The 72,089-nt window shown below is 35.9% G+C and overlaps 1 protein-coding gene across 1 annotated transcript; it reads left to right on the top strand.

Moving 5' to 3' along the window:
• The first annotated feature begins 34,089 nt into the window (after window positions 1–34,089).
• Window positions 34,090–49,351, top strand: LOC111897392 (chitin elicitor receptor kinase 1). The gene is given in 11 exon segments (XM_052764893.1): window positions 34,090–34,781; window positions 41,578–41,616; window positions 41,915–42,067; window positions 44,825–45,027; window positions 45,605–45,694; window positions 46,194–46,290; window positions 46,437–46,588; window positions 47,006–47,097; window positions 47,865–48,003; window positions 48,105–48,203; window positions 48,990–49,351. Coding segments are annotated over 11 exon segments (1,899 nt in total). The 5' UTR covers window positions 34,090–34,111; the 3' UTR covers window positions 49,155–49,351.
• The last annotated feature ends 22,738 nt before the right edge of the window (window positions 49,352–72,089 follow it).

Below are 72,089 nucleotides of genomic sequence, written 5' to 3'. Positions count from 1 at the left end.
CAAATCTTCCTTATCACACCGAAACGTTTACATGCTAGTTCTAATATCGTAGACGCACGCTTAGAATCCTACACACATAAAGTTTCTAGATCCGGTCGGCAACAGACCATAGATCCGAACAAATAATATCATATATGGCAACATATAACATTTAGCACATAAAGCATTTTAGGCAAATTTCCTAAAATAAACTAGTGCTCGTGTCTAAAATATCACAGACACACATCTCAAAACATCACTTAGCATTCTAAGTTTAAGTCTAGAAATCCTACAAATTCCTAGTTCGCTTAAACTAATGCTCTGATACCAACTGTGACATCCCCAAAATCTCGGCCAGAAAAGACCGATTTTCATTTATGCTTTTAAAATATTTTCAGAGTAAATCCTTTTGATTTGAAAGAGTTGAGGAATTTGTTCCCAAAAACAAAACATGATAAAACAATGTTTACCAAAGCATTTCATAAAAGAAATGTATTTTTCATTATATAATCAAAACTCGGGGTGTCATGTTCCGATATAGACCAATAAGCATAAACGATAACATTACAAGTCATTCAACAAATATATACATATACAGACTTGTAAACAAAACAACTGATGGTTCATCCATCTCATGCCCTCGCGCCACTTCCTGTAATATAAATAAAACTGAGTGGGTCAGGCTTGGGAGCCTGGTGAGCATATAGGGTTTTCAACCCACAATAAATAATCATATTTAATTTTCACCAACCAACAATAACCCAATTACCCATTCCCGTTATTCTCACTTTATGTCCCTAAAACAACTAACATAAGGGACCTAGTCTAAGAATATTTCATCGGGGCGACAACACATGCTTCGGGGGTACCTCAGCAATATAAGTCAAATAAGGAAACCATGAGGGGGATGGAGTACAGCAAATGAACACCCGAGTTCATTAACACCTACAGGTGGCGAACCTGCTAATGTTTCCACAAGACTGTCTAGAATAGCCAGTGGTCGTCATCTAAACTCCGCTAGATGACTAAATCAAACAACAACGAGGCCTCTCATCTGTTTATTACACACCAACTATCTACCCATGTTCTACCCAACATATTAGTAGATAAAATATACATTTTTATACATAGTTTTGAAAACCTGTATAGCATGCTTTAATCAACACATAATCCACATAACAGATGAGGCACACCCACACATAGCACCTATCTCATACAGAATAAATCATATCTATGAGATAGAAGAGAGTGAATACACATTCACACATATAAACAACAATATACTATACACATAGCACGTACTTTAAAGAAAATACTTAATATTTATGTGTTAGAAGAAGGTAACTACACACTCACACTTATAAACAACAATATACTTAATACACTCGAACCAAACTTGTATTATTATCGTGTTTATGAAAGGTAGTATACACTCACTTGATCAGAAGATGATCGGACAGCACTACGACTTGCAGAAGTAGTAATCCTCAGCAGATCTGAAAGATCTTCACAAAAATCGAACTTCTCGCGGGCAGAGCTTCGGCTCGGGAACCGCACTTCTCGGGATCTTCGGGATCTCGGGACTTGCCTCGGGGCTCGAGTATGATACCGGGGCTTCGGGATATTTCTGGCACGCAAAACGATGCAAAACGGGAGAGAGAAGAGAAGAAATAAACAAAAGAATCGGCTGCCCTCGCATCCTATTTATAGGAGGCTGGAGCCTCGGAGTACGCAGGGCGCACTGCGTTACGCGGGGCGTACTGCCCGAAACGTCATTGCTTACGTATCCGAAGCCACTTGCTGCGAGTGTCGACATCCCTCGGTGTACGCGAGGCGTACACGAGTACGCGGGGCGTACCTCGGATCAGATCGGTGACTCTTTCGGATAATGCTTCCGAATTTCCAATTAAATTTAAATACAAAATATTAAATAAACTTCGGAAATTCATATCTTCTTCATACGAACTCCGTTTTCGACGTTCTTTATATCCACGCGAAGGTGAGACTACGCTCTACAACTTTCGTTTAGACTCCGTCGGCTACTTTTGACTTTATTTTTATTATTTATTTTTAATAGGCCGCGACAGAAAAACTTTGTTATAAATTCATAACTTCTTCGTTTGACGTCCGTTCTCGCCTAACTTTTTATCGCTTCGATACCAACAACGAGACCTTCGATCCTCGTTTAGATTACTTCGGCTAAAAACCGTTTGATCTCAAATCGAGTATTTCGGGCTGCACACCGCTAAGCCGAAACTTTGATAAATCATAACTTCCTCATACGAAGTCAGATTTGGGCGTTCTATATATATTCGGAAACCTCATTTCAACTACTACAACATTATTCAAAGATATTAAGTTTATTTTACACTTAAATTTTGACGCTTATTTTTATTCTTAATTATTCGAACCACATAATTAAGCAATTAAGCACAAAACACACAATACTCAAATAATACAATCTTATTATTTCAAAACGGGTTACAAAGGTTAACCTAGACTATTACATTGCTAAAAATGGCAAGCCCGGAGACACAGGCGTTACACTTTGTCAGTTCCCTACTAGGGTTTATCGGTTATAAAATCTAACCCCTAGAGAGTTATTTCAAACTAGGAGATTGATCGATTGTGATCCATCCAATGAGACTCCAAAAGAGCAACCACAACAAGCCAACAATATTCTGCAAGATTACAAACAATCGCGCAGTACCAGGATCAAAAGAAAAATAAGCAGCACAAATATTCGTTTCGATATGATAGAGTAACAACAGAACCCTAAATCCAAAAGAATAACCGAAGAAATCATAGTTTATGTAACAAAGCTAAGGATTCAGAAGAGAAACCCTATATCGAACAACAACTGTGACAATCTATCCAAAAGAATAGAAAGGAAGAGAGGATTCAGATAATACCTTTCTTAAACTGACGATCGACTGAAGAAATCACCAACGAGCGTCGAAAGAGAAGAATCGGAGCCTGAAAGCTCTGATACCATCTTAAAGATGTAAACAACTCAAGATCTTCCTAACATCATCATTTCATTCACTGTGAAACAGGTGGTTTACATGTACAAAATACAAATGAAAACCTCACTACAAACAATCACTCACTCTCTAATATACAAAGAATGAATCATAAGAACAAATGTACAATCTACAAACCCTAATTCAGAACCCTAGTTACCGATCTCAGAGAGAAAATGAGATAATAAGTGAATGAAAACGAATTAGCTAAAAAATATCTCTTTAATATCTTTATATACAACTGGGTAAACCCGAATTAAACAGAGCTCCATGGAGCACCAGATGACCCGTGAACTAACCCGACACCTGAATAAATTACAACCGATATCCATACATAATATATAAATTTACATAACACACCCTATATAAGAATTAATGTTAGTTTGAAATATTAAGAGAATATTTTCAACACACTTCTTAGGATTCATTTGAAACATTGCAGAAACAATCCTTAAAGATGGAAGAAAACAAAGAATAAATGACGAAGGTTACCTATAACTTAGTAGTTGGTAGCTTTATCTATGAAATAATATGCACTTAAACAAATATTGCTTGATGTATGTAATGGTTTACACTCGACCAAAATTTTCTCATGTAGTGGGAGTTGTCGGTAGAACTATGAGCACTAGAAAGGGGCCAAGTGGCTATTTCGCTACATGAAAGGAACTTTAGACTCAACCTTATGTTTTAAAAGGAAGAAGATCATCCTACATGGCTTCGTTGATGCTGACCTGGGGGGTTGTGTAGATCCAGGGAAAAACACAACATGTTGTGTGCTCATAATTAGGTGAACAACCATCAGTTAGATGTCCATATTATAGAAAAGTGTTTCTCTTTCAACCAACAAACATAGTATGCTATAACTTTTAGATAAGGTGGCTAAGTCCATAACTATTTCTGGTATGTACTTGACCCGACCCGACATGGTCCATTTGGGTTGCATGGCACAATGCATTGGATAAACTAAATGAGAGAAATAACACTTATGGTTTATTAATATATTATAAGTTCTAATATATTAATAATATTATTTAATTAGTTTGATCAAGAATTAATTTAGAATTAATTAAGTGATCAAAAGATAACTAGTTAAATATATGGGTTGATTATGTAAATGATCCATAACTTATATAGTGGGCTAAGAGGCTCCATGGATTATCAAGTTGGTATCCACCCATAGGATACTCCATGGAGTTAATCCATGGGTCATGGAAATGAAGAGTCATGTTACATTAGGGTTTACCTAATGCAACACACTATATAAACCATGTGACATCTCCCAAAATCGGCTACACTAAGTAGAACAAGAGGGCTAGAGCCGATTTTTGAGTGTTATACTTTCTCTCCAAGTTTACTCCATAGCATTTGGTGTTGTGTGAAGCATTTGAGGCATCACACTTGGGGTGCTAGGCTCACAAGGTTTCAAGGAATCAAAATTAACAACAAGGTATGTTATTCTATCTATCATTTAAGTTAAAATGTTCCCCATGTATGCTAGATAGGAGCATGAACCTTGGAAATCAATTTTGTATGAATCTTCGACAAACATAGATCCAAGGTTTATTAGGGTTGCATGTACACTTAGGAAGTGTTAGAATGTTCAAAACCCATCAGTGGTATCAGAGCCTAGGCTTGTTTGTTTGTTATTTGTGCAAAAATGTGTTAAAATCGAAACTACTTGTTGTTTGAGCAGTGGACTCGCCGAGTCCATGGGGGGGGGATCGAGGAGTCCAAGTGAAAATTCATTCTACTCGTCAAGTAGGTTCATGCACTCGACGAGTAGGAGGCCCTGACAACAGATTTTTCGACTTTTGTTGCTGGAAATGGACTAGAAACATTACCCTAAACTATTTTGGTGTTTTAAAACTTGTTTTAGATGGAGTAATGTTTATGCTAATCCATTTATAATGGCAATTATCAAAAAATTACAAATTTTATGAGTAATTTATGATTCTTGAAATGTTCATATTCATGTACTTGAACTTATGAAGATTAGATGATCATAGGAATTTTTTGTAACCTACTTGGTAGTTTAATTCATGATCACTATGTGTTTTAATGGATTCCATAACTTGTCCTCAAGTTATGGAAAACCAAAGGTCACACTTTAATAAAAACCATTAAAAGAACACAAGGGTTATAAAAATGAAGAGTCTTCATTTTTAATACTCAATTAATTCATAAGTTATAAGAAATGAAATTTTTTGAAAGTTTATAAAACTTGCCCTCAAGTTTTGGAACAAGTAAAGTCATGATTAAAACTTTAGTTCCAACCCTTAGAATTTTAAAAGTTAAAATTCAACCCTTATACTTATAATATTATAAGTTAATAATATATATATATATATATATATATATATATATATATATATATATATATATATATATATATATATATATATATATATATAAGATCAAGTCGTCTTACCGCTAGTACGCCTCATTCACGAAGCCGGTCTATAAGGGGGTATAAGGTTGTTGCCTATAAAATGGCAAATTAATGGGTGTCCACTCTCACCCACCGCTATAAGGGGGTATAAGGGTCGTTAGCCGAACAGGTAGTACAAGGACTTATAAATTCTCATTAAAAGTATAATGATAATTATAAAGTAACTAGATGTTTTAATTAAATTCTCAATCTTAGTCACTTTAGGAAAATGTGAATAAGGTGCTAATCCATGAAATTACACTTTACACTTTGTTTAAGTCGCTAGTGGAGCGTGTGTGGTTAACCAGCACACTAACTTGAAATTAACAAGGTAGGTAAAGGGTGACTTAAAGTTTATTATAGGTCGGTGGAGCGTGTGTGGTTAACCGGCACATCAATTGAGTAATAAACATTGAGGGTACCGAGTGATTTGCATGGTTGCTTCACACCTCGTTTTGTGATCCTCGGTATCCCAGTCACAAAACTTGGAGGGCACACTCGAGATTGAAACATGTCTTTGAAAAGTTCATTGAATCTCAAAAGAATCTATGAATTTCTAAGAACCAAATTAAAAACTTAATATATTAATATTTCATTTTTTGGTGGAAATTGGTGAATCATCATTCACCTACCTTTCAAATATGTTATTACTTAGATTACGTCATACCTCTTCTAAGTATAATATATTGTGATTGGGTCCCAGCCTTAATAATACATTTAGGTGTTTTATTAAGGACTAAATTAATATCTAAACTAAGCTTGTCTTTCTTCCTACTCAGATGTCTTCAAACAATGCTGCTTCTGGCTCTAATCCTAATGGCTCCTTTACCCTTGTGAATTTTGTGGGAAAGTCATTTTTGATGGATCCAACTTCAATGAATGGATCAGAAACATTAGGATGATTACCCGCTACGAGGACAAGGAATATGTCCTCGATAAGGAGCTTAAAGAGATTGATTAGACCACTACAACTCCCCAGGAGATCGCTGACTTCTGGGCACATGAAAGGGATGCCACCAAAGTGGCATGCATCATGATGGCCTCCATGACAGCAGAACTCAAAAAGTCCTATGAGGACTTCTACCCTTTTGAAATGCACCAAGTCTTGATGGAAAGATACCATCAAAGTGCCCGAAAAGAGAGGTATGAAATCATCTCCTCCATGATAACAACCCGAATGAAGGATGGTGAACCCATCACGGGCCACATGTAGAAAATGAAAAGATTTGTGGACCGTCTGCCGAAGTTTAATGTGAACTTCCCCGAGGAGCTTGCGATAGATATCATTTTGCACTCCTTACCCTCGTGCTATGATCAATTCCACATGACATATCACATGAATAAGGAAGAGGTCACACTCAACAAACTTCAAGGACTCCTAAAGACCGCGGAAAGTGGTCTTAAGGGTATGTCGGTTGTTACTCCTACTCCTACCAACTCCACCCCTGTCTTGGAAATCGGGAAAGGGAAGGGTAAGAAGAGGAAGGTACCAAGGGTAAGACCCTTGAAGGCTCCTCTTCAAATAGAACCAAGAGAGGTTTCGTCACTCCTTCCACTGACCCAAAAGAGACTGAATGCTTCTATTGCCATGAAAAGGCACATTGGAAGAGGAACTACCCAAAATACCAGCAAAATGTGAAGGATGGGAAAGTTAAACCCAACCATGCAGGTATTTACACTTTCTTATCTAATAACTCACCCTATTCTACCTATTGGGTCCTTGATACTGGTTGCGGTATTCATCTATGTTCTGATTTGTAGGGGCTACAAAGAAGTGAGAATGTGGAGCATGGAAGAATAAATTTGATCATGGGGAATAGGAAAGCTTCACCTGTCACCAAGATTGGAGTTTATACTTTATCGCTAAGTAGTGGGTTTAGTTTAGATTTGAATAAATATTGTTACTCGCCAGAAATGGCAAGAAATATTATTTCCTTTCATGCATTGTATAAACAAGGTTTTACCTTTTTCATTTGATAATGAAGTTGGTTCGATTAATGCTTTCTTTAATAATGTTCTTTATTTTAAAGCATTACCTTGTGATGGTGTGTATGAAACTGTATATGTTGTAGATAACTTTGGAAATAATGTATTGTGTGTTGATCCTGTTAATGATAATAACTTGGATAAAACATCATTATGGCATTGTCGTCTTGGACATATAAGCAAGAAACGCATAGGCCAACTCCAAAAGGATGGAGTCTTGGAATCATTTGACCTAAAGTCAGATGATAGTTGCGAATCATGCTTACTTGGAAAAATGAAAAAGTCTCCCTTCAATGGTTCTTGTGAGAGGGGTGAAGGTTTGTTGGATCTCGTACACATGGATGTGTGTGGACCCTTCAAACATTCCACAAGGGATGTTAATCGTTATTATTTGACTTTTACTGATGATTACGGTAGATATGGATATGTCTACTTAATCAAGCATAAGTCAGAGACTTTTGAAAGGTTTAAAGAGTTCAAACAATAAGTCAAGAATCAATTGGACACGAACATTAAGATGCTTCGATCCGATCGAGGTGGTGAGTATCTTAGTTCAGAGTTCCTCGACTATCTTAGGGAATGTGGGACTGTCTCACAATTGAAACCTCCCAGGACACCGTAGTTAAATGGTGTAGCTGAGAGGCGTAATCGAAAGTTGTTGGATATGGTTCGTTCCATGATGAGTCGAGCTTCGCTACCAATCTCATTTTAGGGGTATTCCTTTGATACTGCCGCCCATATCCTTAATCTAGTCCCTACAAAGAAAGTTGCCAAAACTCCTCATGAGATGTGGACTGGTAAAGTACCCAAACTAGACCACATCAAGATTTGGGGTTCCGAGGCTTTCGTGAGATGCGAGACTCATGATAAGCTTGAACCTCGAAGTGAGAGGTGTATTTTCATCGGCTACCCACAAAAATCCTTTGGTTACCTCTTCTACAGACCTAGTGAGAAAGTGGTATTTGTAGCTAGGAGGGCTGTCTTTCGAGAAAGAGAGTTCATAAGCCAAGAAAACAGTGGGATGCAAGTTGACCTTGAAGAAATTCAAGAGTCAAGTGGTGAAGGAACTTCAAACCCTAGCACTCAACATGAGGAGGAAATTCCTGTTGAGCCAATTGACGAGTCTGTACCTCTGAGGCGTTCCATGAGAGGTAGGAATGCACCTGAGCATTACTATGGATTCCATATTACTGCGGAAGGTGATACACTTATTAGTGATGAGACACTAGTAGGGCTGGATGAACCTAACAGTTACGCGGAAGCCATGGCAGGCCCTGAGTCAGCCAAGTGGAAAGAGGCAATGGACAGCGAGATACAGTCCATGTATGACAATCAAGTTTGGAACTTGGTTGAGAATGTACCAGGTCGTATGACTGTAGGGTGCAAATGGATCTTCAAGAAGAAGACTGGCATGGATGGTAATGTACACACTTATAAGGCACCACTGGTTGCAAAGGGCTTCTCTCAAACTCCTGGCATTGATTATGACGAGACCTTTTCTCCAGTAGCCAAGATTAATTCTATTAGGATTATGTTAGCCATAGCTGCGTTTCATGACTATGAAATATGGCAAATGGATGTCAAACCCGTTTTCCTTAATGGAAAGTTGGCCGAGGATGTTTACATGAGTCAGCCAGAGGGTTTTGTCAATACAGAGTACCCTAATAGAGTGTGTAAGCTTGAGAAATCCATTTATGGATTAAAGCAAGCACCTCGCAAATGGAATCTTTGCTTTGATGAGAAAGTCAAAGAGTTTGGCTTTTCTAGGAGTGAAGATGAATCTTGTGTATATGTCAAGGCTAGTGTTAGTATAGTTAGCTTTTTGTTATTGTATGTGGATGACATACTACTCATAGGAAATGACATCCCAACTCTGCAGGAAGTTGAGTCCTGGCTTGGGAAGTGTTTCTCTATGAAGGACCTAGGAGAAGCTGTCTATATTCTAGGGATAAGGATCTTGAGAGACCAGAGTAAAAGACTAATTGGACTTAGTCAGAGTACCTACTTGGATAAGGTGCTGAAGAGATTCAGCATGCATGACTCCAAGAAAGGAGAGTTACCTATTCAGTGTAATGCCAGATTGAGTAAGACTCAAAGCCCGAGTACTGAGGCTGAGATAGCACAAATGAGTCGAGCACCTTATGCTTCGGCTGTAGGATCGATCATGTATGCTATGTCGTGTACTCGACCTGATGTAGCCTTTGCTTTGAGCATGGTTAGCAGATACCAAGCGAATCCTGGCAAGGCTCACTGGACTGCGGTGAAGAATATCCGCAAGTACCTGCGGAGGACTAAGGACTGGGTCCTTACCCTTAGTGGGAGTGATGACTTAAGAGTTGTAGGGTATAGTGATGCTAGATTTCAGACTGATAGGGATATTTCCTCTCTCATTCAGGCTGGATCTTTACCCTAAATGGAGGAGCAATCACTTGGAAGAGTTTCAAGCAGGAGATAGTGGCTGATTCCACTTGTGAATCAGAGTATATAGTCGCGAGTGAGGCAGCAAAAGAGGCAATATGGATGAAGAACTTCATTGGAGACCTTGGGGTTGTACCAACTATAGAGGAGCCTATGGAAATTTTCTGTGATAGTGAAAGTGTTGTTGCCTTAGCTAAAGAACCAAGGGATCACAGGAGATCCAGACACATCGACAGAAAATATCACTTTATCGGACATCGCATAGAAGAAGGAATCCTCGTGGCAAAGAGGGTATCATCAGGGGAGAACCCAACAGGTCCCCTCACGAAGGGACTGAGTTGGGTTAAGCATCTTCAGCATGCTCGGAGCATAGGGCTAAAGGATGATATTAATTTTAGTAGTTGGATAACTTTGGAAATTTGTAAAGTGTAATTGACATTTGATGATGAATAAAAGTTGTGTTTATATATGAGTAAAGTGCTGCTATCTTCTGTCAATCGTTTACTAGAATTTCTTTTGCATGTTTTGACTTCCAGAATATTATGTTTTGTTTTACAAATTATTCAAAATTTCCACAGTTGGTCATATGTTGGAAGTAGATATGAACTAAGACTGTCATGAAGTTGGTTGTATGTGTCAAGTTTTAGGACATCACTTCATGAGTACTCATAAGTTCTGAGTATTGGAATCAACCCACGCTCACTGGTATCACTTCATGGAATTTATCTCGAGTGATCGTGAGACGGTAACATCATATAAGTCTTCAAACCTAGAGATATGATTTGTTGCCTATGAGTTGGTTATGCATTGATTGTACGAAAACGCATTGTTAACTCGATGTTATAAAACGTGCTTTTGTGTATAATTCAACAAGTAGTAGAGCAAACATATGAGTCGAAGTTTATCTGTTCCTTCTTAGATTAGAAGCTGATATCTGGGCCCCTCGATGATTTTGTTTTGACCTATGTATCGGGCCCGGTCATAACTAAGTTGATGTGTTCAATTAAGTTCTTTGTCAAACAAATCGGAAATCGGGAAACAAACTACTGGACAATAAGAAAGACATTGTTCCATGTATTTGTACGACTGATATCTTTAACACCCGGATTCCCAGGTATGATATTTGTTTCTTTATTTTTTAGTTTTGTGGGGGGACTCGGCGAGTTGGCGTCTAGACTCGCCGAGTAGGGTCGCGGATTCGTATGCGAGTTCACAGCTAGACTCGGCGAGTTCATGGGTGGACTCGGCGAGTCCACGCTGTTTAATAAAACCCTAATTTCCAGGGTTTGAGACCTATTTAAGGGGCCTTATGGCCGTCATTTGCGACCACCAACCCCCTAGAGAGAAACCCTGAAGAGATCTAGAGCGTTTGTAAGGAAAGGAGAGGCAATCTTAAGTTTTTGTTGGTGAAATTTGAAGAAGAAGGTGTCCAAGGCAAAAGAAGGCCGCAGGAAGTGCAAATCTAGTGTCTTTAGGGATCAAAGGCTTCATATTAAGGTATTCCTTCGGACCTTCTCCAGTTTTAAGCATTGATTCATAGATTTAGGGTTTTTAAACCCTTTAGAAGAAGAGTATGTAGAGTATTTAGTCCCCTTTTCGAGTTTGTGCTTTGGATCTGGACTCAAAGAGGTCCAGAGACCTAAACCCTTGGAGCTTTATGAGCCATTTTGGAAGTCATGAACTTAGAATGTCATTTTTGGGGCTAAATCACCATTTTGAACCATTTCTATATTATATGTGTGTCAAGGTCCGAACTTTACGTGATTATCATGCTTGGGGAGGCCAGATCTATGATTGTATGGAACAGATTTGACCTCAGGAGCTGTTTAGAGTTTGTGCATGGCATGGACTCGCCGAGTCCGAAGAGCAGACTCGGCGAGTAGTATGAAGATTGCCCGTTAATCACTCAGTGAGTGGACTAGCTGAGTTGGGTTATAACTCAGTGGGTCAAGGAGAGTCGGGGGGGACTGAGTTCAAGTGGAACTCGCCGAGTTGTTCTTGAGACTCAGCGAGTTGAGTCGGGGTAGCCCCTCGATTCATGCCAGGTGGAACTCGTCGAGTCAGGGGAAGAACTCGACGTGTCAAGAGAGGGATTAAGAGAGTCAATGGACACGTGTGGACTCGACGAGTTGTCCTTGTGCACTCGCCGAGTCAGGTCAAGATCGACCGTTGACCTTGTTGACTTTAGGGTTGAGTACATTTGTATTTATGGGAGTATTACTTTATGTGATTAGGCGGAGGCTAGATCATACTTCTTCTGAGTTAGATATTTTCCGAGACATCGAGGTGAGTCTTCTCACTATATGTTACCTAGAGTGGTACTATGCGATGACCAGAGGGTCTTATTTGTTATGTATGAGATTATGTGCTATGTGATATTTGTATGTTGTATGATGATATAGACAGGACCAGAGGGTCCAACGAGCTATGACCGGACCTAAGGGTCCAACGAGCTACGGGACTGGAGGGTCCCGCTGAGACACAACGACCGGAGGGTCGTACTATAGCCTCGAGTGGCGTATGTGCTGTATGTGGTATTTTGGGGAACTCACTAAGCATTTATGCTTACGGTTGTTGCGTTATGTGTTTCAGGTACTAGTGATGAGCACGGGAAGGCGTCGGCATGATTCGTACACACACGCATTGGAGTTTTTTTGTGGAGATTCTGGGGAAATGTTTTGTGATAATAACATTGATACCATTTGTTTGGCAATATTTATGAATGAATGAATGTTTTGAAAATGAAAAATTGTTTTGAAAATTTACGTTGTTACAAGTTGGTATCAGAGCCTTGGTTTGAGGGATTCGGATACATCTTCGGGCGTATCTGAACTCAAACTGGGGATTTGAGGAATTTTTTTTTGAAAATGAAGTAAAACTTTTGAAAAGAGTAAAAAGGGTTTTGAAACAAACAGAGCAGAGTCGTGTGTACGATCAGCCAGCGCCCGAATGGGGAATCCCCAAAAAGTACCCTTACTTTATCTGTTATGCGATATGTTATGTTATGCATGCTAGAGTAGGCTAGGTATACATATTAGGACTAGAGTGGCCTGATTTGTGATGCCTTAGCCTAGGAGATTTATGCTGCTGAGATGCTTTGAGATTAGAGTACTTGTAATCCAAGATCCAAGGAGGAGGACTTGGAGTGAATACTGATGCGGTGTGGTCAGTAGTATTGGGCCTGTACTACTGGAGACACCGGATCTGTAGGCATTCCAAGTAAGAATCTTTTGGAAAACGGAGGACAAGTAGGGTTACGTCATCGAGTATGTGGATGCTCGATTGAGTCTCTGATAATTTTTGTTGTATTTCAGAAGCATCATGGTTGGGACTCGACACACACCTGAGAGCAGTGGTGTCAGCGATGAGGAGATCCGTCGATTGATTCATGAGGAGGTTGTTGCTGCCATTCTGGCTGAGATTCCCGAGATGTTTGGGGACATCAAGACCACATTGATTGAGACTTTTGACGAGTGGTACGCCGCATTGACTGAGGCTGCTACAGCTGCAGCTACTGCTGTTGTTGCTGCTGCCATACCTCAGGGAGGTGACTCATTGTTGTTCCGGGAGTTCAGCAACACGAAGCCACCAGAGTTCGACGGGATGCAGGACCCGATTGCTGCTATGAGGTGGATCTCTGACATCGAGGGATGTTTCTATACGTGCTCTTGTCCACAGCACTTGAGGGTTCGGTTCACCTTGAACCAGCTCCACCTGGGAGCGAAGGATTGGTGGAAGTTCGTGACGGCGAACTTCACTTTGTCCGAGATTTCCGAGGTGACCTGGGAGAGGTTCACCGCTATGTTCAGAGAGGAGTATGTTCCCCCGGTGGAGAGGGAACGGTTGATTTAGGAGTTTTTTACCCTCAAGCAGGGTACTGATTCTGTGGCAGTCATCACCAGGAAGTTTCATGAAAGGGCAATGTTTAGCCCTGAGCAGGTGTCGTCTGAGCAGGCTCGTATGAGCCGTTATCTAAGTGTGCTGAGGAGAGATATTTGGGAGTTCGTGGCGAACTCGACTTATCGGATATTTTCTGAGCTCCAGGCAAATGCCCAGAAGAGGGAGATCGAGTTGGAGACTCAGGCCAGGGAGGAGGCCGAGTCTCAGAGGATGGATCGGCGGCCGGCTCAGTCTTAGCCGGCAGCCAAGCGGGCTAAACCCGCTGATTCGAGGTCTGGAGGCGTGAAGGGCCGCACTTGTGGGAAGTGCGGTAAGAGTCACGAGGGGACGTGCAGGGCTGGGGTGTGCTACAAGTGTGGGAAGGAGGGGCATATCGCGAGAGATTGCCCCAAGGGATTTTCGGTGTGCTTTCATTGCAACCAGACCGGCCATCGGAAGGCCGAGTACCCGCAGCTTCTTCAGGGATCAGCGCAGGGATCTGCGCCTGCTGCTAGGGTTACTGAGATTCGGGCAGTGAAGGTCAAGGCCCTGAAGGCTCGTGGGAGGGCATTTCAGTTTACCGCGGAGGAGGTCCGCGCGGCGCCCGATGTTGTGGCTGGTATGTATTCTCTTTCCATCTTTTAATTGAGTTGAGTTTTATGCTTATATGATGATATGCGTAGGTACTTTTCTTGTGAGTTATGTGCCTGCGTTGGTATTATTTGACTCGGGTGCGAGTCGGTCGTTTGTTTCCATAGCATTTAGTCAGCATATTAGTGTCCGTCGAGAGATGTTGGATCGGCCTCTGCGAGTTTCTATAGCTGATGAGCGAGCAGTGTATGCTTCGGATGTGATTCGAGGATGTGTACTTGAGATCTTCGGTGTGGAGTTCCCGATAGATCTGGTTCCGATCGTGATGGGGGACGTGTGTGTTATAGTGGGTATGGATTGGTTGAGCCGTTATGGAGCTGTGATAGACTGCGAGCGCCAGTTGGTGACGATTCGAGACCCTAGTGGGGGAGTTCTTACAATGCACGGCGAGGGAACCCGTACGGGGTCAACATTTTGTTCGGCCGCCAGAGCGAGAAAGAGTCTACAGTAGGGCTGTAGAGGATTTGTGGCATATGTGATGGATGCGAGGGTTGTTTCAGGGAGACCGAAGTCGGTGGATAAGGTTTCGATAGTGCGCGAGTTTCCGGATGTGTTTCCAGAGGAATTGTCGGGTGTGCCTCCGGAGAGGCAGGTAGAGTTCGGTATTGAGTTGGTTCCAGGAGCCGTGCCTATCGCTAAGGCGTTGTATCGCCTTGCGCCTTCGGAGATGCAGGAGTTATCCTCGCAACTTCAGGAGCTGCTGGGGAAGGGGTTTATCAGGCCGAGCAGTTCGCCTTGGGGGGGGCGCCTATCCTTTTTGTCAAGAAGAAGGATGGCTCGCTCCGGATGTGCATTGATTATCGTGAGCTGAATAAGCTAACGGTCAAGAACCGTTACCCATTGCCGAGGATCAATGATTTTTTGATCAGTTGCAGGGAGCATCTTGGTTCTCCAAGATCGATTTGAGGTCTGGGTATCATCAGGTGAGGGTGCGGGAGGAGGACATTCAGAAGATGACATTCTGAACTCGTTATGGGCATTACGAGTTCGTGGTGATACCTTTCTGACTCACCAACGCACCGGCGGTGTTCATGGATCTCATGAACCGGGTGTGCTGACCTATGTTAGATCGCTCAGTGATCATGTCCATCGACGACATTTTGGTGTATTCGAGATCCAGAGAGCAGCATGAGGAGCATTTGAGGGAGATCCTCGGAGTTCTGAGGTCGGAGAGGCTTTATGCCAAGTTCTCCAAATGTGAGTTTTGGCTGCGAGAGGTTCAGTTTCTGGGACACCTCGTTAACCAGAATGGGATATTGGTCGATCCGGCCAAGATTGAGGCGGTCATGAGATGGGAGGTGCCGAGGTCACCCACCGAGATCAGGAGTTTTCTGGGTTTGGTCGGCTATTATCGGAGATTTATTAAGGATTTCTCCAAGATTGTCGTGCCACTCACCAAGTTGACCCGGAAGGGTGTTGCGTTTTCTTGGGGTCCGGGGCAGCAGACCTCGTTCGAGACACTTCGCCAGAAATTATGCGAAGCACCAGTGTTGGCTCTTCCGGAAGGGATGGAAGATTTTGTGGTTTATTGTGATGCATCGATATCCGGATTGGGAGCGGTGCTTATGCTGTCACACCCCCGAACCAGACGGCGGAAACGTCCGAGGGCTGTCGTGACTTAATTGAATACCATAACATTGAATATATATGAAACGTAACAACATTCGTCACCATGCATTAATATAGTACAACCAATAAAGTTTACATTGAGTACATTGTTTAAACATTACATTCCCAAAAATAAATTGTTCGGTTCATAAATAAACAAACTGCAAGCCATCACTGAGTACATTTTCCTTTGGTTCACTTGTTACCTGAGAATACAAGTATTTTAAAAAAAACGTCAACATATGAAATGTTGGTGAGTTCATAAGCGGTATTTGAAAAGCAACGTTTTGTATTATTTTTAAAACCACCAGAAAATCCGATATTTTCTGAAAAGAGTTTTTGAGTAAAAAGAAGTTTGTGAAGATCCATAAGTATGCTTGTTTGTTTCTATAGTTGTAAAAAAAATGTTCATTATGCTTGTGTACATTTCGAAACTGTATGTATTGTAAAACCCTAGGAAAACCCGATGTTTTCCTAATTCTTTGAATTCCATGAAGTTGAAAATAAAACCATCGCGGCGTGTGAAGTCATTAATTCCAGGCGACGTCGGATTATTGCGCATGGTGAATTGCTATAAACAAGCGTTACGCAAACGACCAGTTTACAACTATACTAACGATCCCGTAGGCGTCGTCCGTACTATTCACGTAATCCAACCGCACTGACTTCGAGTAATCCCACATCTGAAGAGAAAGAGGGCACGAAGACCTCGGTAACTCCATTAGCCGGTTGGGGATAAAAAAGAGTACGAGGGGCCCTTGACCCGCCTCGCATTAAAATAACCGACTTTACTAGCAGTACCAAAGGACCCTTGGGGACCAATAGTATAAAATCCATTGAAAGTCCTTTTACGCTGTGTTAGATCATGTAAGACCCAACAACTCGTAAGGTAGAAGTCTTCGGGCCTTAAGATCAGGTCATTGGGCTAGCTAGGCCCAACAAACAAGATTTTACACTTTGGGGCCCAAAGATGGTGCGTCGACGTCTGTGCACTCTCATGTGTGTACTAAATTCCCAAATGTTACTTGTGCGAATCGAGTTATCGCCGTGTTAGTAGTTTCGGGTTGTTATTGATTCGAGACCGAATCAATTCGTTTAACAACGATTTTTGGTATTGTTGTGTATTGTATTTCGTCGGTAGTCGCGGTGCCAATATTTGATCACGATGGGTGTATTGAATTAGCCTTGAAAATTTTCTGTTTTCAACCCCTCTTTATTTTGTAAGTTTACTTTTTCAACCCTTTAATTAAATAAATTTCCGGTTTGGTCCTTAAACTATTTTTCTTGACATTTTAACACCAAAACTTATTGAAATTGATATTTTTCAGCATATTTCAGGTTGAAAACAGTTTGAGTCCCTGAAAATACAGTTTTCTCGGTTATAACCCCTCTTTTTCACAGTTTTTACAATTTTGGCCCAAATTGGAAAATTTTTGCAACTTTGGTCCTTTTTAAATTTAAAAAGCATTTTAAACCTTAGAAAAGGTCTTGGAACACTAATAGTCCAATGTTTTACAGAAAAACACAGTTTTGGCCCTTCAAAACAGAAAATTTCGCATATTGGGCCCTATTGGGCCGAAAATGTCATTTTTAGCCCATTAAGCTTGAAATTTATGTTTTTAATCCTCCAAAAGAGTATATTTTCAGAAAATACATTATGGAAACTGTTTTGACTCATCTAACCCATCAGAATTCGAAATATTTCATTTTGGGCCCTTTAAATATATATTCTTAACATTTTATGTCCAAAAATTAAGTTTTTAGCCCAAAGAAAATGTTATTAAGCCATTTAGCTATTTGTATTGGAACACTTTGTATGTAGAAATATATTTGATGCTAGTATCATTTAACATAAAGTATATCTCGATTTTTAGGGGTTTATGGCTAGATCCAACATTATAAACACACAAAAACACACATATAAGCATAGAAATCATACAAGGCATACAAAACACATATAGATCTACACTTTCAATTGTATTCCCCCCCCCCCACAAAACTCATAAAACAGAAAAATATGGGGTATGAAGCTCACCTTAGGATGTAGTTTCGGTTTTTGAAGAAAAGATGGAAGAAAACTTGGTGATTTTTGGCCTTAGCACCCTTTTCTTGAAGATCTCGAGTTTGAGATGGTTCTAGGATGCAAGATCACGATTTTTGCATGGATTAGGAAAATATTTTGATAAAACAAAGAATCTAATTCATAGATCCAAGCATAACCTTACCTTGGATGAAGAGTTGGTGGAAATATCCTCTTGAAAGCCTCCTAATTTTCGAGATTTTTGAGTGGAGAGGAAGGATGTGTTCTTGAGTATTCTAGAGAGAATTTGTGAGAGATTTGTGTATGTGTGTGTGTGTGTTTCGGCCGAGAGTGAGAGAGGGAAAAGAAGAGAGAAGCATGAAAGGATGGTGCATGGAAGTATGAGTCTCCTTGCATGGAAGTCCTTTGGTTAATTGTGAGGTGTCACTTACAAGGTCAACCCTTCCTCTTGGGCTTGTTTTGGGCCGAAAATATGGAAGGAAAAAGAGGGTTTTGGGCTTTAATACCCACAAGCCCATGTGTAAGTTAAGTTGAGTGAGTTTTAATCTAAAAAAAATATAATATGATTTTTACATTTTGTTGGACTAGTTTAGGTTATTCATGGATCAAAGCTTTTAATTCATTTCATTCTAGGTCCAAAATAACCCAAAATGTTGAAATAGATGATTGTGGGTCCAATTAGAGTCCAATTAGGGTTCTAAGCCCATGATAGTCAAATTGGAAGCTTATTGGTCCATTTGAGTCCAATAAGGAAGTCCTAGTCCAAAATGGACCTAAACAAGAACTTCTAGGGTTTCCAATTGTTTAATGACTATTTGTAGTATTTGTATGATGTATTTTATTGAAGTTTTTGATGTCATAATAATAAATATCACACATGCTCTTAAGTTCTTGACTCATGAGTCGAGATATCCCACTCATGATATGGAGTTGGGAGCAGTAGTGTTCGCTCTCAAGATCTGGCGACATTATCTGTATGGGGTTCGGTGTACTATATACACGGACCACAAGAGCTTGAAGTATTTGATGGATCAGCCCAACCTGAATATACGCCAGAGGAGGTGGTTGGACGTGGTCAAGGACTATGATTGTGAGATCCTGTACCACCCGGGCAAGGCTAATGTGGTAGCCGATGCATTGAGCCGTAGGGCGGAGGGCGCCCCAATTCGAGATGTTTGTTTGAGATTGTCAGTGATGACCCCGGTGTTGGATGCTATTCGTGGGGCTTAGGCTGAGGCTGTGAAGCCAGAGAGTCAGAAGAGGGAGCGAGTTGTCGGGGTGGTATCGGAATTTGTTACCGACAGCCGGGGGCTTATGACATTTTTGGGCCGGATTTGGGTACCGTCTGTGGGCGGAACGCGTACCATTTTGGCAGAGATGTACGTGAGAGAGGTGGTATCCCGGCATGGAGTGCCAATCTCGATTGTCTCAGATCGAGATGTACGTTTCACTTCCAGATTCTAGAAGAAGTTTCATGAGGAATTGGGTACGAAACTGCATTTTAGTACCGCATACCACCCACAGACTGATGGACAGAGTGAGCGGACGATTCAGATGCTCGAGGACATGCTTCGGGAATGTGTATTGGATTTTGGAGGGAGTTGGGACACGTATTTTGCCCTTGGCGGAGTTTTCTTATAACAACAGCCATCATTCGAGCATTGGCATGCCGCCATTTGAGCTGTTGTATGGGAAGAGGTGTCGAACCCCTATTTGCTGGGGAGAAGTAGGGCAGCGTGTGATGGGCAGTACCGAGATTGTGCTTCAGACGACATAGCAGATCCAGCAGGTCAGACAGAGGTTTTTGACCGCTCAGAGTCTTCATAAGAGTTATGCAGACAGGCGCCGGTCCGAGCATGAGTTTCAGGTCGGCGACTTCGTGCTCCTGAAGGTCTCTCCTTGGAAAGGAGTGATCCGATTCAGGAAGAGGGGCAAGTTGGGGCCCCGATATATTGGTCCTTTCAAGATGATCGCTAGGGTAGGTAGGGTAGCCTATCATTTGGAGTTGCCAGCAGAGTTGGATCAGATTCATGACACTTTCCACGTATCGCAGTTGCGAAAGTGTATTGCCGACGAGTCGGCAATGGTTCCATTAGAAGATATTCAGGTGGATGCGAGCCTGAATTATGCTGAGAGACCAGTGGCGATCAGGGATCGAAAGATCAAGGTTCTGAGGAACAAGGAAGTGCCTTTGGTGCAGGTCCAGTGGCAGCATCGGAAGGGGTCAGAGTTGACTTGGGAACCGAAGCGTGAGATGCAGGAACAGCATCCGGAGTTGTTTGCAGAGTGAGACTTCGAGGGAGAAGTCTGGTTCTAGTGGGGGAGAATTGTAACACCTGGATACCCAGGTATGATATTTGTTTCTTTATTTTTGAGTTTTGTGGGGGGACTCGGCGAGTTGGCGTCTAGACTCGCCGAGTAGGGTCGCGGATTCGTATGCGAGTTCACAGCTAGACTCGGCGAGTTCATGGGTGGACTCGGCGAGTCCACGCTATTTAATGAAAACCTAATTTCCAGGGTTTGAGACCTATTTAAGGGGCCTTATGGCCGTCATTTGCGGCCACCAACCCCCAAAGAGAAACCCTAAAGAGATCTAGAGCGTTTGTAAGGAAAGGAGAGGCAATCTTGAGTTTTTGTTGGTGAAATTTGAAGGAGAAGGTGTCCAAGGAAAAAGAAGGCTGAAGGAAGTGCAAATCTAGTGTCTTCAGGGATCAAAGGCTTCATATTAAGGTATTCCTTCGGACCTTCTCCAGTTTTGAGCATTGATTCATAGAGTTAGGGTTTTTAAACCCTTTAGAAGAAGAGTATGTAGAGTATTTAGTCCCCTTTTCGAGTTTGTGCTTTGGATCTGGACTCAAAGAGGTCCAGAGACCTAAACCCTTGGAGCTTTATGAGCCATTTTGGAAGTCATGAACTTAGAATGTCATTTTTGGGGCTAAATCATCATTTTGAACCATTTCTATATTATATATGTATCAAGGTCCGAACTTTACGTGATTATCATGCTTGGGGAGGCCAGATCTATGATTGTATGGAACATATCTGACCTCAGGAGCTGTTTAGAGTTTGTGCATGGCATGGACTCACCGAGTCCAAAGAGAAGACTCGACGAGTAGTATGAAGATTGCCCGTTAATCACTCAGTGAGTGGACTAGCTGAGTTGGGGTATAACTCAGTGGGTCAGGGGGAGTCGGGGCGGGGGGGGGGGGGGGGGGGGACTGAGTTCAAGTGGAACTCGCCGAGCTGTTCTAGAGACTCAACGAGTTGAGTCGGGGTGGCCCCTCGATTCATGCCAGGTGGAACTCGTCGATTCATAAGATTTCCTCCTTCGTGAAAATGATTATGAGGAAATGCTTTCACTAAGAAAGATTTTAAGAAGATAGTGATCGTAAAATTGCATTCTCGAATTCGATTATGGTTACGGTATCCCTTTCCATAATTTGAATTGTGAGGTTTGGCAATTGTTTACACACACATATGAACTATCTATGGCAAAGATGTATAAGTTCAAGAAGCCTTGATAAAAGATTATCAAAGCATTAAGTATTAGAAACATGAACTTAAGAAATTCAATAAGCATTGTTTTTCTGAAAAGTTAAGATGTTTATAAATACAAGTCGAAGCTAGTGGGAGCATAAGTGTTATATTTTATAATAATCATCATGGTAGTAGGAGCATAAATGTTATGATTGTATGATTATTAAGGCACGTATTGCAAGTTGGCAATATTAATTATAGAAAACAAGGGTTATACCTTGCAAAGTAGTAAGGGTTATAAAGTTGTTTTGCTATAATTAAGGGAGAGAATATTATGCTTCATTTCAAATCTAAAGGATTAGGTTGAGAAATGTTAATAAATTTAGTCAAAGGTACATAGTGTGTTCTTAAAATTTCGATTATGATTACGGCATTCCTCTTCACAATTCGAATTTTGAGAACATAGCAAATAAAACATTGTGCGTTGTGTCCCATACGCTTCGGACATAGGATCGATTGCAGATGCTTTAATGTTTGACCATTCTAAAATTTTCCAAATGTCGAGCGCATTTAGAGGGAAAAGGGACTAGAATTGGTTTTGACTAAAACAATTAAACAACTATCAAAGGACAATCCAAAGATTGACGAGGATTGGTCGCTTGTGAGTAGTTAGAAGCATGGTATGGACCATATCGACATTATTATGAATAGAAAAGATTCTATTAAGAATGAGTTGTCATATGGAAATTATGGAAATTTTTCCATATTGGATGGACCATATCAACTTCATCATGAATAGAAAAGATTTTATTAAGAATGAGTTGTCATATGGAACATATGGAAGTGTGTCCATATTGGGAATTGAATATTGAGAAATCTATGACTAGATTAGAAACTTCTATGCAAAAGGATGTTCAAAGAAAGTAATTTGAGTGAGAGACATCACATCTATGGACAATCTCCGATAGAGGACTTTGTAATATCATTGGCAATAGTCTTTGTGACTTTAGTGCAGTGACATTACGAAAGGACAATTGCATAAAATGTTAGAATATTCTATAAGTAGCAAGAATTTGATATTCTTTCACTTATGGAAAAGGATTTGGAATTGTGAAATGAGAATGATTGGAAATGTGCTCAATTTGGTCTATTTCACAAAGTAAGAACCATAGGTAAACATTGTGTGCGTGCTAGGAGCATGGGACAAGTGTAATAATTCAAGTAAGAAGTTGATTACCCGAAACGACAAATAATGAGTAATCGATATGGTGATAAATAAAAGGTGTTTTATTTATGCTCAAAGGTTTGAGGCCATATGGGATTAGTATTATTCTTGTGTTTCACATTTGCATGTTTTGACTTCCAGAATAATTGAATTTATTAAGAATAATCGAATTATTCGAACGGGCCACAGTCGTTCATATGTTGGAAGTAGGTATGAATAAAGACTGTCGTGAATTGGTGTGTGGATTGTCTAAAGAGCATTAGACATAAGAAAATGTTTGATGCAACGTTCATGAGTGCTTATGAATATGATTTGAGCATTGGATTAAACCCACGCTCACTTGGATCACTCCATGGATTGTATCACGAGTGATTGGTGAGACGATAACATCTTGTATTCTTGAAACTGAGATGTGTGAGTTGTATCTTGCAAATCGGTTGCACATTGATAATATGTAAACGCACTAGTAACTTGGTGTTATAAAACATATTGTTGTGTGTGATTTGGTTAGTAAGTGCAAGCAAGCATTGTATCAAAGTTTATCCGTTCCTTTTATCCAAAGTAGGATAAAAGCGATATCTTTGGGCCCCTCGATGGTTTTGTGATGACAAACGTAAATGCTCGGCCGGGCTAGGGCTAATTTGATTTGTTCAATTAGTCAGTCGTCATAAATCGGGAATCGAGATATAGTACAAAGAGAATGATTTGAAATCATATCTCATATGATATCTAGAATGGAGGAATATATGATCCCTTATCTAAGGACACGCGTATCTGATATGATCAGAGTTGACAACGACTTTGGAAAGCTACGATTGCAGATCAGGATCTGAAGTCATACGCATAATAGTTATTAGACTTATCCAAGTGGGAGACTGTTGGATTAGTGTCTAAGTCCATAACTATTTTGGTATGTACTTGACCCGATGGTGCATGGTCCTTTTGGGTTGCCTTCACCAAAGCAACTTGATTGGAGAAATAAATAAAGAGAGAGGTTATTATGATTTATTAATATGTTATAAGAATAATATATTAAAGGAGAAATCATATTTGTTTAATTAATATTGGTCAATAATTAATTAAGAATTAATTTTGTGATCAAGTGTAATTAATTAAACTAGAGGGGTTGAATTGTAATTATGTAATAGTTACAAAATATGGCAATGGTTATCCTTGTTAAAGGATGGACGAATTCAAGGATAAGGATATCCTTAAAATCGTCCAAGGTCCAACAGATACGGATTTTCAAGGCTTATTTTATGGTTGCTTGATGGGCAAGTAACTAGATAAGGATAAGGACTGAAACCCTAATCCCAGCCCTATATAAAGACCCCTAAGGCCTTAGGATTTCGTGCACTTGATCCCTAGAGCATCTAAGGACGAATTTCTACCTCTCTCCTCTCTCTTTATACCTTCTCCACTTGCTTATGGTGTTTGTAAGCCATTAGAGGAGTGACACTTGTGACTCTAAGCCTTCCAAAGTCAATACAAGGAGATTTGGGATTGTTATTGCTACATAACAATCAAGGTAAAATTATAAACCTATTCTCATGTTAATATGATTATTTGAATGCTAGAATTAGGGTTTATAGTCTTGGATAACTTGCATGTACAATAGAGAAACCTAGATCCAAGCATTAGGGTTTGTATGAGCACATAGGATGTCTTATGGCTAAAACCCATCAGTGGTATCAGAGCCTAGCTTGGTTTCAATTGTATTGATGCATTGCATATCTGGAAAATTCGTTTTTTGGGTTTCTGGAGGCTGGACTCGCCGAGTCCATAGCTGAACTCGCCGAGTCCAAGGTGACTCGACGAGTCAACTCGTCAGATGGAGGTTATCTCGGGATTTCTTTCTGTTTTTGCATTGGGATAGTTACCTTATCATGTTAGATCAATATTAATCCGATTATATGATATATTTACTATAATTTTGATCTAATTGAAGATATTTATCAATTAATAAGATAATTGTTTCCTTATAAGATAATTGATTAATTATTTTGACGAAATTGATAAATTGTTTTGCAAGAAATCATTAAACAAATCAAATATGGATAATTATGTGATTAAATGTTAATTTAAATTATTTGTTATTTGATTCTTGTTGTTATGAAAAGTTTCATATTTTGCCCTTTAGGTTTTATAGTTTAAATTTGAACCCAAAAGTTTTGAAATTTAAATAGTTGAAACCCTTACGTTTTGAAAAAGGTTTCAAAACTTGCCCTCAAGTTTTGGAATTTAAATTTTGATTAAATGGTTTAATTTTGATGTATATTTAAATTCTAAACCCTAATGTGTTGAAATGTTTCAAAACTTGCCCTCAGGTTTTGGAATTTAAAAGTTGATTAAAAGTTTAATTAGGAATGTTAAATTCTAAAACTCTAGTATAGTTTTGAAAAAGTTCAAATCACACCCTTATGGTTTTATTAATTAATTAAGCTGTATAATTAATAGAGATTTAATAAATCCATAAAAGTTTAGGTTTACAATTTAATTGAATTAAAAGTATAATTGTTAAATTAGACCACCTAGTATTTTGAAAGTATAAAATACACCCTATACTATATATAACATTAAAAGTCTAACATTATATATATGTATGAGTAAAAGTCAGTCTTACCGTTAGTAGGCCTCATTCACGAAGCTGGTCTATAAGGGGTGTTTAAGGAAATTGCCTATAAAATGACGATTGAATGGGTATCCACTCTTACCCACCGCACTCTTGACTAGTGGAGGGTCGTTAGCCGAACGGGTAGGATAGGACGAAACCTTCCATTATAAGTATAATGAATTATTAAACTAACTGAATGTTTTCATAAAATTCTCAATCTTAGTTACTTAGGCAAAAGTGAATTGATGCAATTCCATGAAATTACACTTTGTGCCCTTGCGAAGACGTTAGTGGAGCGTGTGTGGTTTACCGGCACACTAAATGGTTCTAAGGAAAGGTAGCAAAGGGTGACTCAATGTTTGTCATAGTTCGGTGGAGCGTGTGTGGTTTACCGGCACATCGAATAGGTGACTGTAACATGTGAGGGCACCATGTAAGTTTGCATGGTTATTCACACCCGCTTTGTGATCCTCGGCATCCCAGTCACAAACTAGAGGGGCATATCAAGATTTAAACATGCCATTGAAAGTTCAATGAATCTCAAAGGATCTAGGAGTTTTCATAGATTTAAAAACTTAAATTTCTTTTTCGTTTTTCGTGGTGGAAATTAGTGAATCGTCATTCACTTACCTTCAAATATTCTGCAATTAGGATTACGGCATCCCTCTCCCGAGTTGTAGAATATTGTGTTGGGTCCTAGACTTAGTATCTCATTTGGGTGATTTACTAAGGACTCAATCTATCAACTAACTTGAATTTGTTTTTCTCCCGTTTTGTAGATGTCAAAGTTCGACAACTATGGTTTTCCCAAATCCCGTGGAACAAGCTTTCCACATGAAGATGGTATTCCACAATTCAATCGAGGAACAAGAAATCATGCTTCACTTCCTCCTCCTCCTCCTATTGTTCTCCCCAACCCACAAGATCGAAGAATTGAAAGGTTCAATATCACTAAAGCCCTATTGGAAATGAAACATGAAGATGGTAAACCCGTGTGTGCCCACGTTCTAGGAATGAAATCACACATTGATAGGTTGATAATGCTGGGTGTGTCATTCCCAGATGAGTTGGCTATGAATTGGGTTTTGCAGTCACTTCCTGAATCATATAATGAGTTCAAAAGAAAGTATTATATGATGGATCATGACGACAACCTCATTGACCTAACTTACATGCTCATTGCTGCTGAATCAGAAATGATTTAGCGAAGCAATGGAGCGTATTTGTTGGGAAAGTCAACCGACCATGCTTCCGAGGACGTTCTAGGAGAACCGACCTGCGTTTGCTGCCAAAAGAAAGGGCGTTGGATACAAGTCTGCCCAAAGAGCCTGAAGAGTCCAGAAGATGGCAGAGTCAAAGAGTATGGTTGCGCTTCAGGTAAAATCCACTAACTCCATTAAGTTCCTATTCATTAATTCTTAATACATAATGTAATAAGATTGCATTTGAATGTTTTACAGGATCGGTGAAAAGAAAGGAAGCTTCGTGAAAGAGCAAGATGAATCTAATCACAAGGAATGGATCTTGATCGCATGGACTTGAAGATTAGATTTTGAGCTTAGATAGTTATGATAGAGTTGTTAGAAAATTTTCTTTTGAAATACATAGTTTTCAATGGATTTTGCATTGTAAGGACAAATGTTTTCCGCTGCTTTTATAAATAAAATAAATTTCGTTTGACTTATTTATTTATTTGTTTATTTCCTTGCAATGAAATCGTTATGAAAATTGGTGTTTGCATATTTCTACAACAAATGGATATGATTCTTATTTATGGTGTTTATGGAAAGTCGAGAATTTACCAAATAGGGAGAGTTTCTCATCGCCCAAGTTTCAATTGGACAGAAATTTGGAATCATGCAACTTGGTTGCACGATGAATGAGAAATTTCATATTTGGAAATTAGACTAATTCATTGACAAAGTATCAAGTGAAGGACTTGGAGATCGAATACACAAAGTTGCGTGTTGATCAAGTCCACCATAAGAGTAACAAAGATATTCGTCATGATTTACTAAAGGTTTAGTAAATATGATTATACTTACAAGATTAAGTGTAATTCTGAATTGATTAAAGGGTTTAGATCAATAGCAGAACGAATAAGAAGAATCAAGTGGCTAGAAAGATAAAAGTTTCTCCATTCTAAGAAGAAGGGAGAGTACCTTTTATGCTTTATGATAGGTCTTAATGATTAAGAACCATATCTCAATTGATCCTCTAAATGAGTCTTAGTACAATTGTATGTTTAAGAAATTCAATAAGCATTGTTTTTCTGAAAAGTTAAGATGTTTATAAATACATGTCGAAGCTAGTGGGAGCATAAGTGTTATGTTTTATAATAAGCATCATGGTAGTGGGAGCATAAATGTTATGATTGTATGATTATTAAGGCATGTATTGCAAGTTGGCAGTATTAATTATAGAAAACAAGAGTTATACCTTGCAAAGTAGTAAGGGTTATAAAGTTGTTTTGCTATAATTAAGGGAGAGAATATTATGCTTCATTTCAAATCTAAAGGATTAGGTTGAGAAATGTTAATAAATTTAGTCAAAGGTACATAGTGTGTTCTTAAAATTTTGATTATGATTACGGCATTCCTCTTCACAATTCGAATTTTGAGAACATAGCAAATAAAACATTGTGCGTCGTGCCCCATACGCTTCGGACATAGGATCGATTGCAGATGCTTTAATGTTTGACCATTCTAAAATTTTCCAAATGTCGAGCGCATTTAGAGGGAAAAGGGACTAGAATTTTTTTTGACTAAAACAATTAAACAACTATCAAAGGACAATCCAAAGTTTGACGAGGATTAGTCGCTTGTGAGTAGTTAGAAGCATGGTATGGACCATATCGACATTATTATGAATAGAAAAGATTTTATTAAGAATGAGTTGTCATATGGAAATTATGGAAATTTTTCCATATTGGATGGACCATATCAACTTCATCATGAATAGAAAAGATTTTATTAAGAATGAGTTGTCATATGGAACATATGGAAGTGTGTCCATATTGGGAATTGAATATTGAGAAATCTATGACTAGATTAGAAACTTCTATGCAAAAGGATGTTCAAAGAAAGTACTTTGAGTGAGAGACATCACATCTATGGACAATCTCCGATAGAGGAATTTGTAATATCATTGGCAATAGTCTTTGTGACTTTAGTGCAGTGACATTACGAAAGGACAATTGCATAAAATGTTAGAATATTCTATAAGTAGCAAGAATTTGATATTCTTTCACTTATGGAAAAGGATTTGGAATTGTGAAATGAGAATGATTGGAAATGTGCTCAATTTGGTCTATTTCACAAAGTAAGAACCATAGATAAACATTGTGTGCGTGCTAGGAGCATGGGACAAGTGTAATAATTCAAGTAAGAAGTTGATTACCCGAAACGACAAATAATGAGTAATCGATATGGTGATAAATAAAAGGTGTTTTATTTATGCTCAAAGGGTTGAGGCCATATGGGATTAGTATTATTCTTGTGTTTCACATTTGCATGTTTTGACTTCCAGAATAATTGAATTTATTAAGAATAATCGAATTATTCGAACGGGCCACAGTCGTTCATATGTTGGAAGTAGGTATGAATAAAGACTGTCGTGAATTGGTGTGTGGATTGTCTAAAGAGCATTAGACATAAGAAAATGTTTGATGCAACGTTCATGAGTGCTTATGAATATGATTTGAGCATTGGATTAAACCCACGCTCATTTGGATCACTCCATGGGTTGTATCACGAGTGATTGGTGAGACGATAACATCTTGTATTCTTGAAACTGAGATGTGTGAGTTGTATCTTGCAAATCGGTTGCACATTGATAATATGTAAACGCACTAGTAACTTGGTGTTATAAAACATATTGTTGTGTGTGATTTGGTTAGTAAGTGCAAGCAAGCATTGTATCAAAGTTTATCCGTTCCTTTTATCCAAAGTAGGATAAAAGCGATATCTTTGGGCCCCTCGATGGTTTTGTGATGACAAACGTAAATGCTCGGCCGGGCTAGGGCTAATTTGATTTGTTCAATTAGTCAGTCGTCATAAATCGGGAATCGAGATATAGTACAAAGAGAATGATTTGAAATCATATCTCATATGATATCTAGAATGGAGGAATATATGATCCCTTATCTAAGGACACGCGTATCTGATATGATCAGAGTTGACAACGACTTTGGAAAGCTACGATTGCAGATCAGGATCTGAAGTCATACGCATAATAGTTATTAGACTTATCCAAGTGGGAGACTGTTGGATTAGTGTCTAAGTCCACAACTATTTTGGTATGTACTTGACCCGATGGTGCATGGTCCTTTTGGGTTGCCTTCACCAAAGCAACTTGATTGGAGAAATAAATAAAGAGAGAGGTTATTATGATTTATTAATATGTTATAAGAATAATATATTAAAGGAGAAATCATATTTGTTTAATTAATATTGGTCAATAATTAATTAAGAATTAATTTTGTGATCAAGTGTAATTAATTAAACTAGAGGGGTTGAATTGTAATTATGTAATAGTTACAAAATAGGGCAATGGTTATCCTTGTTAAAGGATGGACGAATTCAAGGATAAGGATATCCTTAAAATCGTCCAAGGTCCAACAGATACGGATTTTCAAGGCTTATCTTATGGCTGCTTGATGGGCAAGTAACTAGATAAGGATAAGGACTGAAACCCTAATCCCAACCCTATATAAAGACCCCTAAGGCCTTAGGATTTCATGCACTTGATCCCTAGAGCATCTAAGGACGAATTTCTACCTCTCTCCTCTCTCTTTATACCTTCTCCACTTGCTTATGGTGTTTGTAAGCCATTAGAGGAGTGACACTTATGACTCTAAGCCTTGCAAAGTCAATACAAGGAGATTTGGGATTGTTATTGCTACATAATAATCAAGGTAACATTATAAACCTATTCTCATGTTAATATGATTATTTGAATGCTAGAATTAGGGTTTATATTCTTGGATAACTTGCATGTACAATAGAGAAACCTAGATCCAAGCATTAGGGTTTGTATGAGCACATAGGATGTCTTATGACTAAAACCCATCAGATGTACTATTTTATTAGAGATTGATATACGAATGTACTTTTCATTTGAAAAGATCATTGGTATGAAGAATCCAACCAATGTGTTTACCAAGGCAGTAAAGATGGAGAAGTTGAAGTTGTGTATGGCTTCAAAGAGCCTTCCAAATATTTGAAGTGAAGGTGTAGACGAGAGGGAGAGAGAAAGAGAGAGAGAGAGAGAGAGAGAGAGAGAGAGAAAGAGAGAGAGAGAGAGAGAGGGAGAAGGGCTTATATAGCTTGGATGATAACAAATTAGTTGATCAACCTCCAGGTGAGAGATTGTTGATTAGTAGAGCACAATCTCAAGGGAAAATTTGGTAGAGAAAAGCTTCAATAGGAAGCGAAGTCTTGACTTCGACCAAGGGAAAAGTTGTGACATGAAGCGTAAATGAAAGCAAAACAGTTTGTGAAGCGGCTAAGTAGGCGAAGCTTTGAGAGTGAAGGTATAGACTAAGTCAGAAATAAATGAAGAGCTTTGAAGTGAAGCCAAGAAGCGTAGTGACAGTGACACTAAAGCCAAGCACCAAAGTGCAACTACAGAGAAGCAAAAGTTATCACTTAAGATTCACCTTCGGTGATATCATGCTTCATCCCTTCAGTGATCGAGATGCAATCCCTGGCTATGAGCTTTGTTTTGACCTGACAACTTGGAGAGTAAGTCAACCATCATGGGTCATTCTATGTCAAGATCCCATTAGTCTAACCCGGGAGAAATTAGGTCAACGACTACTATAAATGAATCACAATTCTTATAACCCTAAAAGAGAGATCATGACTTCGTAAAAATAGAAAATACATAAAGTGTATCACGTTGATTATCAATAAAAACAACTCTTTAGTTTTGTGTGTGGATGTAGCTTGATTACTTTGGTCAAGTGAGCCACGTTAAATCCTTGATCCTTGTGTTCATTATTAATCTTTAGCATCTTTATTATTGTGTTTCTATTTGTTGAAGTCCCTTAATCCCTAACATAATATATTAATCCCTAACATAATGTATGTTCTAGTCTAGTGACAAAACTAGGATCAAAGTAAAGTGGTATCCTAATTTTTTTAGGGTAGCCTAATTTTTTTATGGGGGCTTAGGTTTCCCGGGTTTGGTTTTAAACCCAAACATTTATCAAATCCTTAGCTAACCTCATGTCTTGTTATATAAACAAGGTCGTGAAAAAAATGTATATATATAAATATAAATATATATATATATATATATATATATATATATATATATATATATATATATATATAAACTAATTCCAACAAGTTTAAATCAAATTTTGAAAATAAAATCTATACCCAACTAGAATAGATAATATCAATATATGTTGTGTAAGGTATTTATTTAAATAATTTTCTTATATAAAACATAAAATGGAAACCATAGTAGAATATTAAACAATCTGAAAAGTTCAAAGAAAAAAGTTGTAAATCATCATTTGAAATGGGATACCAGGATTCTTTCCAAGATACAATGCTTATAAGTTAAAATTATGAAAAAAAGAAAAAAGCCCTAGCAAGAGTTGAACTTGGGATAAAGGGCTTGGAAGACATGTGGACCTTACCACTTGATTTATAACTATTCTGATTTTAGTCTTATGCAATTTTGTTTAATATGTGAATACCTACAAAATTAAAACGAAATTTTCCTAGAAAAATTACACTACCGAAAAAATTTTGAGGGCATCCCGGGCTACCCCGGGATCCCCTTGGATCCGCCCCTGTTCTAGTACCGTTATTTTATGAGGATGATCCTATAATGAAAATAGAAACTGACATGGATCATAAATGAAAGTTTTTTTCCTTATATGATGCTACATGCTTTTGTTGATTTTTAAAGAATGCAATGAATTTTCACACGAAATTATTGTGTTTGGTTACTAGATAAGAATGCAATGAACCTTTCCTTTCTAGATTAGCGTTTCGGTATATATATACACTAGTTGTTAGACCCGTATAATATACGGGTTAATTAAAACAAAATGTTAAATAAAAACGATTACATTGGAAGTTTATTTGAATTTGAAATCTAAAATAAGTGATAATTATGAGAAAAAAACACGCGAAAAATAAATAAATTAAAATTATGTGTTTAACTGTAAGACTCGTATACTAAACATGTTAATTATAATAATATGTTAAATATAAAAGTTTAAGCTGTAAATTTATTTGAAATTGAAATTGAAATTTCAAATTTGAAATTTGAAATTAATAGTCATTATGATAGCTTTAATTTATGGAAACTAAATTAATGATATATTGAAAATAAAATTGAAATAAATGATAAGTGGAAAATAAATATATTTCAAAATTATGCTAAAATGACATGTGGCCAATTGAATGAGAGAATAACATGTGTCAAAATCATTCTTATTTATTAGGATAGATGTTTAGTAAAATGTGTTGCTGTTTCTCGTAATGAATTTTGGAAAAGATATATCATGTTGCATATGTTTCCTTAAAACTTCATTGAATTGTTTATTGGTTACTTTGACTCTGGTCAAAGTCATATAATCTATCAAGCGCCATATTCTCAATTAAATATGTGAACAAAATTCAAATGTTTATTGCTTAAGAAAACAAATAACCCCAATACAATCAATGACTTAAGAGACCATTGAAGTTTCAAATCCGTTCCAAAAAACCATTCAAGTATCACATGTTCAAAAAACACCATCAAATTAAGACATATGTTCAAAAAACACCAACGAAGTACATGTTCTGTTCAAAAAACACCATCTTTATGGTTTGGGGTAACTTACATATTTAGTCCCTAACTTTTTTTTCTTAACTCGGACGATCCCTTTAGTTTAAATTTGTTTCGACTTCGGACTCTGATCGAGTTAAAAGGCTAATATACATTTATTACTTTCATTTAACATTATTTTTATTATTTATTAATTATTTATTTAATTTATGTTATTATTTATTATAAATATATCAATTGTATAAATAATTAACAAGTAATAAAAATAAATGTTAAATGAAACTAATAAGAGTATATTAGTCTTTTAACTTGATTATGGTCCGAAGGAAAAATAAATATAAACGCTAGGGACTGTCCGAGTTAAAAAAAAAAAAAGTTATGGACTAAACATGTAAGTTACTCCAAACCATAAAGATGGTGATTTTTGAATAGAATATGTACTTCGTTGGTGTTTTTTGAACATATGTCTTAGTTTGATGGTGTTTTTTAAACATGTAATACTTGAATGGTGTTTTTTTATCAAATTTGAAACTTAAATGGTCTTTTAAATCATTATCCTCCATTACAATAAAAGGTTGGGACTATGCATTTTTTCTCATAAATCTAAATAACGTTGACAGCTATAAATAAATAATCTTAACAAGAAAAAAAATGAACAAAAAGGTATTCGAAATTAATGGAATATCGATAGAAATATATTTTGGAAGTTATTATCCATTTCGATGAAGATGATCTCAAAATAAATTATGTAACAGAAGTGATATTCATTTTGGTTGATGATTCTTGAAAATTGTAGGTTAATTTCAAGAATCATAAAACAAATAATAGAAGACAAGAAACATGATGGAGCTTATACTTTTTGACGATTCCTTTACAATTCTTTATGCTATCAAACAAAACCAACATGTAATCAATCTCATCTCTCTAATTTAAAATATAGTTAATCTGTCTACTATTTGAACTATAATACATATCTTTCTCTCTCTACATGCACCCATATCTCTTCATTTCTCTCTTTCTTCTTTTTCTCATGAACAATATATCAAAGAGAAAGAAACGTATATTAGAATTGGGATTTTGGGTTGTTTTCTTCATTGTAAAAATTGAATCCAAGTGTAGCAATGGTTGTGATCTTGCCTTGGCATCATATTATGTTGCACAAGGATCAAATCTCACTTACATAAGCAAAATTTTCTCTCAAACAATCCCCGAAATCCTTAGATACAATCCACAAATCCCGGGAGGCGACAGCATAGAATCTGGGGCCCGAATTAACGTCCCGTTTTCGTGTCTATGCTTAAATGATGATTTTTTAGGCCATACTTTCAAATACGAAACTCAAGTTGGTGATACTTATGGTAAAATTGCTAGTGAAGTTTTTGCTAATCTTACGGATGAGTATTGGGTCCAACGAGTGAATTGGTTTGAAGCCGAAAAGATACCGGACTTTGTTGATATTAATGTTACAGTGAATTGTACATGTGGCAACAAACACGTGTCAAAGGATTACGGGTTGTTTGCAACATACCCGCTTCGACCCGATGAAGATTTGCAGTCTATAAGTATAGAATCAAGTGTCCCGATGACGTTGTTGGAGCGGTTCAACCCAAGATCCAATTTTAGTGCCGGGTTGGGACTAGTGTTTGTGCCGGCCAAAGGTTAGTTAACTTTTAAACTCACTTTATTTAAGTGGATTATGAATAAAACTAATATATTAATACGATTTTCTACCCTAATAAATGAAAATGTTATTGCCAATTGTCATTCTCTCATTTAATTGGTCACATGTCATTTTATCATAATTTTGAAATATATTTATTTTTCACTTGTCAATTACTTCATTATTCATTTTCACTATATCATTAATCCGTAAATTAAACCTACTATAATAACTATTAAATTCAAATTTGAAATTTGAAATTTCAATTTCAATTTCAAATAAATGTACACTTTAAACCTTTGTATTTAACATTTTATTATAATAACTCATTTAATATACGGGTCTAATAATTAAACACATAATTTTAATTAATTTATTTTTTGCATGTTTTTTTTTTCTTCATAATTTTCACTCATTTCATATTTCATATTTCAAATTCAAATAAATTTCTCATTTAATCGCTCCTATTTAACATTATGTTTTAATTAACCCGTATAATATACGGGTTTCACAACTAGTTTACATAATAAAGTTATATATATGTCCTTAATATTTTTGTTGGTTTAAGATGGAACTTTACTATAGAATATTGCTTTGAATATTTGAGATTTTTTTGCATAATATAAGGGGTTTCTGTCTTTTTTTTTGGAAAAGGCATAACATATAAGTTAATGTAACAATATCATTGGTTTGTCCCATTTGACTTTTTAAGTTTATTTTGTTTAACTTTGACTTTAAATAATTCATTTTTTGTTATATAATTTTTTTATGCAAGATATATGAATAGATTGTTTTTAAATGTATTTTCATTGTTATAAGTTTCATCGTAAATTACATAACACAAATAAAATTATTTATGGTCAAAGTTGATATGGAAAGACTTCAAAAGTCAAAATGGACAATAATTTTAGGACGGAGTGACTATGTTTTATAGACTTTGAACGAGATTAATGACCTTTATATATTTACATTTCAAAAAATAAATGTCATCGTATTTATAGATTTTAACTTTATTTATCATTTTAATCTGATAGAAATTGGGAGGAAAAAAAAGAAGACAAATATGAAAATTGTTAGTGTCTTAATATATTAAACCAAGTTTTTCTTACTTAATTCATTAAGTCATATTGTCAAGATTAAGTAAAAAATCCATATATAATTGTCAAGATTAAGTGTTTTATTCATTAAGTCTATTAAATAAAAAATGAAACCGATATGCAAAATAAATAAATAAAATAACACAGGAAATGGGTATAAACAAACAAACAATTTGATCATTATTTCTTTCTATAACATGTCAAAATATACAAAGAGCATTTTAAATGCAAAAGATAAAGAAATAATCTACAAGTTTAATAAATAAAAACGTACATTTAAATTTAAAATAAGAAATTTGATATAAAAGTTAAATTATTAGGATAATTTTATCATTTTATGACAGAGCATTAGTCTTTTGTTTTTAATTTTCTTCTTACTTACTAAATTAAATCAAATGTTAAAATCAGAAAAATTATACATCATATAATGGTTGTCAAAATCGCGATCCTGATCATAGGATCGTACGATCCTAAGTATGAAAAACGATCCGGATCGTAAACGGATCATATTTGAGGTAAGATTGCAAGTAGGATCGTAATATCGTAGGATCTAGATCCGATCCTACCTTCCCTTGAATTTTTTAATTTTATTTTATTTATTTTTTTTTTTGCTAATGAATTTTTTTACTACTTTATGTTTTTTTTTACCATTTTCCAATTTACTGTTTATAATTTTGTGTTGTGACTTATGACTAATATTTTGAAGTTTTTATAACTTTTAAAATGAAAAATTAAATGTTTGAAATATTTTTCATGATTAAAAATTATAAATTAAAATTATATTTTAATTTGTAGGATGTTAGGATCCCGATTCCGATCTTAGGATCTCGATCTTGCAAAACCAAAAACAGTCTTTTGTTTTTGTATGATCCCGATTTTGATAACCTTGATCATTATACATAATTACATATCATTATTTTATATTTTATATAAATAAATAAAAATAAAAGATAGTGCTTCTTAGCAATTATGATCCCATTTAATGCTTCAAGAGGAAAGAAACATTCAAACATAAATAAACTCCAAAAAGACGTCGAACCAGAGACTCAAGCGTCCACCAGTTGACTCAAAAAAGACTTTTACCTGAAACAATTTCTATACTTGGATTTGGACCGAGTCGCCTCAACTATATGTGTTGAAGATACTATAAAGTATAAACCATACTTTCTTGTTCATTTCCGTAGCTAATTCATCAAATTTTCCATCTGGGCATCAAGTTAATTTCTCTAGATTACCTAAAACTAATGCCAAATCAACACAATTTCCATCTTACGTCTTGTTAGTTTTTCCGCATTCAAGCTCCTACTGTTGTTAATTTCCCTGAATTCGTTCCATTTCTTACCATGAGAAAAATCAAATTTCCAGTACAGTTTTTGGTGTTATTTCTGATTGCTAATCGAATCGAATCAAGATGTAAAAACGAATGCCTTGCTTTGGCTTCATACCGGATGTGGGTAAGATCAAACATCACATTCGTATCGCAAATCTTCTCCACCAAAATCCCCCAAATTCAAAGTTACAACCCCCAAATCACAAATCCAGACACAGTTGCTGAGGGTTCAAGAGTAAACGTACCTTTTTCGTGTTCCTGTGAAGATCGAGGTTTTCTGAGTCATCGATTCGTGTATAATGTTAGTCCCGAGAACACCTACTCGTGGATCGCAGGGACTGGCTTTTCGAATCTCACAACTGTAAGTATGTTGAGGAATTACAATACGTATAATGAGTTAAGCATTCCTTTAGGTAGTGAAGTAAATGTTGTAGTGAACTGTTCTTGTGGGGATAAAAGTGTTTCTAAGGATTATGGATTGTTCATCACGTATCCGATTCAAAGTGGTGAGAGTTTGTCCTCAATTGCTAATGAAAGTGGGATTAACGAGAATCTTTTGAGGGATTATAATCCGAGTTCGAGTTTTAGTAGCGGGGATTTGGTGTTTATTCCTGGAAGAGGTAAAATAAAAAAAAATAAAAAAAAAAAAAAGTAAATTACATAATGGTTCCTAGGGTTTAGGTTAATTTACATGTTTGGTCTCTAACTTATTTTTTTAATTCGAAAGGTCTCTACTGTTTGTTTTTGTTAAGCATTTGATTCCTGTCTTACCTAAAAAAAAGCTATTTTGTCTTTGATTTTTTAATTTATTTAAATAAACACACTCCCAACTCCACCATTCGCCTTACTAAACCTACTCTACCATTTTTTCATATTTAAATAAAAGTCTTTTTAAGTAAGATAAGGACAAAACGCGTAACAAAAACAAATGGTAAGGACCATGTGCGTAACAAAAACAAACAGTAAGGATTTTTCGAATTAAAAAAATAAGTTAAGGACCAAACGTGCAAACTACTTCAAACCATAGGGACCATTCATGTAATTTTCTAAAAAAAAATTGCTTGATTTTGTCTCTTTTCTTTCATTTTATTATTATTATTTTTGTTTTCTCGATGGTGTAAGTTCATGCTTACCGGGCCGGATTGCACCTTAAACCGGCCCAATGAAGGAATGTCTTGGTGCCGGTTTTTATGAAGTCTGGTTTAATAACCGAAAACATTATTATTTTATAATAGTTTAATAGTTTATTAATAGACGTTTTTACATAAAGCATTATTAATTTATTATATAATTTAATAACAGAATATAATATTGTTAAATCATAGATTTGTATTAATTCTTCTAGAAATTTACAAGTGAAGTGGTAAATATTAGTAAAAAACAAAAAAAAAAAATCATATTAATCATATAATAATATAAAATAATATAAAAAAACTAGTAAACTAATAAAATACTTCATATATAGATTCTAAATTATAGACTGATAAAATACTTCGATTTTCCAAAAAAAAGAATCCAAGTGTTGATACTTTCCAAAAAAAAAAATTATCTTTCGTTTATCAAGTTTTCGTAGGTTAAAAAGAGTGTTAATACTTTTAACACTTGCTACATCAGATTTTGAAATGTCACCTCATTTTTTACAATTTAACACCTAAGAGCAACCATATCTGTGGTAGGCTTGCAATTGGGTTGTAAATGCCACTTATACATTGTTTGCATTACACATCATTGGATATTATTATTTTATTAAAAAGATAATATACCAATTGGTTTTTAATATTTAGATATGATTATTTGATTAAATTATTAATATATCAATTTGCAAGCCTTGCAAAATTTGAAAGATGAAGTCCAAATGGCATTTAATTTTTGTTGAGTGGCATTGCAAGAGATTTTTGAAAGACCCGATGTGGATGGTCTAATCTTAGCATTTGATAATGAGTAGTAACACTCCTAGCACTCCATTTTTTCATTTTTTTTATTTTCTTTTTTTAATTTAATTAAATTACTTTATTTTAATATAAAAACAGTTTTATGCATAAATATTAAACAAATTTTATGCACTTGATACAAGCTTTTTTGTGGTTGATAAATAAGTTTACTTTAACTTTTAAAAGCACATAATCAAAATGCCAAATTTTGTTTTGCACAAACGAAAGAAATTCTTAAATAACAAATTTATTAACATAAAACATATAAACTAACAATAAATGACAATAAAATAACTTGTCACAAACGTGTTAAACTAAAATAATAAATTACATATACAATTAAATTAAATAACTCAATTACATATCATCTGTTTCTAATTTCTAATAATTCAAGAGTTAAAGTAGTTCAAGCCCAACAATCGGTAAAGGCCACCAAAGATATAAAGCATACCTAATCCTAATTGCTTTTGGGATATGTGGAAGGCAGCCACCACTGAAGAACCAAACGAAGCAGACATTTGTGTTTCTTCTCACCTTCTGTGATCAATGGTTTACAAACGAAGACCAAATAACATATTGTTGGATCACCAATCCGCCCCTGATGGTCGCAATATTGTCAAACCATTGACCACCAATCAGTTTCTCCCTTTTCCTTCTCTCTCCTCTCGCCAAGGAAGTAACGAGTGCAACATAGCGAGCCCCCTAGCGAACGTTAGGGGGCGGTGTTCTCCTTCCTTTAGCGAGCCTAGCGAGTGCTTTGGTACCTCCCACTCCGTTCAGCCTTAGACTACTCCCATTCACAACCAAAATCAACCCAACAATCAATTAAAAAAATATTTTATCTCTCTTCCACCTACACAATCCAACCAAACCAACTTTTCATAACCATTAACAACCTAACCCAAACCAAACTTTTATATTATTTATAATTGATTTTTATTATATTATACAATCTAAATATTATATATTTTTCAATTTATAACCCAATTTTTTCTACTATTTTAAGATTATATAGACAAGATAAACAAAATTCTTAAAATATATCAATATTGGTCTTTATTTGTAGACAAAATTATTTTACGTATTTTAGTGTGTTTTGTTATTTTTTTTAATAAAAATAAAATTAAACTAATTGCAACATAATGTTTAAAGTGTAAAAGAGTTATAACAAATAAATAAATAAAAAAGAAATAAAAATGACAACTTGAGGTTTGGCGGAACAACTTAATTGTGGGTTTTAAATGACTTTTTTATTTTTTTCTAATTGAAATATGACAACCAACCAAGCATTTGATTGCCAATGGGATGGTCTTACCGGCACATAATATTTGAAAAACAAATGATGCACAATCTTGTTTTAATTTTTGTAATTACCACAGTTTGAATCAAGAGTATTGTTGCTTCTTTATCACATATAAAAGCTTAAACTTAAACTAAGGATGGGGAAGTGGTGTTGAGCTCACCTAAGCTCACCAAAAATGAACAAAAACTTTTTTCGTGGTTAGGAAGTAGAGAAGAGAAGAAGAAGAAAGAGAGAGTGGCTCGTGGAGAAGAGTGACTTTCTCTTTCATCTTCAAGAGATTGTCGAGTTACAACACCGAGCTCATCATGTTAAGCTGAGGGCATGGTGTCTCAACTCTGTCGATGCAATGTCAAGCCTGCTCCGCATAGCCTAAGAACTAATGATTAATCTTAGGTGTTTTTTGTTTTTTCGAAATGAAAATGTCTGAAGTCTGCAGACCACTTTTGCAACACTCGGTAGCAGAAAAGGTGGACCAAACGACTGCAACATGTAATAAAAAGAATGTTTTTTAACGTCTGCAGACTGCTACAATAAATTAAAGTAATGTACGAAGAGGTTTGAAGCAGATGGTCTAGTGCTGCGCCACGTAGCATACACACATCAGTTTTTAAGTTAGAAATTTTCTGAAAAACAAATAGTTGTGAATGGTCAAGTGTTGCACGTGTGCTACGCGGCGCAACAATAAGTTGTCAGAAGTGATTTTTTAGAAAAAACAAACAGCACCTTAGTATAAATGCAAAAATTAATCATATTTTCATATATATATTTTTTAACTATAGCATCTTACTTTCATTTCGCCGTAACATAAGTTGTATCAGCTTACAAGAATGTTATCAAAATCCAAATACAAAACAATTTAGATTGCAAAAATTAGATAATAATTGATAAATATAATGTTCTTATAAGATAAAAAAAATTAAAATAAAAATGCTATAATTAAGTAGTTTTCTAAAATTAAAATGTTTAATATTGAAAATACAATGTTTAATAACAAAAAAAAGTATAAATATAATGTTACATTAAACAAATAATTTAAAGTATATTTCACAACAATGTTACCCCGGAAGACTTGTTGCGTAATTTATAGGTTTATAATTAGCGCTTAACTTTCTCTCATTTTTATGTAATTACAGATCAAAATGGAACTTTTCCGCCTTTGAAGACAAGGTAAAGTATAAACCTTGACTTTATTCTATTTAGGGGTTTTTTTTCTGTTTTTATATCTGATTTTGGTGTTTTGTTTTTGCAGCACAAAGGGTTGTCTTCTTTGCCTATTCACTCAATGATATATATATATATATATATATATATATATATATATATATATATATATATATATATATATATATATATATATATATATATATATATATATATATATATATATATATAAGTTCAACTTCTAAGTCAAATGAACCAATTGTAGATGGTATATTTAAGTTAATCATGTGGTAGTGGTGATGGTTGGAGCAGGTTTATCGGGAAGTGCCACTGTCGGAGCATCTGTTGGAGCGGTTGTCGGGGTTCTTTTGTTGGGGATTTGCATCTACTTTGGATTCTACAGAAGGAAGAGGGTTGCGGAAGGATCATTTCTCGAAGAAAATGCAAACGAACTTCATCTTGGTATTCTACTAATTCTATTAAGTCTTTTTTTGTTCTATTTTTTGGTGCTTCTATTAAATTTCATATTGATCTAAAAGCATCTTCAGACCTCATTTCAGATTTAAACGTTTAGGGACATAAATTTTCATTTAAAAATAAAGTCAAAAAAATATTTGATATGATAAAAAATACAAAAAAAACTCGGTATTTAAATTATTTTGAAGGTAATACTAGATTTTTAACGATGTAATTTATTAAAATAAATAAAGCTTTACATTAAATAAAATTGATTGTTGGTACTTGACTAATGATATTCATAACCACAATCAAATAACTGGTTAATCAAAACTCAAAAGCATGGATACAGGTGATTTCAAATTTACCTGAATAATCAATTTTTCAAAACAAATTTTTACCAATATTCAAAAATCTTACTCATACTTAAATATTATTTGTGACAACATAGTACAACTATGTGTCAAAGTGAATATTTCATCTTGTTAGTTGTTTCTAGGAACATAAATGAAAAGAGAAATATTGTGTAAATCTATATGCATCCTTTTTACTAATTGTACCACTCTTCTAATATTTTGTAATTTTTTTGTTCATTTTTTTAGTTTATTTAGTTTTTTGTTGTTTTTTTTATTAAGATTATCTAATTTATTTGATTTATTATTATTATTGTTATTATTATTAATCTTAAAAGCTATTATAAATAATAATAATGAAACAAAGTTTGTTTTTATTTTATCATCGGATGTATTGATAAATTGATTATTATAATTGTGTGGTGCATTATAGGTATTATGTGAAACATAAGCTTCGAACACCATACAAGGTTTCCCTATAGTTCAGACTATTCATATGTTATTTTTCTGATAACCGCTGTGTTATTTTTTTTTGTTTGGACCATTCGTATGTTATTTTTTGTTCGAACTATCCTTGAATTATTTTTTCATTTTGAACTATGACTGTGTTATTTTTTTCGATCGGATTATCCTAATGTTATTTTGTCCGAAAGGAAAAATAACACATTGATAGCTCAAATAAAAAAAAAATAACATAGAGATAGTCCGAATAGAAAAATAACACATAGATAGTCCATACAAAAAAATAACATATGGTAATTCAATCGAAAAAAATAACACACGAATAGTCCAAATGAAAAAAATAACACAATGATAGTCAATTATTCGAACGTCTATCAATTATTCAAACGATTTTATGTATAAATATAAATTTGAACCACTCTTTGTACAACACTAATAAATATAGGAAAATAATAATAATAATAATAATAATAATAATAATAATAATAATAATAATAACTAGATATGTTGCTCATGCTCTGTATGGGCCATGTGCATCTGATTTGAATGTTGTTTTGTTTTATAGATTAATAGATGTTGTTGTTGACTGTTTTAGTCGACTTTGATGAGGGTAGGAAAAACCAAAAAAATTAAATATAATGACCAATATAGAAAAATTATAGCAAAATAAGCAAATGACAGACATAGAGGGTTAAAAACCCGGGTTTTGCCCCGTACTTTTTTTTGTGTGTTTTTTATAAAAAAATGTAAAAGTTTTGACTTCAAGGACAAAAAGTGTCAAAATGACTAAAAAATTAAAAAGGTAGGAATTAACAAGTTTTAGAAAATGGATCAAAGTTGTCAAATCGTTAAAGTTTTGTTGCCAAACTCCGTATGGGCCGTATGCGCCTGATTTGAATGTCGTTTTTGTTTATAGATTAATAGAAGTTGTTGTTGACTGTTTTAGTTGACTTTGGTGAGAGTAGGAAAAACCAAAAAAAAATTAAATATAATGACCAATATAGAAAAATTATAGCAAAAGAAGAAAATGACAGGCGTAGAAAGTGCAAGGGTGAAAAACCCGGGCTTTGCCCTAGACCGTTTTTTTTTTCTTAATCAAAAAATGTAAAAGTTTTGACTGCAAGGATCACAAGTGTCAAAATGGAAAAAGAATTAAAATGGTAGGAATTAGTAAGTTTGTAGAAAATAGACAAAAGTTGTCAAACTGTTAAAGTTTTGTGGCCAAACTTTAAATATTAAAAAGTTCTTAAAAAATGTAAAAATTTTGATTGCAAGAACCAAACGTGTCAAAATGGTTATAAAGACCAAAGTTGACAAAAATCATCCAAATTTACTATTCTTAACTTATGAACATCTTTAATATATATATATATATATATATATATATATATATATATATATATATATATATATATATATATATATATATATATATATATATATATATATATATAAGAAAAGACAACAAAAAACAAAAAAAAATGGTCAAAATCCTTTTTGATTTGATTAATACTAAAGTAATTAGAGGGTAATTAAGGATTTTGAGGAGTTCAATTAGTAAAAAGGGATACATATAGCAACACTCCAAATATTTTATGGGTGCTATTATATATATCCTTGCACTCATAAAAATTGTCAAATTATAGGCTACATATTATTCCTTACATTTTATTTGGTCATTTTATCTTAGCATTTCAGTCACATGTCACCTACCAACGAATCAAACCCTTGAGTCGTTTCCATATCAACTTAAAAAGGGTTGGATAACATTAGCAAAGTGTTGCATGGACTTAACGCTCATTTTTAAATTCTAAACAACATTAAAGTCACGGTCAAAAAGGGATTAAATTAAAAGAAAAAAGTTTAAACTTCTCTATATTTTACTCTATTTGAAAGAATAATGAATAATACAAAAACGTAACTTTTCGTTTTCTTTTTTTGGATTTAGCTTCGGATAGCAATTTGGGAAGAAGGGTGGAGTCAGGTCATCTTATTGGTGGTGCACCGCCAGGTGTCACCGGTATAACGGTGGACAAGTCGGTGGAGTTCACATACGAGGAGCTATCCAAGGCTACCGATGAGTTTAGCATGGCTAATAAGATTGGCCAAGGTGGTTTTGGAGCTGTTTATTATGGAGAGCTTCGTGGCGAGGTTTGTGTTTGTGTTTTTGATTATTATTATTATTATTTTGTTTTTATATTTTACTATTTGGATAAAGTGTAAATTACAAGTTCCTATCCTTTTGTTGTGTTGTTTTTTTAGGATATGGTATAAAAGTTGTATTTTTTTGCTTTTTGGGTCCCTAAATCAATTTTTTTTAACCCTTTTCCTCCTTGAGTTGTCCAAGTTAATAGTCGGTATCATTTCTCATAAATTTTAGGGATTAAAAGGATTTATCGGACCACAAAAGCATCAAGTGAACATTTGTACCATATCGAAAAAGTGACATAATACAAAGATGGAAAACCTTGTTTAAAAAGTATTCGAGAAAATGACGAGGTAATGAGACGAAAAAACAAATTGGGCAACTTTGTAAAAATTTAGGACTTAATGTACCATTTCCATGACTTTATCTATTAAGTCATTTTTCTATATAAAGTGAAAGGACACACCCATATATAACTTATTGGATTAAGTCATATCCCAGTTAAATCCATTAGCTAAAAGAAAAAATGTTTATATTTTTGTTTTGGGAAGTTGATATTGTTTTGGTGTTGGACAAGTACAGAAAGCAGCAATAAAGAAAATGGATATGCAAGCATCAAAAGAATTTCTTGCTGAGTTGAAGGTCTTAACACATGTTCATCACTTGAACCTGGTAATATCTCAAAACTTGTGCACACTTAGATTTCTTCTTTTTGTACATTTTGAGAAATTATATAGAAACCTAATGATTTCAAAACCGATTGTCGAATACTTTAACTATGTTCTTGCATTGTTGTCCATGAATATTTTCCACCCTTGGTTTAGGGCATGTGTAGCGTCGTTTTGGTCTTTTAGAAACAGGAAAATACTTATAGGGGCCACCATAATAGTGCAAAAGTTTATGCAAGTCACCTATCCATAAAAAGTGCAGAAAATGTTATCAAACTTTGTAATCCGTGTGATTTACACCAAATCCTGCCGAAATTATGCTAAAAATGGTTAAATAGTCATTATGCCTTTCAATTTCAATATTGAATTTCAAAGTCATTGAATGGAAATTAGTCTTAAATTCGGAGGTATTTTTTGTAAAACATATAAACATCGTATAAATTGGTCCTATTCTGTCATGTGCAATTTGAAATATGTATTTACAACCATTTTGAACTTTGCAGGTACGTTTGATAGGATATTGTGTAGAAGGATCGTTGTTTTTGGTGTATGAGTTTATTGAAAATGGCAATTTGAGTCAACATTTGCGTGGTTCATTAGGTAAGGGAGTTACGAAAACAAAAAAAAAAAAAACCTTATATAGTTCCATTTTTAAAAAAGTACACGTACAATACAACTATACATATACATATACATATATGCTTGTACTTATCATGTTTTTAACGACAAAATTGTAACCTTTGTAGGGAGGCAACCAATTCCATGGGCTACAAGGGTACAAATTGCCCTTGATTCGGCTAGAGGGCTTGAATACATACATGAGCACACAGTTCCCGTGTATATTCATCGTGATATCAAGTCTCCTAACATTTTAATCGATCAAAACTATCGTGCAAAGGTTTCAATTCCTATTACAACATTATACTTTGAAACCTTTCCATTCCTATTACAACATTATACTTTGAAACCTTGAAACAACTTCTTGACCAAGATGTTATTGGCTTCAAGCCACCAAAAATGCAAGAAATGACAACGTTGTTCATATTTATTTGTTTATTAACTATTATAGTATTCTATTTTAATTTCCTCCTATTACAAATGCCATCCAAATACAAAACTAATGCTATTATTAGGTATATTTTTCAAAATAAACAAATAAAAAGTGAAACAATATAATGTTGTAATAGATATACATGAAACTATGATGTTACGATAAACAAATTAAAGTATGTAACAATTTCTTGCATTTATCGTTTTACAAAATTCAAGTGAGAATGTCACATATTATCAGTTTTTTAATACTAAAAACACGTAGGTTGCTGATTTTGGGCTAGCAAAACTTACAGAAGTTGGGAGCGGCTCCTTACAAACCCGATTAGTCGGAACATTTGGATACATGCCTCCAGAGTAAGTTTTGAGTAAATTTGTACACTATTTTTTAGAAAATTCATGAAATATCCAAAATTGAGGGGGTGTTTTAAGCATTTAACCAATAAATGTTGAGTTTTAGAAAATGACTACGAGATCCATAGAAGGGGCTCTGCGGATCGCTTTAAACCTCTGAGGAACGATGAATAGTACTGAGAAATTGACGTGACATCACTAAAAGACAAAAATATGATGGGATTCACAGAGAAAACAAAAATTCCGAAGAGGTGTTGCAGGGATCCGCAGAGATGACTCTGCAGATCTGTCGGAGAGGAGCAACTACCATTTCCTCAGAGAATTTGAACTTCCGTAGGGGGTTAAATGGATCCATAGAGCCACTTCTGTGGAACCATGATACTTACCATACTTTTTGTCTTTTAATGATGTCATGTCAATTCATCGGTACTATTCATCGTTTGTAGGAGGTTTAAAGCGATCCGAAGAGCCCCTCTGCGGATCTCTTGGTCATTTTCCAAAACTCAAATTTTCTTGGTTAAATGTTTAAAACACCCCCTCAATTTTGGTTATTTTATGAATTTTCTCACTATTTTTTTCCTAAATATATAATGTGAAAAAGGCAAAAATATATAAAGTACAACATATTTTCACCACTTTATCAGTTTAGCAACTTGTACTGATTAAATCATTTTACTCTTTTATTTTTATTGTTCAAGAAAACTTACTTATTGGCCCTATGTGGATTTATGTGGATTATGGTCTGATTAACATGAAAACTTTTGGTGCAGATATGCTCAATATGGTGAGGTTTCTCCAAAGGTTGATGTATATGCTTTTGGAGTTGTTTTATTTGAACTAATATCAGCTAAAGAAGCCATTGTCAAGGCAAATGAATTGTCTAGTGAGTCTAAAGGACTTGTCGGTTTGGTTAGTTCTTAATTTTTTTTCCACATATCTTGTTTATTCTTGACATTAATTCCATATTAACATTTTTCAATGACATTATTTTTATCACTTTTTTTGTGTAGTTTGAGGAGGTCTTAAGTTTGTCTAATCCAAATGAAGCTCTATGCAAACTAATAGATCCGAGGCTTGGAGCTGATTACCCTATCGATTCTATCCGCAAGGTGAGTAAACAAAATAATCGCAATTGTGTTTACCTATTCACAAAATCCTTACTTTTGGGTATCGTGATTTTAAATTTCAAAAAGATTTCAAATAAAAACAAATTTGAAGAATCTTATGTATTAATTTTAGGTAATGATGTCACGTGTACAAAAAGTAAATTCATATTTTATTTTATACAACAAGAAAATGTTTGCATTTATTTCGATACACTGATAGTAATAAGTGGTGGAATAGTATATAACTTAAAGATTAATAAATAAGAAATATGTGTGGAATAGGAAAGGGATAAATTGTAGGACATTGTGACATATTTACTTATCTCTATCAACGTAGGGAATGTATAATATTTTGAACGACAAGAACAATGTCTTTAAATTTATTTTATCCATTCAATCGTATTTTTTATTACTAATTATAGGAATATATAACTCATACTAGTAATCTGCTTACATATTTATATAGATAAATAACAACATGTTTACGTTTGTGTACGGACGATAACAATATGTAACAAATAAAATATATTACTCATATTGGTAGTAAAATATAAGTACAATGTTATTGTTGGTATTATTGGTGAAAAATGTATGTAAACTATTATTAATTGTAAAAAATGTTGGTACACTGATATTATGGGAAAAAAATATAAACACACTCTAATTATGGCTAAAAAATAAAGTGCATTGCCCATATTGGAAGCGGGAGTTAGGTACATTATTACTAGTGATTTTTACAAGCTGAAACCGGAAAGCTATAAGTTTAACTCATTAAAATCAAACTTGTAGATAGCCCAGCTTGCTAAAGCATGTACACACGAAAACCCTCAATTGAGGCCGAGCATGCGGTCGATTGTGGTTGCACTAATGACACTGTCATCTTCAACCGAGGATTGGGACGTTGGTTCTTTCTTTGAAAATCAAGATTTGGTTCAACTTATGTCAGGAAGGTAGTATAATGTTGTTGTTATGCCACATAAGCATCCAATTCATACGAGGTTGTGCCACATAAGCAACTAGACATGGTTTGATAGAAACTAGTATAATTCCATTTTCTTGTATATTTCTTTAACTCAATGTAATTAGTAGTATAGAGTTATACTTTATTTTTGAACATCAATAATAAATGTGTCCAATTGTAACATCCCAAATTTATAGAGTAAAATTTTCATTTATATATAAAAAAACAAACTAATTTCATTCTCAATAGAGTAAAATAACCATCAGTAAACATCATCAAACCATAGTCATGAAATTAAAAGTGAGAAACATCTCGAAGCGTAGAAGAAGATGTGATGCGATCATGTCGGGAACTTCCATTTGCTACCTGAAGCACCTGAAACACTTAAGCTTAAAATTATAAGCATAAAGCTTAGTAAATTCCTCCACGATGCCATACACCATACAATAATAGGCCAATCCCAACAAACATATAAGCGGGCCCAGCCCAACAAACATAAGTGCCCCAACCCAACAAACATATACCAGCATAAAAGCAAGAGTTACAAAGGAAACAAACATAACATGACACTCAATGTCCTAAAATATGGTGAGAAAACTCACATGATCAAAAGTTGAACTGCAACAATCACTCAGAAACAACTATGTGCACCACTGAACCTAAATAGTTGTGTAACCTCAGACTACACTTTAAAACCCTAAGTTGACCAAACGTCAAATGGTCCACAACATTCATGTCGTGACCTTCTACAGGTCACGTCGTCAATCACTAGACGACAAAATAGTTGGGATAGGCTCAAATTCGCATCGTGAATCCCAAGCAGGTCGCACTGCTACTTTTGGCTTAACAAACACCTTTTTTCTAATGTCTTAATCCTTCAATACATAAACCCAAATCATCCAGAACTGATCATAACAAGGTCTTAATGGAAAGTTCCAAACTTTATTCATTCGGGGGTCTTAAAAACTTAGATCTACAATCTAGGTCATAAAAGGTCCAAAATGAGCTCATGACCTTGTGCGACTTCAAATGCAAGATAGTATTTCATGATCTCTGACCAAAAAGGTTTACAAGACCCTTATAAATAACCTTTGGGTATGGATTTTTCCAAAATCCACCCAAACCACATGATAGGGTAAAAAACAAAACCATGAACATAAAATCTATCAAGCCATAATCATTAAGCAATTAAATTGAACACTCACAGAGGTATAAAGTAAGGAAATGAAGGTTTTTAGTTGCTAGAGATAACTAAAACAAAACCCTCTTTCAAATAAATGGAATCTCTAAGCTAAACCAAGGAAGAGAACTCTTTGAAACACAATAAGGGACTAGGGTTTTGCATGGGAGGTGCTCTCTGAGATAAGGCTGATAGAATGATGAAACCCTAGGGTTTAGAGCCATTAAATAGATCCAAAAAATAAGGCCTTTAGGGTTTGGCCCAACAAAACAATCACGTCACAAACTTCATTAAAAGTCATGTCGTGAATCCATCGCACCGAGACTCTTGATGAGTCATGCCGCCACATCTAAAAATCCCCAACTAAAACAGTTTTTAAAAGATTATATAGTGAAGTTAAACCAGGAAAACAGATGTCATAAATCTCACCCATTTGAATCAGATTTCGTTCTTAAAATCTATTGCTGAAAATAAATCAGGATAATGCCTCTGCACCCCATCCTATGGCTCCCATGTCCACTCTGAACCCTTATGGTGTTGTCACTGCATCTTCACTAACCCAATCACCTTGTCGCACAAGGTCTTAATTTTTCTCTTTAAAACTGCAACTAGCCTCTCCATAAAATTCAGATGCTCATCGATCTGAATGATATCCAACATAACTAAATTTGTTGCATCAATGATATATTTCCTCAACTGAGAAATGTAAAAATTATTATGGATCTGACTAAGCTCATCAGGAATATCCGAACGATACGCCACCTTGCCCACATGAGCAAGGGTCCTGAAATGTCCAATAAACCTGGGGCCTAGATATACCTTCTTCCAAAAATGGATAAATCTCTTCTAAGGCGACACTCTCAATAAAACCATGTCCCCAACCTGGAACTATAACTCAGAACGAAGTCTGTTGTCACACTCCCGAACCAGACGGCGGAAACGTCCGAGGGCTCTTGTGACTCTAATTGAATACCATCATAATGAATATGCATGAATCATAACATAATTCATCACCATGCATTGAAATATTACAACTGATATCGTTTACATTCAGTACATTGTTTTAGATGTTACAATTTCATAACATGAACCATTCGATAGTAAATCTAAGCAAAACACCATGACATCACTTGATACTTATTTTTCGGTTTACCTGTTACCTGAGAATACAAGTTATTTTGGAAAAATGTCAACATATAAAATGTTGGTGAGTTCATAAGTAATGTTGTGGCAAATGATTTTTGTGAAGTTTGAAAACCCAAAAAATCCGATATTTTCTGAGAAGAGTATTGTTTATAAAAAGTGTGAAGATCCGTAAGTATGCTTGTCGATTTTTGTAAACATGTATAATTGTTGAACTTTGTATACATCACATAGGTAAAAGTGTTGAACTCCCCGGGAAAACCCGATGTTTTCCCAATACATAAAATTACATGTCTTATTTATTGTTATACCGATACGACAATTGTTTTTGATTACCCATGTGACATTGGATTAATTATGGGTTGTGAGTTGTTATAATCACGCATTAATGAAAATGACTAGTTTATAACTACAAATTACAAACGATCCTTTAGGCATCGTCCGTACTACTCACTTAATCCAACCACCCTGACTTCTCTTGATTTACGCCACGAATCTGTTTACTCGATTTCTCATAGCCCCACAACCGAGGAGAAAGGAGGGTACGAAGCCCCCTTTATTTCCATAAGTTGTTCAAGGCTATCGGGAATGTGAAAGGCACTTGGCCCGACTCGCATTTGACTTCTCGACTTCGCTAGCAGTGCCAATGGACCCTTGGGGCCCAACAACACAATAGAGCTATTGAAAGTCCTTTTACATGGAATTAGGTCATAGAAGGCCCATTAACATGTAAGCGCATTCCCTTCGGGCCCAAAGATCATGTTATTGGGCTAGCAAGGCCCAACAAGCACGATTTGAAACTTTCAAGCCCAAAGATTGAATATTGACTCCTCTTAGTTATCGCGTGTTTATTGAAGTACTACGGTTTATTGATTTTTGTTTTGTTATTGATTCGAGACCGAATCAATTCGTTTGGTAACGATATTGGTTGTTGAAAGTGTAATTGTTATTACGTTTCGCCGGTAGTCGTGGATCTCGTATTTTGTATTAAGAGATTTATTTGTTTAAAAGTAAGATTTTTACCTTTTCACAACCCTTCTTTTATAAAATTAGCACTTTTAGTCCTTTATATAAAAGAATTTCCATTTTTGTCCTTAAACCATTTTTCTTGACACTTTAGTATCATAACTTGTTGCAAAGACATTTTTAGCCCAAATTTACTTTGTAAACAGCTTAAGTCCTTCCAGAATGAAGTTTTCTCGGTTAGAACCCCCATTTTCGCAACTTTGACAGTTTTGGCCCAAAATAGAAAATTTTTACATTTTTGATCCTTTTTGAATTTGAAAAACATTTTTGACCTTTGAAATGGTTTTAATACACTTTAAACCCCCTGTTTTACAGAAAACTTCCTTTTCAGCCCCTCAAACTTGAAAATCTCGCATATTGAAGCTTATTGGGCCAAAAGGCCCAAGTTTAGCCCATTAAGTGCACAATTTACATTTTAAGTCCTTCAAAAATGTTTTGTTTCAGAAAATTATTATAGAAACTGTTTGGACTCTTTTGACCCTCCAGAAACTATAATTTGTCGGTTTGGGCCCTTAATGTTGTATTTTTGACAATTTAAGCCCAAAAATGGGTTTTATGTTCAAGTATGTTCATCCTAACCATGTGAGTTATTTTTCTTGACTTGATTAGGGTAAAATAGTTTAGGTTATGTTTATTTCCTTCCCTATGTTTTGGATCTCGGTTTTTACATACTTTTTGGAGGACATATTCATAACAACACATGATATCACACACAAACATGCATCAAATCACACACAGCATACATTTACACATAGATCTACACATTTACTTGTATTTGTTGGAATAGTGTCTAAGGCTGCAACTATATTAGGCAAGTATTTGATCCGGTTGTGCATGGTCCTTTTGGGTTGCCTTCACCATAGCAACTTGATAGGATGATTTATTAAGAGAGAGTAAATATTATTAGTATATTATGTGAATAATATAATGAATAATATATTGTTATTTGATTAATATAAGTCATAGAATTAATTAGAATTAATTTGGTGACTTAAAGAGATTAATTAAATAAAGGGGTATAAACTGTCAATTGTTTGATAGTTAAGCTTTAGACTGTAAATCCATTTGGATATGGTATGGACGAATTCTAAGAGGTTTAGGATAGCTAAAATTGTCCATATGCTTATCTTAGGAATGGATTTGGATAGCCTTAAGAGAAGATTATCCAATTAGGGTTTAGGTTGTAACCCTTAAGGAGTCTACAAGTATAAATAGACCCTATGGCTGATGGAATTCGACACTTGACCTAAAGCAAGGAACCTATGGTCGAATTCCTCCCCTCTCCTCTCTCCTAAATCATTCTTATTGCTATTGGTGTTTGTAAGCCATTAGAGGAGTGACACTTGTGACTCTAGAAGCTCCAAGACCTCAAGATCAACAAGGAACTCAAAGGTATGATTCTAGATCTGTTTCAATGTTGTTATTTAACCTAATTAGTCATTAGAAGACTTGGATTCAATGCATGTTTATTAGAAAGCCTAGATCCAAGCATTAGTGTTTTGCATGCGCACATAGGAAAGTTCTTATGGCTAAAACCCATCATTGGTATCAGAGCCTAGCTTGGTTTTCTTTAAATTGTTGCTTGATTAACTGAAACAAACCTGCAAAATTCGATTTTTTGGTTTCTGTGTCACTGACTCGGCGAGTCCCAAGGTGGACTCGGCGAGTAGGCCTGACTCGGCGAGTCCCCTTGTGCACTCGGCGAGTCCAGGCGTCAGGAATGGCCAGATTCGGGATTTCTTTGTAATTATCTTATCTAAACTTTCCATAAACTAATTAGATCAATGTTAATTCGTTTTTATGATAAATATAACTGCAATCTTGATCTAATTGAAGATATTTATCTTATAATAAAATATTTAATTCCTTATATGATAATTAATTAATTATTTTGGCTATTTTGGTAATTATCTTTCAAAGAAATCTTGAATAAATCAAATATAGATAATTAGGATATTAATTGTTAATTGGAATTATTTGTTATTTGATCCTCCATGTTTTAAATGTTTAAAACCTACCCTCATGTTTTGAAATTTACTTTTGTGATTAAAAGCTTTAATTTAGACAACTTAAATTTCAAACCCTAGATTTTAAAAGTTTTAAAATACAACACTATACAAATATGATATTACTAGAATAATATATATATGTATAACTAAATGCTAGTCTTACCGTTAGTAGGCCTCATTCACGAAGCCGATCTATAAGGTGGGTATAAGGTTGTGGCCTATAAAATGGCGCTTAATGGGTGTACACTCACACCCACCGCTTGCTTGATTGGTGGAGGGTCGTTAGCCGAACGGGTAGGATAGGGCAACCTCATTCTCTCATTAAAAGTATAATAAGAAATATAAAGTAACTACATATATTTTTAAAATTTCCCAATCCTAGTTACTTTAGGAAAAGTGAATTGATGCAATCCCATGAAATTACACTTTACACCTTGCTAAGATGTTAGTGGAGCGTGTGTGGTTTACCGGCACACTAATTGGTTCTAAGCGAAGGTGGCAAAGGGTGATTCATTGTTTATCATAGTTCGATGGAGCGTGTGTGGTTTACCGGCACATCGAATAGGTGATTGTTACAATGAAGGCACCATGTGAATTTGCATGGTAATTCACACCCGCTTTGTGATCCTCGGCATCCCAGTCACAAACGAGAGGGGCATATCGAGATTTAAACATGCCATTGAATAGTTTCAATGAATCTCATCCGAACCTAGGAATTCTCAAAAAACACTTAGGACTAATAGTTTAAGTTATGTGATGGAGAATTAGTGAATCGTCATTCACTTACCTTCAATTTATTTGCATATTAGATTACGGCATCCCTTTTCTAGTATGTAAATGTTATTGTTGGATCCTAGCCCTAATTTTCTTATTGGGTGATAATTAGGGATTCTTATTCTAATCTATCTTTGTCCTTTTCTAATTGTAGATGTCGAACGCAAACAACGCTGCTGCTAGTTCTTTCACGTTGATGAGCCTTTGCCAAAAGGTCACCTTCGATGGAACGAACTTTAGCGAATGGATAAGATACATTCGCACCATTGCTCGCTATGAGGATAAGGAGTATGTCCTCGATGAGAAGCTCGAGAAAATCAACCCCGAAATTGCTACTCCCGCCGAAATCACCGCCTTTGAAACTCATGAGCGAGATGCAACGAAGGTGCATTGCATCATGATCGCCACCATGAACTCCGAATTCCAAAAGTCCTACGAGGACATGTACCCATACGAGATGCATCAAGACTTATTGGAGAGGTACCACCAAAACGCGAGACAAGAGAGGTACGAGATTTTCACTAACATGATTTCCGCGAAGATGGGTCATGGAGAATCTCTTACCGTGCACTTGCAAAAGATGCAAAGGTATGTTGACCGCCTCCGCAAGTTAAATGTTGACTTCGGTGAAGACTTGGCGATCGACATGGTGCTTCACTCTTTGCCTCCGATGTACAACCAATTTAGGATGACCTACCACATGAACAAAGAAGAGGTCACCCTAAGCAAGCTCCAAGGTCTCTTGAGGGTTGCTGAGAGCAACTTCAAAGACAAGTCTGTTGCACCCACTCCCAATCCGCCCGCTGCTCCTGTCTTGGCTATTGGACAAGGGAAGGGAAAGAAGAGGAAAGCTTCATCGAAGAACTATCGCAAGGTGAAAGCCTGAGATGGTGCCTCTTCTAGTGGGACCAAATTTGATCCCGCCAAGCCCTGCTCTAACCCGAAGGAGGCAGAGTGCCACCACTGCCACAAGATAGGACATTGGAAGAGAAGCTGCACGGATTACCTGCAAGCAATCAAAGAAGGAAAGATCAAGCCATCTTTCGCAGGTATATATACAATCAAATCTAACGATTCTAATCATGCTATTTCTTGGGTTCTTGATACCGGTTGTGGTTACCACATTTGTTCTAATGTGCAGGGACTAAGAAGAAGTAGGGATGTGGAGCAAGGAAGGATCAATCTAATCATGGGGAACAGAAGATCGTCGCCTGTAACCAAGATTGGAGTGTATTCCTTAGTGCTTAGGAATAGTTTAGTTTTAGATTTGAACAATTGTTGCTATTCGCCAGAAATGGCAAGAAACATCATTTCATTTCATGGTTTATATAGACAAGGATTTAGATTTTCTTTTAATAATGAGAATGGTTCTATTTTGGCTTATCTAAATGGTGTCTTTTACTTTGAAGCTATACCATGTAATGGAATATATGAAACCGTTATGATTGTTGATAACTTAGGAAATGATATTTTGAATATTGATTCTTCCACTAGTATGGATAAAGCATCCTTGTGGCATTGTCGTCTTGGACATGTCAACAAGAAACGCATAGCCCAACTCTAAAAGGATGGAGTGTTGGAGTCATTCGACCTTAGGGAAGATGACACATGCGTGTCTTGTTTGCTTGGAAAGATGACTAAGTCACCCTTCACGAGTACATGTGAAAGGGGCGAGGGTCTATTGGACCTAATACATACCGATGTGTGTGGACCGTTTAGATCAACCACAAAGGATGGGAACCGCTTCTATGTGACTTTTACCGATGACTATAGTAGATATGGGTATATCTACTTAATCAAGCAAAAGTCAGACACCTTTGAAAAGTTCAAAGAATTCAAGAATGAAGTGGAGAATCAATTGGGCAGGAAAATCAAGATGCTTCGATCCGATCGAGGAGGAGAGTACCTAAGTCTTGAATTCCACGATTATCTCAAGGAGTGTGGAATAGTTTCACAATTGACGCCTCCTAGGACACCGCAGTTGAATGGTGTGGCAGAAAGGCGTAATCGAACCTTATTGGATATGGTTCGCTCTATGATGAGTCGTGCTTCGCTACCAATCTCTTTTTGGGGGTATGCCTTAGAGACTGCCGCCCATATCCTTAACCGAGTCCCTACTTAGAAGGTTGCCAAAACACCTCATGAGATGTGGACAGGGAAAGCTCCCTCGTTGGCACATATTAAGGTTTGGGGTTGTGAGGCTTTCGTAAGACGAGATACTCACGACAAGCTTGAACCTCGAAGTGAGCGATGTATTTTCATCGGCTACCCGCAGACATCCTTTGGATATCTCTTCTATAGACCGAAGGACAATGTTGTCTTCGTTGCGAGGAGATGAGTTTTCCGAGAGCGAGAACTCATAAGCCGAGGAGACAGTGGGAGGCAAATCGAGCTTGAAAAGATTCAAGAGCCGATAGATGAAGGAACCTCTACCGCTAGCACTCAACCCGAGGAGGAAACTCTGGTTGAACCGATTGACGAATCCTTACCTCTTAGACGTTCCGATAGAGTTAGAGTTCTACCCCAGTTTTATGGTTTTCATATTACTACCGAAGGGGACACGTATATTAGTGATGGTACACTAGTAAACCTTGATGAACCTAATAGCTATAAGGAAGCCATGGCAGGCCCGGAGTCTGCAAAATGGAAAGAGGCAATGGATAGCGAGATCCAATCCATGTATGATAACCAAGTTTGGAATTTGGTTGATTATGTGCCCGGACGTAAGACCGTTGGGTGCAAATGGATCTTCAAGAAGAAGACCGACGTGGATGGAAACGTGCACACATATAAAGCGCGATTGGTTGCGAAGGGCTTTACTCAAACTCCCGGAGTTGACTATGATGAGACCTTCTCACCAGTTGCGAAGATAAAATCTATTAGAGTGATGCTAGCTATTGCCGCATTTCATGATTATGAGATTTGGCAAATGGATGTCAAGACCGCTTTTCTTAATGGGAAGTTGGCTGAGGATGTTTACATGGCTCAGCCAGAGGGGTTTGTGGATCCGAAGCATCCGAATAGAGTGTGTAAGCTTGAGAAGTCCATTTATGGACTTAAACAAGCGTCTTGCAGATGGAATCTTTGCTTCGATGAGAAAGTCAAAGAGTTTGGATTTGTACGAAGCGAAGATGAGTCTTGTGTATATGTCAAAGCCAGTGGGAGTATAGTAAGCTTTCTCGTCCTATATGTCGATGACATATTGCTCATAGGAAACGACATCCCGACTCTGCAGGAAGTTAAGTCCTGGCTCGGGAAGTGCTTCGCTATGAAGGACCTCGGAGAAGCTTCTTACATTTTGGGAATAAGGATAGTGAGAGAAAGAAGTAAGAGACTAATTGGACTTAGTCAGAACACTTACTTGGAGAAGGTACTGAAACGTTTTAGTATGGAAAACTCAAAGAAGGGAGAATTACCAATACAAAGTAATGCCAAATTGAGTAAGACTCAAAGTCCGAGTACCGAAGCTGAGATAGCAGAAATGAGCCGAGTACCATACGCTTCCGCAGTTGGCTCAATCATGTACGCTATGACTTGTACTCGCCCTGATGTAGCCTTCGCTTTGAGCATGGTTAGCAGATATCAAGGAAATCCTGGCAAAGCACATTGGATTGCGGTGAAAAACATCCTTAAGTACCTTCGGAGGACGAAGGAATGGTTCTTAGTCCTCGGAGGGAGTGATGACTTGAAGGTGCGAGGGTATAGTGACGCCAGTTTTCAGACCGACAGGGACAACTACCGTTCGCAGTCGGGCTGGGTCTTTACCCTAAATGGAGGAGCAGTGACCTGGAAGAGTTCCAAGCAAGAGACCGTAGTTGATTCAACGTGCGAATCAGAGTACATTGCAGCGAGCGAAGCGTCGAAGGAGGCAATATGGCTAAAGAACTTCATCGGTGATCTTGGATTCGTACCTGCCATAAAGGAGCCCATGGAGATTTTCTGTGATAACGAAGGTGCGGTTGCCTTAACCAAGGAACCGAGGGATCATGGTAGATCAAGACATATCGACAGAAAATATCACTTCATCAGACATCATGTAGAAGAAGGACAACTCGTAGTGAAGAGGATATCATCAGAAGATAACCCAGCAGATCCGCTTACGAAGGGACTGAGTAGGGTTAAGCACTTACAGCATGCTAGGAGTATTGGGCTGAAGGATGATATTAACATAGATTAGATAGTATTAGAAACGTGTAATAGATAAATGTAATTGACATTTGATGATTAAATGAAGGAGTTTTATTTATGAGTAATGATACTATCTTATGTTAATTCTTTAGCTATTGTTTCACTTTGCATTTTTTGACTTCCAGAATAATTGAGTTTATTAGGAATAATCGAATTATTCAAATGGTCCACAATCGTTCATATGTTGGGAGTAGATATGAAAGAAGGTTGTCATGAATTGGTGTGTAGAGTGTCTAAATGGTGTTAGACATAGCAAAGGATTGCTGCAACGTTCATGAGTGCTTATGAACTAGTTTTGAGCATTGGAATAAACCCGCGCTTGCTGGAATCACCTTATGGAATACGATATAAAAGGTGATCGCAAGACGATAATATCATATAGTCTTAAAACCTAGATATATGGTTTATTATTTGTTAATTGATTGTACATTGATAATACGAAAACGCATCAGTAACTTGGTGTTATAAAACGTATTGTTGTGTATAGTTGGTTAATGAATAAGTAAATGCATATAAGTCGAAGTTTATCTGTAAATTTTATCTAAGAAGGTAAAAGCGATATCTCGGCCGCTCGATGATTTGATTTGACTTATGTGCCGGGCCCGGTCAGAACTGAATTGATGTGTTCGATTAAGTTCTATGTCAAATAAATCAGAGATCGAGAAACCTAAATGCATGACTAACCATTCCATAGGATTGTCAGCATGATATCTAACAGAGGACTGTACGTTCCCTTATCTAAAGGACAAGATTGATTAGATCAGAGTTGACAGCGTCTTTGAGAGCTATGATTGCAAACCGAATTGTACTTGTATAGTTACTAGACTTATCCAAGTGGGAGACTGTTGGAATAGTGTCTAAGGCTGCAACTATATTAGGCAAGTATTTGATCCGGTTGTGCATGGTCCTTTTGGGTTGCCTTCACCATAGCAACTTGATAGGATGATTTATTAAGAGAGAGTAAATATTATTAGTATATTATGTGAATAATATAATGAATAATATATTGTTATTTGATTAATATAAGTCATAGAATTAATTAGAATTAATTTGGTGACTTAAAGAGATTAATTAAATAAAGGGGTATAAACTGTCAATTGTTTGATAGTTAAGCTTTAGACTGTAAATCCATTTGGATATGGTATGGACGAATTCTAAGAGGTTTAGGATAGCTAAAATCGTCCATATGCTTATCTTAGGAATGGATTTGGATAGCCTTAAGAGAAGATTATCCAATTAGGGTTTAGGTTGTAACCCTTAAGGAGTCTACAAGTATAAATAGACCCTATGGCTGATGGAATTCGACACTTGACCTAAAGCAAGGAACCTCTGGTCGAATTCCTCCCCTCTCCTCTCTCCTAAATCATTCTTATTGCTGTTGGTGTTTGTAAGCCATTAGAGGAGTGACACTTGTGACTCTAGAAGCTCCAAGACCTCAAGATCAACAAGGAACTCAAAGGTATGATTCTAGATCTGTTTCAATGTTGTTATTTAACCTAATTAGTCATTAGAAGACTTGGATTCAATGCATGTTTATTAGAAATCCTAGATCCAAGCATTAGGGTTTTGCATGCGCACATAGGAAAGTTCTTATGGCTAAAACCCATCAGTATTCTCCCCCATAAAATCACACATAGCATACATTTACACAAACATGCATCAAATCACACATAACATACATTTATCACCTCTTCACCTAAGTTAGGTATTTTTAGGTTTAGTTCGGGATCGAATGTGGTTCAAGGTTTTCACACAGTTCGAGGTTATGCGATGTTTGATAATTTGCCCATTCTAAGGGTATAAGAACGGTGACTAACCCTAGACCATATTATTTCCCGCAAGTTTGGATTATTACTCACCGTCGTGAGTAGTAATTGTTAGATTAGTGTCTAAGTCCATAACTATTTTGGGTATGTTCTTGACCCGATGGTGCATGGTCCTTTTGGGTTGCCTCCACCAAAGCAACTTGATAGGATGATTTATGGAGAGAAAGGATTAAATATGATTTATTAATATATTATGAGAATAGTATATTAAAGGAGAAATCATATTGTTTAATTAATATTAGTCAAGAATTAATAAGAATTAAGTTTGTGGCTAAAAGAGATTAATTAAACTTAAGGGACTAGAACTGTCAATTGTATGATAGTTGAATATTGAGCTAATGGACTCCATATTAAAGGAGTGGACGAATTCTATGGGGAAACCCATTAGAAATCGTCCAAGGCCTTTAAGAAAAGGAGTCCATGGGTTGCTTAGGGCTTAGGCATCCAAATTAGGGTTTCCTTGTTAGATAACCCTAATAGCCTCACTATATATAGAACCCTTAAGGCTCAAAAACGTGGTGAATTAGTTGTCTAGGGCTTCCACACGTTTTGGGTAGCCTCCTTCTCTTCTCTTCTTCATCCTCTTGCTCTTGGTGTTTGTGAACCATTAGAGGAGTGACATTTGTGACTCTAAGCTTTCTAAAGTCAATACAAGAAGGATTTGAGATTGTTATTGCTACATAACAATCAAGGTATGATCTAAACCCTAATTATATGTTATATTGATTATCATATGCTAGATCTAGGGTTTATAGTCTTGGGTGAGTTGCATGTACAATAGAGAAACCTAGATCCAAGCATTAGGGTTTGTATGAGCACATAGGATGTTCTTATGACCAAAACTCATCAGTGGTATCAGAGCCTTGATTGGTTTCTATTGTATTGATACATTATGTAACTGAAAATCGTTTTTTGGCTTACTGTTCGACCTGACTCGGCGAGTCACCACTTGGACTCGGCGAGCCAGCCCTACTCGGCGAGTTCCAAAGTGTGACTCGGCGAGTCGGAGCGTTAGACAGAGGATATTTCGGATTTTGTTGTTGTTTTGCTTAAGGATAATTACCATATTCGTTTTAAACCTATAAAATACGAATTTTATTGTTTCTTAATGAATATCCTTGCCAAAACTCAAGATAATTACCAATTGATTAGATAATAACTTCCTTATATGATAAAGTTTGATTATTTGTATTAATTGGGTAACTTATTTTGCAAGAAATTGAAATTAAGTCAAATATAGATAATGACAAAATTAATTGTTTAATTTATATTATTTGTTATTTGATCCTTGTGTTATGAAAAGTTTCAATTTTCCCCTTTAGGTTTTATAGTTTAAATTTGAACTCAAAAGTTTAGTTTTGAAATTCAAATAGTTGAAACCCTAATGTTTTGAAAAGGTTTCAAAACTTGCCCTCAAGTTTTAGAATTTAAATTTTGATTAAAAGTTTAATTTTGATGTATATTTAAATTCTAAACCTAATGTTTTGAAATGTTTCAAAACTTGCCCTCAAGTTTTGGAATTTAAAAGTTGATTAAAAAGTTTAATTTAGGAATGTTAAATTCTAAAACCCTAGTATTGTTTTGAAAAGTTCAAATCACACCCTTATGGTTTTATTAATTTAATTAAGGTGTATAATTAAAAGAGGTTTAATAAATCCATAAAATTTTAGGTTTACAATTTAATTGAATTAAAAGTATAATTGTTAAATTTGACCACCTAGTATTTTAAAAGTGTAAAATACACCCTATACTATATATAACATTAAAAGTCTAACATTATATATATGTATGAGTAAAAGTTAGTCTTACCATTAGTAGGCCTCATTCATGAAGCTGGTCTATGAGGGGTGTTTAAGGAAATTGCCTATAAAATGGCGATTGAATGGGTATCCACTCTTACCCACCGCACTCTTGACTAGTGGAGGGTCGTTAGCCGAACGGGTAGGATAGGACAGAAACCTTCCATTATAAGTATAATGAAGTACAAAGTAACTAAATGTTTTACAAATTCCCAATGTTAGTTACTTAGGCAAAATGAATTGATGCAATTACTTGAAATTACACTTTGTGCCCTTGCGAAGACGTTAGTGGAGCGTGTGTGGTTTACCAGCACACTAAATGGTTCTAAGAAAAGGTAGCAAAGGGTGACTCAATGTTTGTCATAGTTCGGTGGAGCGTGTGTGGTTTACCGGAACATCGAATAGGTGACTATAACATGTGAGGGCACCATGTAAGTTTGCATGGTTATTCACACCCGCATTGTGATCCTCGGCATCCCAGTCAAAAACAAGAGGGGCATATCGAGATTTAAACATGCCATTGAAATGTTCAATGAATATCAAAGGATCTAGGAGTTTTCATAGATTTAAAACTTAAATTTCTTTTTCGTTTTTCATGGTGGAAATTAGTGAATCGTCATTCACTTGCCTTCAAATATTCTGCAACTAGATTACGGCATCCCTTTTCTAGGTTGTAGCATATTGTGTTGGGTCCTAGCCTTAGTATCTCATTTGGGTGATTTACTAAGGACTCAATCAATCAACTAACTTGAATTCGTTTTCTCCCGTTTTGTAGATGTCAAAGTTCAACAACTATGGTCTTCCCAAATCCTGTGGAACAAGCATTCCACATGAAGATGATATTCCACGATTCGATCGAGGAATAAGAGATCATGCTTCACTTCCTCCACCTCCTCCAATTATTCTCCCTAACCCACAAGTTCGAAGGCTTGAAAAGTTCAAGCTCACTCAAGCCCTTTTGGCAAGTAAACATAAAGAAGGAAAGTCAGTGCGTACACACGTCCTAGGGATGAAGTCACACATTGATAGGTTAAGAATGTTGGGATCCGTTGTCTGTGAGGAGATGGCTGTTGATTGGGTTCTTCAGTCACTTCCTAACTCATATAGTGAGTTCGTAAGAGAGTACTATATGACGAACTGCGACGTGACCCTTATAGATATCACCTATATGCTTATTGCTGCTGAATCAGCAATGGTTTGGCGCAATAGAAAATCAAAGTTGATTGGTGAATCTGCCTTCAAGACCTCTATGGATATAGACATTGGCAACGAAAGACATGCTATGATCGAAAAGTTTGATCATAAGAGAAAGGCAATGTCTGAAGTAATTCCATGTTCTGTTCCAAAAGAGTCAATTTGCTTTTATTGCCAAGAGAGGGGGCATTGGAGACGAAGCTGTCCTATTTACCTAAGAAATCTAAGAGATGGGAGAGTCAAAACGTATGGCTCTGCTTTAGGTAAAATCCATTAACTAACTCTTTTAAGCTTCTATTCTAAATTCTTAATACATAATGTGATAAGATTAAAATTGATGTTTTGTAGGATCGAAGAAAAGAAAAGAAGCTTAAGGGAAGAAGTGAGCAGAATCTAACTGTGAAGGAATGGATTTCGATCGCATTACTTGAAGATTAGATTCTTGAGCTGCTACTTAGAGTTAGATTGCTAAGAAAGATGTATTAGCATAGTTTTTCAATGAATTGCATTGTAAGGACAAATTTTTTCCGCAATAAAATAAAATTTGATTTTATATTATTTATTTTTCCTTGCAATGGCGTGCATGAAAAATTGATGTTAGAATGTTTATGTTATTAGCAATAATGGATTTGATTCTTAGTTATGTTATTTGTGGAAATGTCGAAGAATTTACCGAATAGGGAAAGTTTCTCATCGCCCAAGTTTCAATTGGACAGAAATTTGGAATCATGCAACTTGGTTGCATGATGAATGAGAAATTTCATATTTGGAAATTAGACTAATTCATTGACAAAGTGTCAAGTGAAGGACTAGGAGATCAAGTACACAAAGTTGTGTGTTGATCAAGTCCACCATAAGAGTAACAAAGATATTCGTCATGATTTACTAAAGGTTTAGTAAATATGATTATACTTATAAGATTAAATGTAATTCTGAATTGATTGAAAAAGTTTAAATCAATAGCAGAATGAATAAGAAGAATCAAGTAGGCAGAAAGAAAAAAGTTTCTCCATTCTAAGAAGAAGGGAGAGTACCTTTTATGCTTTATGATAGGTCTTAATGATTAAGAACCATATCTCAATTGATCCTCTAAGTGAGTCTTAGTACAATTGTATGTCTAAGAAAAGGAATCAAGAATTGAATAAATGGTTAAATCAAGAAGTCAATCATACTTCGTCCCAAAACAAGTCTTAGAGTTAAGATTGTGAAGTTGAGTGATAAGTATTAAGAAGGTTTATAACATTCATCAAATGTGAAAAGTTGTGATGTCTTGGATAAGACAAAGACCAACTAGGACCAATTTATGAAGTGTTTTGATAAAAACTACACTAACTCTTGAATATTTGTTTGCAAGAAATGTTTATTGACAAGAGAATCTTATATGTCAAGGAGTCAGTGGGAGTCTTAATGGTCTTGAAAGGTTCAAGAACAAATAAAAATAAACCTTATCGATCATCACTAGCACACGAGTTGAGGTTTACAACCTATCGTGTTGACACTATTTTGTTTCTGTGCCATTCTAATTAAGTTAATTATGCATGTGAGTTCTCGTTTGGATGCATAAAAAGCAAGGACCTTTTTCAATGGAAAGTACATTGATAGGAAAGGGTGAGCCGTTTAACTACTTGGAAGACATGGTGGGCAGCTGTGCTACCATAAGGCAAGAAATCAAGATTAAGAAAGTTCGGTCCACTTGAGTTTAATTTGTCGTAAACTTGGGTTTTGACAAATTCATATGGATAGGAACACATACACCATTAAAATCTAAGTGTCATAAGATTCCCTCCTTCATGAAGATGACTGTGAGGAAATGCTTTCACTAAGAGAGATTTTAAAAGGATAGTGATTGTGAAAATTGTATTTTCGAATTCGATTATGGTTACGGTATGCCTTTCCATGATTCGAATTGTGAGATTTGGCAATTAGTCTGAATTGTTTAGAAACACAAATAAGCTATCTAAGGGAAAGGTGTATAAGCTTAGATAAAGGATTATCAAAGCATTAGGTATTAGAAACATGAACTTAAGAAATTCAATATGTATTGTTTTTCTAAAAGTTAAGCTGGTTCTGAATACATGTCAAAGCTAGTGGGAGCATAAGTGTTATGTTTATAATAATCATCATGATAGTGAGAGCATAAATGTTATGATTGTATTATTATAATGGAAAGTATTGCAAGTTAGCAATATTAATTATAGAAAAACAAGAGTTATACCTTGCAAAGTCGTAAGGGTTGTAAAGTTGTTTTGCTATAATTAAGGGAGAGAATATTATGCTTCATTTCAAATTTAAAGGCTTAGATTGTGGAATGTTAATAAATTTAGTCAAAGGTACATAGTGTGTTCTCAAATTTCGATTATGATTATGGAATTCCTCTTCATAGTTCGAATTTTGAGAACGTAGCACATAAAATATTATGGCAGAAGATTGATAAAGTATCAAATCTTTATGTAATACATTATGCATCGTGTCCCATACGCTTCGGGTATAGGATCAATAGCAAATGCTATAATATTTGACCATTCTAAAATTTTCCAAATGTCTAGCACATTTAGAGGGAAAAAGGACAAGAATTGGTGTTGACTAAGATAATTAAACAACTATCAAAGGACAATCCAAAGTTCGCCGATGATTGGTCGCTTGTGAGTAGTTGGAAGTATAGTATTGAATGGACCATATCGACATTATTATGAATAGATAAGATTCTATTAAGAATGAGTTGTCATATGGAAAATATGGAAACGTGTCCATGTTGGGAATTGAATATTGAAAATCTATGTCTAGATTAGAAACTTTTATGCAAAGGATGTTAAAAGGAATGTACTTTGAGTGAGAGACATCATATATAAGGAATTGTATTGTAACAATCTCCGATAGAGGACTTTGTAATATCCTTGGCAATAGTCATTGTGACTTTAGTGCAGTGACATTACAAAAGGACGTTGCATAAACTGTTAGAATCTAGCATATTCAATAAGTGGCTAGAATTTGATATTCTTTCACTTATGAAAAAGGATTTGGAGTTGTGAAATGAGTATGATTGGAAATGTGTTCATTTGATCCATTTCACAAAGTAAGAACCATAGGTAAACATTGTGTGCATGCTAAAAGCATGGGACAAGTGTTGTAATAATTCAAGTAAGAAGTTGATTACCCGAAACAACAAATAATGAGTAGTATTATTCTTGTGTTTCACTTTGCATGTTTTGACTTCCTGAATAATTTAATTGGTTAAGAACAGTCAAATTATTCGAACGGTCCACAACCGTTCATATGTTGGAAGTAGGTATGAATGAAGACTGTCATAAATTGGTGTGTGTATTGTCTTAAGAGTATTAGACATAAGAAAATGTTTTCTGCAACGTTCATGAGTGCTTACGAATATGATTTGAGCATTGGATTAAACCCACGCTCACTTGGATCACTCCATGAATTGTATCATGAGTGATTGGTGAGACGATAATATCTTATATTCTTGAAACCGAGATGTGCGAGTTGTATCTTGCAAATCGGTTGCATATTGATAATATGTAACCGCACCAGTAACTTGGTGTCATAAAACATATTGTTGTGTGTGATTCAGTGAGTGAGTGAAAGCGAGCATTGAATCAAAGTTTATCCGTTCCTTTTATTCAAAGTAGGATAAAAGCGATATATTTGGGCCCCTCGATGATTTAGTGATGACAAACGTAAATGCTCGGCCGGGCTAGGACTAATTTGATTTGTTCAATTAGTCAGTCGTCATAAATCGGAAGTCGAGAAATAGTATAGAGAGAATGATCAGAAATCACGTCTTACGATATCTAGAATGGAGGAATATATGATCCCTTATCTAAAGGACACGCTTATCTGATAGGATCAGAGTTGACAGTGGCTTTGGAAAGCTACGATTGCAGATTAGGATCTAAAGTCATACGTAGAATAGTTATTAGACTTATCCATGTGGGAGACTGTTGGATTAGTGTCTAAGTCCATAACTATTTTGGGTATGTACTTGACCCGATGGTGCATGGTCCTTTTGGGTTGCCTTCTCCAAAGCAACTTGATAGGATGAATTATGGAGAGAAAGGATTAAATATGATTTATTAATATATTATGAGAATAGTATATTAAAGGAGAAATCATATTGTTTAATTAATATTAGTCAAGAATTAATAAGAATTAAGTTTGTGGCTAAAAGAGATTAATTAAACTTAAGGGACTAGAACTGTCACTTGTATGATAGTTGAATATTGAGCTAATGGACTCTATATTAAAGGAGTGGACGAATTCTATGGGGAAACCCATTAGAAATCGTCCAAGGCCTTTAAGAAAAGGAGTCTATGGGTTGCTTAGGGCTTAAGCATCCAAATTAGGGTTTCCTTGTTAGATAACCCTAATAGCCTCACTATATATAGAACCCTTAAGGCTCACAAACGTGGTGAACTAGTTGTCTAGGGTTTCCACACGTTTTGGGCAGCCTCCTTCTCTTCTCTTCTTCATCTTCTTGCTCTTGGTGTTTGTGAACCATTAGAGGAGTGACATTTGTGACTCTAAGCTTTCTAAAGTCAATACAAGAAGGATTTGAGATTGTTATTGCTACATAACAATCAAGGTATGATCTAAACCCTAATTATATGTTATATTGATTATCATATGCTAGATCTAGGGTTTATAGTCTTGGATGAATTGCATGTACAATAGAGAAACCTAGATCCAAGCATTAGGGTTTGTATGAGCACATAGGATGTTCTTATGACCAAAACCCATCAGTAATTTCAAGATGACAATGTTTTTGATGATGACAATTGATAAGGGTAAGGCACCTGAATTGAACTCTAATTAGATGGTTTGACGACTCTTAGAGGACATGCTTTCTTATAACTATCTTTTTCATTTATTTTCCATTTATTTTCCATTTAAGGGGTGTATAGTGTGTAACTTCCGCTTATCTCTCCTATAAATGCTTCTTTGACCCCTTACATTTTCTTTCATTTGAACCTCTTCCTAATTCTATTCATCCCTCTTTTTCTTCTCTCATGGCCAACAAATAGATCTCCAACATTGAGACCACGAAATCCAAACTTTCCATCAAGGGTTTGGCTTCTTTTATGAAAAGAATACCTCATTGATCCCTAATTCAATCCTCGTCTTCCAAAGACTAGGAATGCAATTTTCGATGCATAGGCTAGCTTTGTCAGAGTGTACATGGTTCATTTCAAATCAGGGCTTCGTCTCAATGCCCTTGATTTTCTGAAAGCGGTTCTTGATTATTACCAATTGTACATTACTCAAATTTCTCCCAATGGGTTTCGGAAGGTGATTTGCTTCATGCTCTTTTGTTTTGCTCTAAATATTCCTCCTACTATCCCTCTGTTTTGCTATTTCTATATTACCATGTCTAATGGTGATTGGGTCTCCTTTTCTATTCTCCATGGCTTAGTAGAACTCTACGACGATCTTCCTACTTATATCAAAGGGCGGAAAGAGGAGTTTTTTGTTGACTCTTCTTCTTTCTCGGGCCCCATGTCATATGGTGCTACTGCCAATAGGGGTCCTGATGATCTGTCCGACTTATCCACTGAAGAACGAGAAACCATTGATCATTTGGCTCAGAACTATGTCAAGTGGGTGGACCTAGAAGAGGTAACCCTAGGCATGTATGACATGAGTCCTCTTTTGAACAAACTGGGTAAGAAACCGACTAAACTATGACTAGTCAAGCAATAACTCTGCTAGACCGTTTGCATAAGAAACGGTTAACAGACTCATCTGTGGTCATTGAGGGAATTGTTGTACCAGATTCCCCTTCCCTTCAGAATCAAGCATAGGTTCCACTGTAAATCCCCCGTCTTCAGAAAATTTGATACCGCCTATCTCCTCTCTGATCAAGAAAAATGAAAAGTTAGAACCAGACAGTGGAAAACCTCCGTCTTTCTCTATTAGGGATGTCGTGAAAGGCTTATCCTTAGAATGGAAAACTGGTTCGGAAAAGGTGGTTTCCCTTGGAGGGCGTAATTAACCATCCTGACTTGTCGGTTGCCACCTCCACATCGAAACGAAGGAGGTCTGCTCGTGCTCCTGTACCAAATTCGCAAGGGTCTGAAGGATCTGGCACCCAGGCCCCTCCCACGTATGCTGAATCCAATGATCCAGTAGAGACTCAAACATCCTCGGCTCTACATGACTGCCATATGATCACTAACCCTGCATTAAAACATGCCGATGAGAATATCCCCTCGTCTGACTCCGAAGTTCCTTTTATTGCTGTTTTTCCCTACTTCCTTGATCCAGGTGGAAGTCCCCAAGTCTCTGTTGTTTCTTTCGAAGCTCTGGTTGTTACCGAGGTATCTCATCCTCTGTCAAGAGGTCCCATTACCTTTGCTTTATCTGTTGTTGATATTTTTTTTCCATATGTTGTTTGGGATGGGACTCGGTCATTTTCAAGCTCCTAAAACATAAGCTAATGTTGTAACTGTGAGTCCCTTAAGCTTCGAGTCTAATATTCTTGGGTCTTCATCAATGTTTATAGATATTTCCTCTGTTGAACCTCATTCCGACCCAAATCCCCCTATGTATAGCGTAAATGGTAAGTGGCTTAACATATATATATATATATATATATATATATATATATATATATATATATATATATATATATATATATATATATATGTTTGTGAGATTACTTAGCAGAGCCTATTTATTTCTCTTCCTTGTTTGTTGATTGTAGTGATCCCTTCTTCTGGTAAGGAAGCTTCGATTCCTACCTTGGTCAGTCTTGTACCTTCACTTCCTAAGTTTTAACGCCCTTTTACTACCACTGTTTTTCTTAGAACCCTGAATTGGCGAGTGCTTCTAATGAAGAAACTCTTGACAAGGCTTGTTCCCACCTCATGGAGAGTATGCACCTCCTTTACAAAGTATCTGCTTGTACTAAGGTATGAACTAAGATTCTTACCCAACTTTAGGTTAAGTTTAAGAAGGGCCTGCGGAAGTTAAAAGCACTTGGCGAGATTCACGAACGAACCGAACAAGAAATACATGAACTCCAAGAAAGGTTGAAAGGAATATCCGAAAGAAATAATCTTCTTGTAAATGCCCTGAGTGAAAGTATTCTGCCAAAATGAGTTGAAGAGCTTGAATGAAGATCTTCATATTACAGCAGACGATTGTTGGATTAGTGTCTAAGTCCATAACTATTTTGGTATGTACTTGACCCGATTATGAGCATGGTCCTTTTGGGTTGCCTTCACCATAGCAATATGTAGGATGATTTAAGGAGAAAAAGGTTTAAATATGATTTATTAACATATTATGAGAATAATATATTAAAGGAGAAATCATATTGTTTAATTAATATTAGTCAAGAATTAATTGATAATTAATTTTGTGGCTAAAAGAGATTAATTAAATTTAGGGGACTGGACTGCAATTATTGGATAATTGAGATATTGGGCTAAGGAATGCTAAATGAATAAGGGATGAACGAAATTATGATGGAAGCCCATCATATTTTCGTCCATGGCCTTATCCAGAAGGTTCCATGGGCTGCTTAGAGTTTAAGCTGTCCATTAGGGTTTTAACTGAAACCCTAGCAGCCCACACAAGTATATAAAGGACCCCTTAGGCTCCAAAAACGTGGACAACTGATTCTCTAGGGTTTCTAGTCGTTTTTGGGCAGCCTCCTTTCTTCTCCTCTTCATCCAAGTTACATAAGGTGTTTGTGACTCCATTAGAGGTGCAACACTTGAGGCACTAAGCTTTTGAAGCCAATACAAGCAAGGAATTGATTGTTATTGCTATATAA

This window comes from Lactuca sativa, chromosome 1 (genome assembly GCF_002870075.4).
Source record: "Lactuca sativa cultivar Salinas chromosome 1, Lsat_Salinas_v11, whole genome shotgun sequence".
NCBI classification, from domain to species: domain Eukaryota; kingdom Viridiplantae; phylum Streptophyta; class Magnoliopsida; order Asterales; family Asteraceae; genus Lactuca; species Lactuca sativa.
Note: the sequence above shows the minus strand (reverse complement) of the source record. Positions and strands in the feature narration are given on the sequence as shown.